Raw genomic sequence first — 62,946 nt, 5'->3', positions numbered from 1 at the left:
AACTCATAAGATTTTATGGCTGGTAAAATGATGTGCCTGATTATTAATGCAATGTAATGCATGCAATGTAGTGTGTAAATGTAACTAAGTACATTTACTCAAGCACTATATTTAAGTGCAATTTTGAGGTACTTCTTATGGACCTGAGTATTTAAACTTTGTGCTATGTTGTACTATTACTTCTTCTGCTACATTTGTTTGACAGCTGTAGTACATAGCACATGATGCACTTATGAAATATGGTTTCATTTGCGCAAAAGAGATTAAACTTTCAAATCTTTCACAATAAAAGCAAAGATTAGAGAATTTTTATTGCTCTTTCCTAACAGATTAATAATCTCATGAGTCCTCAGATTATGTTGCTTTGGAGGAGTTCTGACTCATCTGATCTGATAATGTGCTTTATAATAAATGAATCACTCAGTGGGTGACTTTTCTGTACTGATCTGATAATATGTCAGTACATTTACTTAAGTTACTTGCATTTACTTGTAATTGACTGTTTTTACACGGTGGTATTTATGAAAGTAAATAATCCTTCTTCCACCACAGTTCTTCTCCACTACATTTATTACTTTTTATTCCACTACATTTGCCTAAGAGCTCTAAAACCTCTGCTGAAACACTTCTTTCAGTTGTATTTTCAGAAACAGTTTGGATGCACTTTCCAAACTGGTTTGATGTCTTTTGCTGGTGTTTGCATGTCACAATATGGGCCTTTTGTTTATGAATGCCTGCAGGTGCTCTTGTATGGAAATCTTAAATCATGCTTCAGATTCAGTTAAACTGTCGATGGTGTGTGTTTGTGTGTGTTTGTATGTGTGCATGTGTGTGTGTGTGTGTGCATGTGTGTGTGTGTGTAAGGCACAAGCATATGTTTGTGGCCCCGTGGATGATCACTACTATCCTCCCTTCACTAATTTGTTTTACAGAGCACCTGGGCTTTGCTGAGCCCTGTTTGTGTGTCAGTTTGTGTGCTGTGTGTGTGTGTGTGTGTGTGTGTGTGTGTGTGTGTGTGTGTGTGTGTGTGTTTAAATGAAGCTGCTAGATAAATACAGGTGGAGTCCTTTTTTTCTAACACACAGACAGAGAGATGAAGCAGAATGACAAAGGAGAAAGAGAATGAACACAGTCATTAGTGAAAGTAGTTATGTTAAGGAAGCTATGTTATATTTATATTAACATGAACAGTGGTGGATGAATGAATGGGCCTACTGCGTATAGGTCCCTTAGGTCCCTGAGTCTGTGACACAAAATGACCACAAAGAGACATAAAATGACCTTAAAGTGATGTGAAATGACCACAAGGAGACACAAAATAACTACAAAGAGATGTAACATGACCATAAGGAGACATAAAATGGCTACAGAGAGATGTAAAATGACCACAAGGAGACACAAAATGACTACAAAGAGATGTAAAATGACCATAAGGAGACATAAAATGACTACAAAGAGATGTAACATGACCACAAGGAGACACAAAATGACTACAAAGAGATGTAAAATGACCATAAGAAGACACAAAATGACTACAAAGAGATGTAACATGACCACAAGGAGACACAAAATGACTACAAAGAGATGTAACATGACCACAAGGAGACACAAAATTACTACAGAGAGATGTAAAATGACCATAAGGAGACACAAAATGACTACAAAGAGATGTAACATATCCACAAGGAGACACAAAATGACTACGAAGAGATGTAACATATCCACAAGGAGACACAAAATGACTACAAAGAGATGTAAAATTACCACAAGGAGACACCAAATGACTACAAAGAGATGTAACATGACCACAAGAAGACACCAAATGACTACAAAGAGATGTAAAATGACCACAAGGAGACACAAAATGACTACAAAGAGATGTAACATGACCACAAGGAGACACAAAATGACTACAGAGACACTAAACAACCACTACGAGACACAAAACAAGTTCAAAGAGATACAAAACAACTAAAAGGCAACACAAAATAATTTTAAAGAGATGTAAAACGACCACGAAAAGATGCATTTGTCTACAGAGATGATGACAAAGAGACATGAGAAGATACAAACGACCTAAAAAAAAACAACCGCAGAAGATGAGAAACAATTAAAAAACAAATGCAAAACAAAACAACTACAAAGAGATCCAAAAATGATGACGAAGAAACACAAATTATTACCGGCATGAAAAACTGTAAAAAAAATACTACAAAGAGACACAAAACGACCACAGAAAGATGAAAAACTACTAAGAACCAGATGCTAAACAAAACAATCATAAAGAGACAACTACAGAATGACAGAAAACTACAGAGAAAAGACATGAACAACTACAAAGACATGCAAAACTACCATACATGAGAATGAATGGGGGGTGGGGGCTTTTACATGTCTGTGCCCAGGGGCCTGTTGTCTCTAAGTCAGTCCATGTACATGAATCATTAACTCTATTCATAAAACAAAGCAAGCTGTATGTTTGCCTTGAATTAATCAAAATAATGGTTATGTATGAGCCTTTCTATCTCCCTCCATGACTTCTTCCTGCTGGAATGTCTGCCATGTGGATGTATGACAGATTAAATAGTGTGAAGGCTACCATACAAGCTGCCACAAGCAGGCATGGGCAAGACAGGAAAGTCAGGGGCCAAGAGCCACAGAATACCTTTCTCTGTGTGCGTGAGTGTGTGTGTGTGTCCCTCTGTGTGAGAGGTGAAAGATGTATCCTACATACCAGGAGTTTTTTCGCAGGGAGAAGCAGCTTGTCTGGACTTGGCCAGGATTAGGTGTCTGACTCTACCTTTTTGAGTACAGAAAGTCACAGCTGAGGCAAGAGGCTAGTGGGGGGGGGGGCTGTCCTCCAGATGGACACCAGGGAGGAAAACAGGAGGCTGGGATGGAGGAAGAGGAGGATGAGCAATGGTGTTGAGTGAAGGGGAATAGAGGTAGCTGGTCAGACTAACTGGCCGTTTATAGAGGCAAATCCATCAGTTTATATAGAAAGATGATAAAACACGAATGCTGTGTCTCAGTTAGTATACTTCCATTCTAACACTTACTAATTTAAGTAAATGAGTGTGTTCACACTGTCAATTATGGCAAAATACAGTGTACAGGAAGGGGGAGGGACCACCGTGTAAGTTGTACATATGCTTTACATTTTATATTCTTGCAGTCAAACATTGGTGCTAATGCTCTGCATTGGTTTCAGTTCGGCAAAGAAGAAGATTGCAGAGGTTTTTTTTTTCGAAATATTTTGGACCACCATTAGCATCAGCTACTTCTCAGTAGAAGAAGGCTAGGAACTCCACTGGAGCGATAAACACCATTCTTCTTCATTCTCACCAATTTCCTACTCTACTTTGATCATCGCGTTGTCTATGGAAGCATTTGCAAACTTGCTCCAATCATTTACTGAAGACTTTTCCTTCAATTTGTCATCTGTCTTGTGCATCTTAGTTAACAGATACGATCAGTTTGTACCTCTCTGGGTTTGTGAATATCCCAAAGGTTGAGAGGTCACATTTTTTCTTTTTTCTGTTGACCTGCTCATAAGAGGGACCAGAAATGATCACATTATCTCATTTTAAGGTTACAAGATAACCTACAAAACATGAGGTCATTCAACTAACATGAGTGTATTTGTACATTCAACACATTTTTTTTGTTTACAGAATTCATTGAGCAAATTTAGACCTCAATTCCTACATTAATAAAGCATGCATATGTATGTAAAATGGTTAAAAACACAGTTCAGTCATTGCTACAAGTGTTATCTAAATTACAAATTCCATAACATTTTTCCTGAATCCAGTGCTGTTGACTCCATTCACTGCCAGTCACAGTTGGTCCATATATCCGAGAGCTGCTGCTGTTAGTGAGGTTAGTGAGTGCTGTCACCACCTTCACAATCAGCCTCTGTCTGACCGGCTTATGTCTGCCCGACAACAGGCCTCACCTCTCCTTCAGTTGCACTCTGCGTGGATAAGTGTGTGTGTGTGTGTGTGTGTGTGTGTGTGTGTGTGTGTGTGTGTGTGTGTGTGTGTGTGTGTGTGTGTGTGGCGAGGTAAGAAATGAACTTTTTCCCCCTGAAGGCTTGATTTGCCCTCTTGATGTAATTTCTCAGGGTCAGTTTTAATCAAACAAAAAAGGACAAATTCATGTGCACTGCATATCAGCAAAATACGTACTCAGTGTGTACCATTAAGTTTGGATTTAACTTTTGTGTGTGTGTTTTGTTAAATTTTTCCATTCCCATAATCCACTATAAAAACACTGCTGTTAAATGCTTCAACAAACTGTGTGTGTGTCTTTGGGTGTGTGTGTGTGCTGTGTATATCAATCAAGTCATGTGACACAAGGCCTCTAAAAGGCAGCAGTGAAAGTTACCAGCATGTGAAGGTGTTGTTACTATGTCATGGCTTGTGTACAGCCCGACTGGTCCGGCAACATTGTGGCACGTCATGATGGTGCAGCAGCTTCAGCGGACTGTGGCAAAACCTGTTGGTTTGGAAAAAACAAGGGAAAGCATGTGGGAGGGGGGCAGGGAGAGGAAGTGGCCATTGGGGAAGATGAAATCCAACTTCCTCTTCCCTCAACAGCCTCGAGAGAAACACGGAGGTCACACTCTCCACTGACAGCCACTGGTTCTCCCTTTCTGGGTTGAAGATTTGTTTCATTTGCAAAGCAAGGTGGCCTCTCCTCTACCCTCTACTCTAAAAATGCATCTTAAAGCATCTTTCTTGACCCTGGTTTAACCTCTTGAAAACAAGCTGACCCTAGAAATGTGGTCATGTAACTGCAGAAACTGCAGTTTGACGGCTAAAAGATCATTTACAACAAAAGGATCTCTCTGAAACAACTCGGCTAAGCCGAAAGTGAACCTGAAAGCCCTTGTGGCAGGCGGAAAAATCTCAGGCTGTCTGCGGCAAACCCCTGCTTATTCATACTCACAATGGACAGCCAGATAATATTCTCCTCCACTATTGAATAGCTGACACCTGGAAGATTTGCTTTCCCACAGGCCCTAAGGCTGGACAACCTCACCCCAAACCTAAGATAGCAAGTCCCTGCACAACAACCTCCAGGGTGGGGGAACTTGAGCAATGTGTGGCTTTTGTCATTTTTTCCTCCTTTTTTTCTCTTTTACTTTTAACCCCCTTCTGAAAGCATAATCACACCCTTCTCTCTTGAGAGATATTTCCCCCTCTCACAAAAGACTGAAAGGATTGTCTCTCTTTTCTTATGATGAGGGGGTAAAAAAAGCAGGAAGGTGGAGGGGTGACACAATGGCCTGCTGGAGAGTTTTCTCACAATGATAAAATTTCTCTTAAGAAAGTCATGACACCAAACTTTTGGAAACATCTGCAACAGAAATGAGAGCTATAATAAATGTTTGTTAATAAAAGGTACATTTTAAAATAATAAATTAATGCAACTCACAACTAGACACATAAATATGACTGAAATGATTTCACTACATTTCTGACTGCTATTTTGGTGTTATTGGGACAGGATGTTGTTCTGTGTTTCCATCATGTGATAACTGGAGTTGCGCTTCATTTACATATTAGCTGAATTTAGTCAAATGCTGAGTGGAGGTGAACAGCTCCATTGTCTAAACTCGACAGCAAAACCACCGCTGCAGATAGAGAAGATAGATATCTAATGTATACCCATGATCCACACTGTGGCCTGTACAGGTCATGCTGCAGCAGTGTTAGTATATCTCTGATTAGAAATAAATGTTAATAAATACACCATCATATATGTACATACAGCAAGTCTTTAAATTGAGATAAATTGAGATTTAACACACACACACACACACACACACACACACACACACACACACCCCACACAACACTACCACCACGAAATTCCTGCCCCCTAGTGTTACTTTGAGGGAACAGCTCCTTATGATAAAGGTTGTGTTACTGCATACAGCTATACAGTGATAAACTCTTGATATGAAAACATGATAAGAACATGAAATGAAAAAGAGCAAAAAAGCTCGGAAAAAAACAAATAATCTGAGATAACCACGGAAGCGAATTGCATTCACTTGCATTCAATTTATTTTTAGGTTTGTTTTTTGGGGTAATTATTTATGTTTTTCAGATTTTTTTAAATGTTTTTTCTGAGAAAAAAGGAAAGCATTTTTAAATGTGAGCCTGAGCCGAAACACCGTTGCCGACCGTGTGGGTCACCTAGCTGCCAATCTCCAAAAACAGCTTGTGGGAAAGGGAAAAGAAGTCATTGCATACTCCCTTGCTGTGGATGAGAGCACAGACACTTCTGATACTACCTAGCTGTTAATTTTTCATCCATGGAGTGGACTCAAGCCTGTGCGTAACAGGTTTTTGGGATTACACTCAATGCATGGCACAACTACGGGGAAAGTTCTTTTTGAAGAGGTGTCCAGATGTGTAGATAAAATGGGGCTGCCGTGGGATAAACTTGTGGGACTGATAACAGATGGAGCGCCTATGTGTGGTCAAAAGAGTGGATTGGATTTCATAATTAATATTGTTTTATAGGCAATAATCTATAGGCCTTGTTAGTTCCAGGTTCAATATGTGCAATAAGGTCGTTTCAATAAATTTTCAATAAACGTTGAACCCATCCGACCTTTGACTTGTTGCAATTTTTTTTTTATTTCGGCCCACTGTATATTTGAGTTTGACACCCCTGAGTGACTCCTGCCCTGCACATACATGCCCCATCTTCAACTTTCTACCGTTCAGGTGTCGTGCCAAAAAGTGATTGTGCGCGCACAGCGGTCTGCTTTCTCTGGGTTAAACAGTCATAATTGTCAGGTCTGGACTGGAAGGAGAACTTAGTGCAGAGAGGCAAAGGTTTAAGCTAAATTTATTTAACAAAAAAACACTCCAATGGAGGGAAACAAAAAACAATCCGACGTGGAGGAAAAAAGGCAAGACGAAGAAACAAGAAAGCCCTGAAAATACTGTGGACGTAGTCAATAGGGCTGGGGTGCACGAAGGACGAAAACACTCTGGCACAGGAGAAAGGGAGACACAGAACTTATATAGACACAGATGGGTAATGGGGATCAGACAATCAGGGATCAGCAACAGGTGATACACAAGGGAAGGGCAAGTGACCTGAAACGAGAGGGCAGGTAAATTTCAAAATAAAACAGGAAGTCACAAGACAAAAATAAAAGCACCAACATCACTCCGTTGTGACAGAACCCCCCCCCCCAGGCAGGTGAAGGCACACAGCAGCAGGACCAATGACCTTGGTGATGGGAAACGACCCACAAACCGCAGGGCCAGTTTGCTGGAGGGCACCTTCAGATGGAGATCCTTAGCTGAGAGCCACACCCTCTCACCTGGCTGATAGGTAGGGGCTGGCCGTCTCTTGTGATCTGCTGCTTGACCCGATCCCCTTGGCAAATCAGCACCTGCCAAGCAGCTGCCCAGATGCGGCGACAGCAGCGAATCATGGCATAGGCAGATGGCACGGACACTTCAGGCAAAAACACATTTAGAAGGAGAGAATCATGTGGCAGAGGTGGGCAGCAAGTTGTGGGCGTATTCAACCCAGACCAAGTGTTTGCTCCAAGCAGAGGGATTCTGGGACACCAGGCATCGGAGGCTGGTTTCCAGTTGCTGGTTAAGGCGTTCAGTCTGGCGGTTGGCCTCCGGGTGATATCCAGAAGTCAGGCTGGCCTTGGTTCCAATGAGTCTGCAGAATTCCTTCCAGAATCGAGACACAAACTGGGGCCACGGGGCTGAGACAATGTCCTTAGGGAAACCATGGACTTTGAAAACGTGGTTACGTGGTGCATCTTACCATCCTCCTCTGATCGTTGGGACAGAACGACCCCAATCCCCTCACTGGAGGCATCTACCTTGACGTCAAATTGCCACCGTGGGTCAGGTAGGGTAAGGATGGGAGCAGAGGTGAAGCAACGCTTGAGGACCTGGAAGGCCATCTCCGCCTCTGGTGACCTTGGATCCGCACCTAAGGGGAGGTAAGGACATGGAGCGGGGCAGCTATGGTGCTGAAGCCTCTAATAAATCGCCTGTAAAAGTTGGCGAACCCGAGGAACTGTTGAACCCTCTTGTGGCTATTTGGTGTTGGCCATTCAGGTACAGCGCTCACTTTAGCTGGGTCCATCTAAACTCTTCCAGGGGCTACGATGAAGCCCAGGAAGGAGACAGTGTTAGCATGAAACATACTCTTTTCTGCTTTCACATAGAGCTGATTCTCTAGGAGCCTAGTCAAGACTTTGGTCACATGTTCCATATGTGTGTCTAGGTCAGAAGAGTAGATGAGGATGTCGTCAAGTCATATTTAGGCAGAAATCACCTATAAGTAACTGTATTTGGCCTTCAATCAATTTTTGACAGGTGAAAAAGCCCATTTTGTGTTGTAATGATCCTTTAAAAGAATTCTAAGCTGTCCTGTGAGCTCTAGTGTTTATATTATGAACACAAAGTCATCAGACATACCAAGCACAGAGACATGTCTATCACGTAATTGCCGTTACGTGATAAACGTTAAACTTTCAAAGCTACGTTAGGCATACGTTATAACGCAGTTGTGTGTATCTGCATATTATAATGTTTCATCCAGAGAAAAGCAGACGGTTTTACTGCTGGCCGAAAGTCAGATTCTGGCAGACAATCACTTTTTGGCACGACACCTGGTCAATGAAGGTAAGCTGTGTAATTACAGTTACAGTTACACACAAAGTATGATACTCTTGTTATGTTTTAGACTTTATCCTTCTATTGTAAGCCTATTGCTCAATGTAGAAGGTCAGGAATAGACGAACATGTCTATGAGATGAGATGCTCTTTTAAAATAGGACATGATGAAACAGAATAAAAATGTTTTGCGCACGTTCTCTTTAGCAATTGGAAGCACACTCTTCCAGTCCCGCTGTATCTCTTGAAAGCTGCTGAAGCAGTGAAACTGTGAAATGATCATAAAACATATTTAATTTTTTTTTATTTACTTCTTCTCATGATTGCAGAGTTTGATACTTCTTTTCGTTTCTGTATGTTTTGATTTCCTAGTGTTTTCTTTGTATGGATGTGCACTGACCAAACTCTACCACGTGGGGGCGACATTGCCAACGTCAAATATCTGCAGCATAGTGACTACAGCCAGCCCCAAACGGTGCATTCAAGGGTTCCTCCTATAATCGTAAAAATGGGTTGATCTCTACCCCTACGTGTTTTTACAGTTAATTCCATAGGTCCCCTACCTTCCTCTACACAGTTATCAAAATGAGTATCTTTGACATTGAAAATAAAGTGAAAGATTTACATTACTTCTTCCACGAATGATCACAGCGATGGTAGGATAGGATATTTCAGTTGTTCTATTATTCACTAATGTCACAGCTCTGTATGTCGCTCCGAATATGTAACTTTTGCCTTATACGATGATTAACTCAGAAAAACTGAGTCCGTGTAGACGTTTTTTAATCCACGAAACTGTATATTTACTACGACGGCCGAATCTTTCGATTGTCAGTGAACGCAGCATTAGCCTTCAGCTGTCTGGGAGCTGAGCAGCTGTCACATCTGAGCGTGTGTGTGCACCCAGCAAACGACGCGTACGCTCGATTTTAACAGGTAAGAACCGCTGTCATTTGAAGATTTCATGAGTTACAACATGTCGCTGATATTTTCTCTGGTTGACGTGACCCACAGGCTGAAGGATGTCATGTTATATACGGTCAGCCGGCTGGCTAACGAGGTAGCTAGAGTTAGCTGTAGCTAGTGTGTAGGCTAACCCACGTTACAGCAGCTCAGCCCCGGCTAAAAGCTAAAAGCTAAAAGCTGGATTACCACGAGGAAAACAGACTTGATGGGACCTCGGTGCCAGATGTGCCAGATGTGCTGCTGTGGTAACTGAACTGTTCAGTCTCTCGGAGCATAACGGAAGGACTCAAACGGAGGACTGGACATGATAAGACGCCTCAGATATACAGCTAACTGTGGGGCTAACCATAGCGTCTGTGTTTTCTCCACATATAAAGAATATTAAAAACGGAAATAACTCATAAAACCCGCAATACAATTTATTCTTCAAGCTCTAAGAACCAGTTCAACTAGTTCTCAAATCTGCCAGCTCACAGTGTTGACACATGCCAACATACTTCACAGATTTTTCACAGGCTAACCAACGCTGGTTTACACTGTATACACAGGGCGGGCTATTTATAGAAGTTGCTAGTAAAGCAAGGCTGGATTACCAACAGGGCAAAGTGGGCGACTGTCTCCAGACCTTCACCCAATCTCAATCAGACTGGGGTAATTTGGGAGTATGCACCATCAAAGTTTATAACCTGTTAAGGGCCTCAAAGTGAGGGCTGCATTATTACCTAATACTAAGTCAAAATCTAGGGGCCCATTGCTGTGGGGCCATCAGTGGGCCACACTAGTAGTATCCAGATAGGATTACAGACTTGCCCATACACCCGAACCTTAACCTGTATCCACTTAAATCTCCTAAAAAATCCATTTTATCAAGAAAGGGTCTCAGTGAAAGTGCCCTCCACGGAGCACGTGTGGAACTGGAGGAACTAGTTTAGCGGAGCACACACAGTTAAAATTCACATTTAAATGGTTGTGAGGGCGAGTGACAACTTGTTTCCCTCCAAAAAAAAGGCCAATTGCAGGTGAATGTGTCAGACCTGATCCTGTTCCCAGAAACAGCCCATGTGTCAACTTGCAGGTGGTTGCAGTGTTTAGCCAGCAGAATTATCCAGTAAACTCTTATTCTGCTAAGTCAAGGTTATGCATATCAGTACAGCTTACAACTTTATCTTGTTTACTCGGCCTGACCCTGGCTGAGCGGCAGTTGTCGGCCTGTCGTTGCCTTTATATCCACTCACTAAACCTTTAGCTGCTAACAGGAAAGGCCTTGCATCGGCCCTGCAAGACTGATGGAACATAATGAGAGAATTTCCTGTCTCATGGACTGAGTTAATCAGTCTCGTACTTTACCTTTGGTGTGACCGTTAACGTCAGTATGCATCGATATTTTCAGGACATAATGCATAAAAAGATATATTCCCTAATATTCCCAGTATCACTATCTGCCCCAAACCCCAGAAAGCCAGTATCGGTCGAGCTCTAACCACAAACACTGATGTGTATCAGTAAACATGAGCTCCTTTATCCTTGCTTCCCCCCTCTTTAGGTTTTGCCAGAATGGCTCGTGGACATCAGAAGATTCAGTCTCAGCAGAAAAATGCCAAGAAGCAGGCTGAGATAAAGAAGGCCAAGGGTCACGATCAAAAGACGGCAGCCAAGGCAGCGCTCGTGTTCACCTGCCTTGTGTGCAAGGTGAGTATGAACTCAACACAGAACCAAAAACATGACTTGAGATGGAAAAATAGATTAGATTTGTATACACTTTGATCACTGAGAAGTCAACCAAATACAAAGCTTGTGTCATTTCCCTCAGTTATAATATATGTTGGCTGTATCGTCCCTTCCTGCAGTCCCAGATGCCTGACCCAAAAACCTTCAAGCAACACTTTGAGAGCAAGCACCCAAAATCCCCTCTGCCCCCTGAGTTAGAGGGAGTGGAGGCATAAACAGTCACCCTGGATCCCGAACCATGTTCTTCAAGGCCCTGCACCAACTCTGCACTTGTCTCAGTCTGACAGCAATGGATGATTTTGATGTAACCAACATGAAGCAGTTATCTTCATTTAGGCTTTAATGGGCCAGGTTGCCTTTAACGTATAATGTTTCCTCCCATCCAGTCCTGTTTTCACTTGTGTTTAATTGCACGCAGGGCTAAACCCAAATGCCGGTTTCGATTTCAGGGCCACCGAAGATATGTACGATCCAGGAACAATCCAAGGGGAACAGAACACTTTCCTCACTGCCTGAGGTGTTGTGCACATAAGAACATTTCCTGCTGCTTGTTCTTGTACCTCTTTATCTGAAGCTTTGATGGGTTGATTGTCTAATTAAACCTTTATATCCAACATGCCGCATAAGGTAAACACATACAGTGTCCTTAAACAAAGCACGGATTTGGGTTGGGTGGGAAGATTTAAGATTTTAAGTTTGCTGCAATCAAGGCAATGACAAACGTGACCTCATCTATTTTATTAGTGCTTCGAGTATTGACTCAAAAGGAGGCTGTGACGTTTTTTTCTAACACCAGTTGTTAATTATGGAATTACTCCACAGCACTGTCTGCCATGTTCTACTGCAATCTGTCATCGAGATAATTATAATTTCATGTTAGGTCACAAAAATGTGAAATTCTGCTAGCCATTTCCAAGCTGCTAAATGAATTATCAATTAATAGAATCTTACAGGGGCTTGTCAGCAACATTTGTACGCTTGGAAAATGAATGTATGCTCCAATGATGTATTATAGCATTTTATTAAATTTTACTTTGTTGTACATGGGCTGTTTTTTTTTTTTGTTTGTTTGTTTCTTCTCACACACTACCACACCTTCTTCCATAAGGTTTTGTAGGACACGTGATGTAATATTAGGAAGAATCCATCCCATCCTGCCTGGTGGGAATTTTCTCACACCTGTCAGTTACAGATGTGTGTATGTATGTGTTGTTTTTTCTGGCATGGTGGACTAAAATTCACTGTTTAGATTTCAAGGTTTTGTTTGCCTTTACTGACAGTTCAGTATTCACAGCATTTCTCTGCAGCTCAGCTCACACAGTGTATGTGTTTTTTTTAACATGTAAATGTGAATTCTTCCCAGTGCATTAGTCGCTGCTTTTATATGTGCAATAATTAATGAATAATAATGGATATTTGTGTGCACTTTGTTGCACTTTGCCCCTCGGGAGCCTTATATGTGCCTAAAAGGAAGACAGCAAGACTCAGAGTGACTGACAGCTGATGTAGACATCATCCCAGCAGGCCACGTGAATAATAAATAACCCCTTACATGGACCGTGTATTATATCGATCAAATGAATCATACCCAGCTCATAAAAACTTGTATACATAAGTGTTTTCAGTAGTGCATAATCACCTGAAAATAAGAGTCACTGTGTTTGTGTTACCTTAGGATTAACCTTTTATATCTACAGGGTCTTCGTTGGTCTTCTTCTACTGATACGTATTGAACCACAATGTTTCTACAGTGGCTTTAGATTTTACCGGCCACTGTAATTTCACTTTCTTGCTTGGAACAGCCACTCCTTCACACTCATCATTCAATATTAGGTTATAGTTAACAGGAAATGAACAGGAAAATGAATACATTCATAAGACAGATACAGAAAGCATCTGACTATTTCAAGGTGCATGCGTATCTTTCATACATGCCTGTAATGAATTGAAAGAGTAAAGGATGACACGTGGAAAAAAGGACATTTGACGTAAACGGCACCTGTGCCAGGTCAGAATTGTACATTCAAATGTTAATGAAACAAATATATCAGTGGTGTCACGTAGAACCTGATAACAACAGTCATAAAAGCTTTGTATCAGCTGAACTGCTAACAGGAAATGACTCAAACTGCAGCACTATGACTGTCTAATTACCAAAAACAATGAATCCTCTGAAGCCATTAGTCACTCTGAAAATTATGTCTTTGACTCTTCTTCATGACAAAAAAGCACTCATTTCCTGTGGTCCCTTTTCTGTAGCTGTGACATGCATCAGATCAGCTCAGACTCTGACTGAAAAGACGTGTTGTCTCGCCACACACACAAGAAATAACTGCAGAATTGCATTTTCTGGTCTTACAGGCTCGCTTTGTATTCTAAAGAAGGTCACAAAATGAATCTTTGTCATAAATCAGAGAAAAATCTTTTTCACATCTATTCTGTGTATTCAGAAGAACAAAAAAACAATAAAGACAGTGCCATGCTGCCTGGGTTTTTTTTTTTTTGAATGGTTTTTGCGGCTCGACTGAATGAGTCATAGCCCACATTGTTCCCCTGTCTCCTCATATATAGTCCACCTCCTTCCTTCCCATCTGTAAACTTGTGAATGAAAAAACACAACACATGGTCATTCACACAGGCACACACATCTGCTAGATCTCCTTTGTGTGTCATGTCCTCCCTGTTTGAATCCAAACAGAGAGGACTGACAGGAAAAAAGGGAGCACTTGCACAAAATGAATTAGTTGTCTTAATTAGGTGAAGGAATTAATTAGATTCCCAGCGGCTATAGATCATCTATTTCCAGACATATAGGCTATCTCAGTCTAAAGAGATGAAAACAACTGCAAACCAGAGACTGCTCTCATTGTACTGGTAATATAGAGCATTTTGACTTTATGTGCCAGAGCCTTCAAAAATCTTTGGTTCATTTCGACCAGATTATGAACAACTCTTCATGTGCGTTTTTTCTTTTCAGGAAAACAACTTGCGGTTCTTAACCACACTGGTCAGTAGCTTCCATGGCAACAGTACTGCTTTATTATTATTATCATTATTTCTAGCTGGGCCCAAAACTAGCTTTAACTATTTCAGAGTCACTACAGAAGTCCTTTATAACTTACTGGCCTGGTTTAGAACAACTCAAAACCCCACCCAAAAGTGAATGGACCAAGACACACCCTGTTGAAATCCTGTGTATTGAGCAATTCTTCTCCAGCATGTTATAGCTGGAATAGTTAATCATGTTTCAGATAGACACTAGGTGGAGCTTCCAGGGTATAAATTATTATTACGTTTTCAGCAAAGGGAGTATCACTTTCATTCAGATATATATAGATATATACAACAAACATACCAACAATTTCTTTTTCATTTAACTGAATGGTTTATTTTGTATTATTTTATTTAGTTAATTAGTAGACTCTACTTAGATTTATGGACAAGCATGTCATTTTGTCATATTTCTCTAATGACTATTTTACTAAAAAAACATGACAGAGATGGGTTTTCCTTTTCCAGGATATGTATAGCAATGGGCTCCATTTTAAATTTATCATGATATCTTGAACAAATGTGTATATCTGAGGTGGTAATCTGGATCACTTGCAGGGGCCTGTTCTTCAGCCAACACATTGTTGGAGGAGGGGCTGTTCTCTCCATGAGAACCAGTGGAACAACACTGCACTGTCTGTAATTATGTCCCTGTGATCACCCCCAAAGACTTGTATGCACTCCTACACTCAGACAAAACTTCACATAGAAACCATTTTTTGAAATCCTTTTATGTATGTAATGGGACACAAGTGATGTGGGATACCAGAGGGTCCATTGAGTTGCCAATTGAGGGACTAGTGGAACTAGATAAACTGGGATGGTGGCTATTGCTGATGACTCTATGGCATTCTGATGTGTCCCTATAAAGACCGTGGGGTCAGCAAATGTAGGCTACATTAGTCTAAGCACAGTGTCTCATAAAGTGCAGATTTACTGTGAAGCCTGGTAGCTGAGGATCATCTCTTTACCTGGGCAAGGCTAAGATTTTAAGGTAAGTTGAGGGTCAAAAATAATAGATTGGAGGTAGGTAGCAGTGTTGATTGTTGTCACTGCGTCACTATGGTGAATTTACTATGTCAATAGACATAGTCTGCCTGTGCACGTGCGTGTATGTGAAAATAGGAATGGCCTTTTTTTTTATATTTCTTTACTTTAATTTGTAACAACAGGGAACCAGAATGTGAAAATATCACATATCTTAGCATCAACGCGCTCTTCCTCGTGATAGTTTCCACAGCAACCGACATTTTCTAGCATTTAGGACGGATGGATGAAATAGAGGGGAAGATCACTTCGAGCCAGTCCCGCCCACCTTCCGGGTTAGATTACGTTCCCCTAACCCTGACATTTTTATAATGGCGGACCTTTCACAATTCTTTCTGAAAATGTGAACCAGTATGCAGTTTTATGTCCATATTTAAAGAGACATTGACATCTGCTGTTATAGTTAAACTCCTTCTCGTCATACCGAAGATAGAACTCATCAACTACATCTCCCATGAGCCTTTGCTGACGTTCTTGGACAAACGCTCTTATATGTTTTTTTTTGCACTCAGCCCCGTAGTAAAACGTTGTAGATTCACAGTTAAGGGATTTCAGGAGCATGGTTAAGGGGCCATGTTTTATATGCGCTGTTTGCCTAATTTAGAATGAAAAATATGGCTTTAAAAATTATGCCTGTAAAAATATAGTTGCCCTAGCAACCCGAGTCTGACGTCATCCGTCCCTGTGAGACCCTGCTGCTGTGTCTTTGATTGGAGGGAAACCCCGTGGATGAGCGGGAGAGATCATCAGCTGTGCGGCCGGGAATCAGGAACAACATCGTCTAACGATACTCACAGGTTAGTTAACGTTAATTTACTTATGATTATCGGATGTATGTTCGACGAACAAACGTCAAATGTGCTCCGTGTGCTTGGGGGGTCGTTTTAATCCCGCAAGAATCGTCGCTACTAGGACTGTAAGAGGAAACCAGCGAGACGCCGCTGCTCAGTCATTGTTCGGCGCTTACTGAATGGGAAGCGCTACTGCACTGTAACCCATCTATTTCTTTCACTCACCGTGTTTAGAAGGCAGCTTTCGGGTGTATGTGATTAGCTTTTGTACATGAAACCAGCTAAAATGAATACTTAATGCCCGCAAAACCTTCAGCTCTGGTTTGTTTTCCGGGAAGCGAAAAAGGGCGTTCACTGAGGACCGGACTAGCTAGGGTCCTTTCATTCCAGTTCAACTGATTCAGTGACACCATTTTTTTTGGTTTCATCTATTCACATGCAGCGAGATCACACGCTTTCTCCTATCAAACAACGAAAATAATAAAGCTAAATCTCACAAGAATGCCTTTCTTTTTGACGATTTGTACCCTTGTCGTACACGGTCGGAGCTCGGTGGGCAGGTGTGTGTGTGCGCGCGTGCGTGTGTGACGTGAAACTGGGTGGCCGACATTCCTCAGAAGGGTGCAGGTGTCTGCGTCCTGGCAAATCTGACTCACTGTGTGATTTTTGAAGAGCTAGCCCCATAGGTTTGGTACATTTGCGTTAGTACGAGGCAGCTGGTAAGCAATCCTTTTTTCAGATTCTGTCATGTGTTGTCTGTTCAGCCCGTCCCGCAGTGAGCACATTTGCGCAAATTGCGAAATCTCATAACTAGGAAGTAGCCTACCACTGCTATATATACAAAAAGCTAGTCATTAGCTTGTGAATTTGGTGTAATCACGAGGCTGATCAGAACCAAGCCCAGAATTGACCGTATTTGATTGGTTAATTTACAGTTTGACGTCATCTGTATTATTTTAAAGGCCGTTTTTTTTATTTGTGTTAGACTTTATGTCCTTCATTTAACCGCTTATAGGGCAAATGATTCTGGAATTGGTAATTATGTAACCTCACACTGAAATGATTAGGTGATCGATTGAGTAATTTGCAGAAAATTAACCTCCAACTATAATACTAGACAAGCATTTAATGCAGTACTGTAAGGATTTGCGGCTGTCCTTTGTCACGTGGGATATTTAACTGCATATTTAGATGTTTTGGACTGAATTTTGAAGAAATATGATGAACCTTTTTTTCTATGTGGCACGTGACATGTTATAGACAATATGACCAGAAAACAATCTGTGGATTAACTGCTAATTAATTATCTTGAATTGGTCACATGTATCACATTTCACATTTACATTTAATGGAAATTGTTCTTTATCTAAAATGGTAGGATGGATAATGAAAAGTAATCTGCTGCTACCTTAATGAAACAGCCTTTTAAAATATTGTGGCACTGCTACATTCATCATGGTATTTTGCATTACCTGTCCTTAATGGGGTTTAGTATGGACAAGGACTATTTCTGAAGTACAATATCAATGCACACATAACCGCTTCCTCTCGTATTTCAAATAACTTTAATAATTTTAGTCACCAGTAAATCAAGTCTGTGCCAGTCTGTGTGTGCAGATCAGCCAAGCTGGTAGAAATCCAAAAGACACTTGAAAAAAATCTGGCGTGCACACGCCCAAGACTCACTTACTGTTGGAGCAAGCATTGCGAGAGACTGAAACACTGAGAAGATCATACAGAAAATAATGTGATAATGACCAATGTACAACATGTTTTAGGGGACATGGACTTTTTGTCCATGTAATATTCTTAAACTGTGCAGTCCATATTTAATTTATGCTGCCTTGACTGGTTGCGGTTTTTGTATGTTTAAGTAACATTTCCGTACATACCAGAAACCAGGTTCTCTGAGAAATCAGGTTAGACAGGAAGTATCGCAGGAAGGACACCACGCTGATGGAAGTCCTCCTCCTGTTCAAGTTAAATGACGAGATCCCTCCCCCAATCCTCACCATGGTGCCCCCCCTCTCCCCCCACCACTGTTTCTGCCCTCCCCCAATGCTCTCTCCTGTGTCTTCCTAATCCGCCTCATGTCCCCCTTTTTTTTCCTCCCCTTTCCGGCTCCTTCTACTCTGTCCCTCCATCCACAGTCCACACAGGAGCCATGCCAGACAAGGAGGAACAGGTACAGAAAGCCAAACTGGCTGAGCAGGCTGAGCGCTATGATGACATGGCCGCAGCTATGAAGGCTGTTACAGAGGAGGGCTCGGAGCTCACCAACGAGGAGCGCAACCTGCTGTCTGTTGCCTACAAGAATGTGGTGGGGGCTAGGAGGTCCTCTTGGAGGGTGGTGTCCAGCATAGAGCAGAAGTCTGACGACAGCACAAAGACCGCGATGGCTAAGGAGTACAAGGAAAAGATCGAGACGGAACTGAACGAAATCTGCAAAGAAGTACTGGTAAGAAGCAGAGATGTGCAGCGAGGCAAAGGGGGTGGGTAGGTGGGAGGAAGTGATGAGTGTCAGTGCTTGACCTGAGATGGTTGATGGATGGGAAGCCAATCAGAGCAACAAAATAAAAATCCAAATGGTGTAGAGGAGATCACTGTTCATGTGACAACATTGAAAAGCAATTAAAAACTAAACTAATTAAAACTAATCTCTGTGTTAGGAAGTATTCAAATGTAGAACATATTAAATACTGCTATGTTTAAATCAACACTGAAACTAGTTGCAGGCACAGCTACAGTACATATAGCTTATATAGAGTAGGGCCAAGAAGTGATTTCAGTTTAAAACCACATCCAAATGTGTTTTTCCCCTCTCTCTATGCCATGTGGCACAAAAGAAAAATACTCAGCCACCACTGCAGCAACCTCTGTTCAGTCCCTGACTGCAGTGTTTCTGTCTGGGCCGGGGCGTGGACGCAAGGGAGCTGGATATGTTGTGGCCAGACAGCCTAGCAGCCAATTTAACCCAGTGGCCAATCGCCATCCCCTGTGGAGCGAAGCATTTTTTTAACCTAGATTTAAAAACAGTTAACTGGACGAATTCTGAATTTTTCAAACAACAAAGGTTTTATATTTACAACACTTTTCCAGGGCATGGCATCCAATTTAAGTCTAAAAACTCATGCACATGTATAATTGGTCACGTTTTGTTGTTACTGGAATAGATGACGGTGCTCAGTCGAGCCCCGTTATCTATTCCGGTATCTCATTCTAATAATTAGAATGTGTCAGTTGGCCAATATTGGTCTATCACACATATGATAGAATGTAGAGAAAAGGCTTGTGATAATATATACACTACAAAGTTTCTCCAGTAGTCTGAACTACAGTTCACAATATTTTGGCAGTTGGTGCAGATAAATGCACATACATTTACAATTTATATTAAGAAAAACCGCCTTCTATCTTTACTCAATCCACACAGAAACTGTATTTTCATTCAGCCTAAAATTTCCTTATATCAGTATATGAGTTTTCCCCCTCTAAAATTGCCATCAGTCTCAAAAATGTCCCATGTTGATCGTGCTCTACAATACATAGTGTGACACTGTTCTTCAGTGGGAAGCCAGTGGGGGATCATGTCTTTGTCACCGAAACAGTGACACCTACTGGTCGGCTGTGGTGATGGTATAAATGCAGTAAGGGGGATTGTAAACCTTCAGTTAACCATGGGTGCTAAGAGAGATGAGAGCTGTGGTGCACAGCTTTCTTACATGTCAGATTTGTGAGAAAAATGTAGAAAAGGTCACAGTGTCAACTGATTCTAGACACTACTTACTCTGTGCTGCTTGCCACAGTACAGTGGTCTCTCGTTTATCGCGGGGGATACGTTCTAAAAATAACCCGCAATAAACGAAATCCGCAAAGTAAGTTTTACAATTATTATACATGTTTTAAGGCCGTAAAACCCCTAACCACACACTTTTATACACCTTTTTACACGCATTTTGTACAGTACTTCCTTAATCAGAACACAGTGCCGTTCTCCCTTAGCCAATTTAGGACGCAGAACACAATGCGCGCTCATACTGTACAGTACACTGTAAAAAAAAAAAAGCATGCAAAATTACACTGATCCGCGAAAATCCGCGAGTCCGCGAAAAGTGAACCGTGATATAGCGAGGGACGACTGTATTGTAAATCACAGTGCACTCTGCTGGATAAACTTTGCAGTGACACCAGTATATCACCACAAATATGTATGCCTGCATTACATACCCAGAGGAAAAACAGTTGTTTTCATAGGGATGCTTATTGAAAACCATATAGGCCATTGCTGATGTGTAATTTGTGTGCTGCAGCTCTTCCAATATGTCTGAGACTAGCTAAAGCTAAAATTATCCTAAGCAAATGCAGCCTTTAAGCAAATGGGCAGATGTTTGAATATCATACAGAGAGACTTTAGTATTTAGGTAATGTGGATACATCCTGTTGTCACACATCAAAGACACAAACCTTTAAACTTACAGGACAACTCCTGATTGTTTCTTAATTTGTTTTGTAAAGATCGAGAAGGAAAGAAGGAATTAACTGATATATGATGAAAGTGGCTAACAGGTCTCAGAATAAGATGTTTTAAAAAATGACAATGGTGTCAAAGTAACACAGGAAATGAGCAGCCTGTGATGTGAGCCTGGGGTTTTCCTTTAAAGCGAACGTGCTGACAATTATGTCACAAGGTTCAGGTTTCATAGCTAAATGTACCTCTCCAAATGCTGTTGTTAATGTTATCTCACAAACTAACTTGATTGTTAGTTTAGTAGTGTGCTGAGCTGCACACATTTCAACTCTAATGTTGCACCCTTTCACTTGTAGGACTTGCTCGATACGCATCTGATCCCCACGGCCAAGCCTTCTGACAGCCGAGTCTTCTACCTGAAGATGAAGGGAGACTACTTCCGCTACCTGGCTGAGGTGGCCAATGAGGAGAAGAAGAAAGGTCAGTAAAGCAGAACTGTAAGCTAAAACCCATTTCAAAAATGTAAATGGTGCCACCTCCTGCTAAAAACACACCACTGTGTGATGTAGCCCTTTGTTTCTATGGCAACAGTCACACATCTGTATGAGGATGGGATGGATGTGTGCTGATTTATGAAATCTGTGCTGAAGTCCTCCTTAAGGTGAAAAGACCAGGCTTGCTTCAGGTTCTGTTTGTGGCCAGAATACTGACGACCCTCCCAGTCCTTGACCTACAACTGTCAGCCGAAATGCAGGGAAAGACTGCTGCTGGGTTGTCATGGCAACAGAAGCAGCACCAGGGTGTTGGCTGCTACTGGTGGCTGGGAGGAATTTTTAGTTCTTTGGTGCCTGTGGCAACCCAAACGGCATGGGTGGTGGTGTGTTGTCACGAGTGCGTTAACCTCACCCTAGCATCCGTACTTCACCATTCACTACATTTATTTCTTATGTGACAGTAAACTGAATATGATTTATTATGGATGGGTTTATTAACCAAATTATTAAAATATTAATAATAATAATAATAATGGATTCATTGACAATCCAAACAATTAATAATTGCACCCCCACTAGGCAGTTTGGGTATTATGTATATGGGAGATGTCTGTTTTTTAGATTCTCACGACTGACATGGATGGTTGTGATGGATGTTTCCCATGTGAAATATCATCTTAATTGGTCTGTCTTTATCTTTGCATAGAAATCATCGAGAAGTCAAAAGAGGCCTACCAGGAAGCGTTTGAAATCAGCAAAAAAGACATGCCACCTACACATCCCATTCGCCTGGGCCTCGCTCTGAACTACTCTGTCTTCTTCTACGAGATTGCCAACATACCTGAGGAGGCCTGCAGACTGGCCAAGGAGGTACGAGCTGACCTGTTCTCACATTAGTGTCTCATTTTGGTTTCTGTTCATGTCCAATTGTCTTTGTCTTCTAAAAGACAAACTGTCCTGAAGAGTATAATATGAGGTTGACTCGGTAACAAATTTTAGGTTAAAAAAATTGGATTAACTTGAAAGCGGTGGTGCACGTTCTGGTTTTTATAACTCAGACTCCAGCTACTTCAGGGATACAAGATGGCCTTTTTAATATTAGAATTTGAAGCTTCCTTGGAAATATAGGAGTCATTTAACTTTAATAGATAAGTAGTTTGAGAGCAGCACTGTTTAAGTCTTGGAGTCCTTCATTGTTGTTTAACAAAATGCCTTATCTGTTACATTTGAAAAATGAATGTTCTGCTCATTTTAGTGACTACTTGTTCTGAGTTTTATTCAGATACTTGTCTTTTTATTTTTGCCCTTTAACTCCATCTCATGTTGGTGAATTTACATTTGCTTGCACTCTGCTTATGGATGCATTGATCACTGTGTCTCTTGCAGGCCTTTGATGAAGCCATTTCCATGCTGGATTCCCTCAACACTGACTCCTACAAAGACAGCACCTTGATCATGCAGCTGCTCCGTGACAATCTGACAGTGAGTGTCTTGTCTTCATCTCTCTGCACGTCAGCTGTATCTTATACTCCCACTTTCTGCTGTCCCTTACCTATGTACTGGTTGTGTTTTTGTCACTTGTCAGACTCAACTTTGAATATTTGAGATGTGCACTAATCCCAGTATCCCTTTGCTTTATTGCAGCTGTGGATGGCAGATGCCCAGGGTGAATGCGAAGGTGAATGTGAGGGAGAAGAGACGGAGCAGGTAGCTGTGAAGAACTGAACGTCAGAAAGAAAACAAACAAAAAAAAAAACAACACACATTTTTTACCTCTCACCAGCCTAAGTTGTGTGTGTGGTTGTGTTTGCACATACATGCACAGATATGTATGTTTACACGCCACTCACAATGTGTAAAGTACAGTATGTGTGTGCAGATACATTGAAGTGTGTGTGTTAATTGTATGAGCACCTCCACAGAGAAAAGAATGGAATAGATCTTTTTTTTTTTTTTTTTTTTTTTTTTTTTTTTTTTTTTTTGACCATTACTCATTGTGTGAACCAGTGGATGTTTATTTTGTTTTTTTGTCCATGGATTAGTCCAGATAAAATCCCTCCTTTAGATCCAATCAGCCCCATGCTATTTAACCTTATTCACTGTAGCAAAACTGCTGCTGTTGCAGGAAAACACAAACAAAAAACCTCTAACTGTAATTTTGATAATTTGTATGTTTTTACTTGAACTCAACATTTACAATCTTTGTGACACTTGGGTCCACAAATCTCCTTTGAAGCACGTGAACTGTAAAAATGGTCACAGCGATGAGCAGTCTGAATTCACAAAATTTTAGGCCTCATCTGACAATAGTGGTGATTATACAGATGACAGAATTTACCTTGCTAAAGATCTATTGCCACATTGCTTGTATCCATCCCGCCCTATCAGTGTCCAGTGTAACAGGTAGTGTTTTTATGGATGATACATGTCATGGCTCAGTGGGTTCTATGTGCATTCGGGCGTAGGAACGGTTTTCTGTATGAATGGCCACTTTGCGAAAACTGTAGTTAAACTTTGGTTGATAGTTTTGTTGAGAGGATTACATTCCATTTTACTGACATCTCTTCACTCTCAGTGAAATGTGTAGGCTATAATTTCCTGCAATTTTCCATAACACATGACAAGGTATAGACGGCCTAAGATAAAGTGAACAACTTGACAAAATGGCTCGATACTGTAACTTTTGATATTTTATCTTTCAGCAGTGCAGAGGATACTTTTGCCATGTGCTTTTATGTGGCTTTCTACTCTTTTCTATTCAGGTGTTTTGTATTTTCTTTTTGTGTATTTTATTCCCTTTGACTCTTTATTTGACTCCTGGAATGTATGTGTTTCTCAGTAGTATGGTGTGAGGGTTAGCTGTGCTTTGAAACTGGCAATTTTTGCTTAGGCTTTAGCTTCAACCTGGGTGGTTTACAGTAACATTTACCTTCCTTAAAAGAACATTGTGAAACAAACTAAAACAATACTAAATATAAACTGATTATTAAAGTAACTTGGTAGAAAGCTACGTTATGACCATTTAGTAGTTACAAAGTAGTGCCAGTTTCTTCTAATTACAGTATCTTGGTTTTAAAACGATGGGATGCAGGATTCAGAATTTGCAAGTTACACTCTGAGTACGTTATTTAGTTATGTGCTTTCATGTAAGTGGAATTAAAACATTAAAATCAAGTGTGCTGTGCTCAATGTGTGTGTGCTTGCTCTCTTTGCATGTGGAATGACATTTTTATAATATGTTAATGCATACAAGAAGGTATATTAGGCCACTATTATGGCCACCGTGCCATCTATCTCGCCCTCAGCGATCAGGATGATGTAAGAACTGAGGGTGGTTACATTTAAGTGGCTGCTAGTGAATGTCTTCGAACACACAGCAAAAGAAGAGTTTCCACTGAAGAGTGGCCTTGTATGTGGGACACCTTTTGATTTCTAACGTTAGAAATTAACATACAGTTCACGTAGAGTGATGTTTTTATAGTGTTGAATCCAAAGGGCCCTTTGCACCCTCATGACTTGCTAATCATCCCTGAGGCAGAAACTTAATCTTTGACCAGAAGTTGAGTGATTTACGATAGAATTACAGCCTAATGGCAACATTTAAAATATGCATGACAAGACAAATACACAAATTTTTGGCCTGAACACAAAATTAGCCTCATAGCAACTGAAGAGGCACTTGCATGAGAAAGACCCTAGAGATGATAAAACACTATGTTACTGGATAAAAAGCTTTATTATCTTTCTTTAAAAAATCATGGTTTAAGATGCAAAACAAACTGTCAGAAGTACGCTGTAGGCTGCAGATTTGAGCTTTAGATGGAAGCGTGCCTTTCGCTGACAACACTGCCCTCTCCTGATGGTGATGGCTGTGAAGGGGCATGTTGTGGTGCATGTAGATGTACCTTGAGACTAAAAAATGATCATTTCCTCTTTTTTCCCCCTTTCCTTCCTTTTTTTAAAAAATCTATCTTTATACAGACAGATGGTTTGTCCAACCTGACAAAGACAACATTTGACCAACCTTAACACATCATGAGATAACAAGGTGTCAAGTCTTTTGATTTGAGTTTTGGATAAATGTCAAACCTGTTCCTCTACCAGCCAAATAGACAGACATTAGAACTAACCTATAACACAGTATCCATATGTTAAAATTAACCTGAGATAGATCTACATTTAAATACATACAGAGAAATTAAACATTTGTAGCGAAATTAAACATTTGCAGAGAAATTAAACATTTGCATAGAAGATACATATATAACTGTGTTAATAAGATAAAAGAATATAATAAGCACAGTGCTGTTATGCCATGTTATGCTCATATTCATAGGCAATATAATATGATGGGGTCAGTCTTCAATCTGTTGGCCCATTTCATTGGCAGTTTGTGAGTAATCTAGCTTTGATCAAAGGCCTTTAAAGACAAAACACATCTTGTGGGCTGAGTAATGTGTCTCTGTCTTACATTCTCACTCTGATAGCAGCTGATAAACTCTTAAGTTACACTACAGCATATACCATATGAAGACTTTTCTATAAAGGCTGAATGTAAAGTGTAATGCATGGGATGCAGTCATGCAAATCACATTTATGCGTGGCTTTGCAGCAAAATGTCATATCAGCATGACCAGCTCCTGACATTCCTATTTACTGTAGGTAACTTGGCAGTGGGGGTGGTTATGCTCATGGTTATTGCCTGTAGATATTATCCACAGCGATCCAGGAGGAAGTTCAAGTCGTCCCCGTGCAGCACCACTAAACAATAGAGCACTGTGGTCAACACAAGAAGTCAATTTCAGCCTTTAACGAGACGGTTTTACATGATTTCATCATCATGCGCACAGTTGTGGTGAACGCCCCTTTGTTGACTTTTTTTTCTCTCTCCAACTATACTGCAAGCTGATTGGTCCATTTCGGTGACGCGCCCGCTAGTATATAACCGACAACTTGTCAATGGTTTCCTCCCCCTCAACCCCGGCTGTTAGTGCTGTGTGAGTGCGCGTGTGCTCCTGAGCTCGCTCGGCACACATTCTATAAAAAAATAAAAATACAAAAAAAAATTTAAAACATAAAAAAAACAAAAAATCATTCTTTTCTTTTTTTTTTTTTCTTTTTGTAACAAGTCGGTGAAGCTGGAATAGACATTCGAGGACCGGACGGTAACGTATAAAGAGGCTGACTAACGTTAAAACGAACGACGTGTTACTAGTTCAGAAGCGAGGCCAAGTAACGTTACATTTTTCCTTTTTTATCATTGTGTGTCAGATTTGAATGACAGTTTTAACCCCGTTAGAAGTCGACAGTGTTTCCATTTTAACATATTCACCTTGTACATTTTACTCTTAAAAACACCGCAACTGACAAGCCAACGGTTGCTAACGTGTACCAGAAGAATTCTGCCCCAAACTGACGTGACGCGAGACAAACCCAAGAATTCGTAACGTTTTACTGTCGCTGAAAACTTTTTCCCGTTTTAAGAAAAGCAAGCTTCGTCCGAGTACTTTTAGCTAGCCTCCACAGCCGAAACGAAAAAATGAACCCCAGCGCTCCCAGTTACCCCATGGCCTCCCTGTACGTCGGGGATCTGCATCAAGATGTAACCGAGGCCATGCTGTACGAGAAATTCAGCCCAGCCGGAGCTATCCTGTCGATCCGGGTCTGTAGGGACATGATCACCCGGCGTTCCCTTGGATACGCCTATGTCAACTTCCAACAGCCAGCGGACGGTGAGTGCTTTATCGTAAAATATCGACTAAAATGTGTGAAACTCAGCCTGTGTGTTTTCATGACAGCGGATGACAAGTGAAAGCTTGCCTCTCTTCCCCGCTACACGTGACTGCGGCCGACATGTTGTCGGTAGGGTCTCTCCTCGCTTGAACCTCCCAGCAGTGGCGTAGCAGAAAAGCAGCATGTCCGCCCCTGCCGTGCCGTGCCCTGCCCACCCCTGTAATGTAGCAGTGGACTGTTAGCCAGCAGCCCGCTGAACGCTCAGTGCGTTTTTATCTGTGTGTCAGGAGGACAACACCCCAACTGTTAAAGTCCTGACATCACAGCTTTATCAACTCTATCCACAGTGCTTGTCAGCCAGTTTTGTTTTAATCTAAACATCCATGTTTAGTGGTAAGTACATACATAGTATGTCAGTTCCTGAAAATGTTACATATGTCAGCACTACAAGCCAAATATGTCCCCTCCAAAGTATTCTCTGTATTCCCTTGATTATACACAGACCAAATATCTCAGCAAGAACAAACCCAAGACAACCACATATACTGATTCTTTGCCTTTTGGCTTAAGAGCTTCTTAATATGCCAAATATCAAGGGTGAGATAAAGTCCTCTTATCATGGTGTATGTAATGATGACCATAGAGAAACCTGACTCAGCAGGAATGCCCTTTTTTTATGTTTATCCTGCGGATTAAATTCCTGATCAAGTATAAAGTACTCCATCACATTGACTGATGCCATAAAACAGTGGTGGCTGGGACTCTGTATGAATTAGTCTGGTGACCAACAGTTAATTGATGAGTCATTTTTAGGTGGAGTTGCTTAAAAAAAAAAAAAAAAAAACTGGTGATCAACTTAGACATGTTTTGATACTTCTATCAAACTATTTCATGAATGAATGCTGTATTAATCAAATCTGTAATGAAAATAATCAATAAATAAGCCTTAGATATTCCAGCTGATGTGGCAGTACAATAATATTCAGTTTTTAAAATTTGTTCTGGTCTGAGTTGGCAAGTCGCCATAGATTGCTAATGCAGTAGTAGTACATGAAGGCAGGAACGCATGCTGTCAAGCTGCTCTGATGCAACAGGCTAAAAGGAAGTGGACACACTGAGACTTATAACCAATGGCCGCTTGGACTGTCACGTCATCTGGTCAAACATATCGAAAGACTGCAGCTTTGTCAAATTCAGTGCTCCCTCCTCAGTAGGTTGCACTGGCCAAAATGGCTGCAACAGTGACTCTGTAGTTCATGGGCCTCACACTTCTTCATCGTGGATTCTGGGGATAAATATGTACTACAGACAAACACTTTAAACAATAAAGCGACGTTTTCAGTTTGTTGGAATTGGATTATTCATGCCAGATATGCAGTGTTTACATGAAAAACACAAGTTAACAGGACTTGTCTTGACAGCATGGAATGTGGACAGCTTCTTTCTTAAAAATGGGTTTCTCCTGGGAGAAACTTGAATTTCCTGTTTTTTCACACGGTTTGGTTTCCCAACAGCCCCTAAGCACCAGAAACCCCAACAAAACTAGCAACCCCACCTTTAATATATGCGCTCCCTTCCAGCTTTTTTTAGCATTTGCATACCAAATAACCTAACCCCTCTTCCTGTGTTCCCTCCCTCAGCTGAGCGTGCACTGGACACCATGAACTTTGATGTAATCAAGGGACGACCTGTGCGTATCATGTGGTCGCAGCGTGATCCGTCACTGAGAAAAAGCGGCGTGGGAAACATCTTCATCAAGAATCTTGATAAGTCCATCGACAACAAGGCCCTGTACGACACCTTCTCTGCTTTTGGAAACATCCTGTCCTGCAAGGTAAAAGACTAATGTCCCCCCATTAACATAGATCAGTCACCCAGCAGATATATGATATGTGAATCATCATGAAATTAAATAAATAATAGCTGGGCTGGTTTCATTTCCCCTGTGCCCTGAAACCAAACAGTGGATTTGTATGGCCATTAATATTTAGAAATATGAACTACATTGTTTCCCAGAACAGCTGGGAAGGAATCAACAGAAATGTGAGATTTAACAGTTGAATAGTTAGAAATTCCAACGAGTTTCCAATGAAATGTCAAAATATGAATCCAGTTTAAGAGCAGTGGCTCGTGTTTCAGGTGTTAATCATCCAACCAACTGTTTAACTTTAGTGTACTGTTACTGCATGTGTGTGAGTGTGTGTGTTTGGCTCAAAAGCAGCATGTGTCTTCTCTCTCTAAGGTGGTTTGTGACGAGAATGGCTCTAAAGGCTACGGCTTTGTGCATTTTGAGACTCAGGAAGCAGCCGAACGAGCCATTGAGAAAATGAATGGCATGCTGCTCAATGACCGAAAAGTGTAAGTGAATGTTTTAAGTAGGTTTAAACGGTTGTGGTGCATACTAATGTGTGAAATGAGACTAAACAGACTCGCTAAATTTCTATTGCACCTGGTCTGATTTGAAGAATGACCTACAGTGTGCAATAATATTTGCAGTACTAAGCTTGATGGCGCTGAACAGTACAGTTTACTAAACATACACAAGTGACGTGCCAGTTTTGATGAGCAAAGCACCTTATTAATGCCCTTAATGTCTGTTAAATTCTACAAAATGTCCATTTCAACACAGATTTGTGGGCCGCTTCAAATCTCGCAAAGAGCGGGAGGCTGAGCTGGGTGCCCGAGCCAAAGAGTTCACTAATGTCTATGTGAAAAATTTTGGTGAAGACATGGATGATGAGAAGTTGAGGGAACTCTTTAATAAATACGGTAAGTAAGAGTGTCAGTGTTTCAAATGTCTGCTGCTGAACAGACATAAGCAGTCATTTACAGTCTGTAAAACTTAAGGTAAACCTCTCCGTTGCCCAGGAAACTCCATGAGTATCCGCGTCATGACGGACGACAACGGAAAGTCTCGAGGATTTGGGTTCGTCAGCTTTGAGAGGCACGAGGATGCCCAGAAGGTAAAGTGTTGTACCAACAATGAAAGTGTCCACCATTAATTTCCTGCCAGAGTTAACTTTGTTGTCTTTGCTGCTGCAGGCTGTGGATGAGATGAATGGAAAAGAGCTGAACGGCAAGCTGATCTATGTTGGCCGAGCCCAGAAGAAAGTGGAGCGTCAGACGGAGCTCAAGCGTAAATTTGAGCAAATGAAACAAGACCGCATGACTCGATACCAGGTCTGTTTCCTGCTGTAGTGCCGATTCAAACAATAATTTACCACAGTTTGACCTTCAGTCACATCATGACGTGGTCAGACATATCGAAAGACTGCAGCTTTGTCAAATTCAGTGCTCCCTCCTCAGTAGGTTGCACTGGCCAAAATGGCTGCAACAGTGATTCTGTAGTTCATGGGCCTCACACTTCTTCATCATGGATTCTGGGGATAAATATGTACTACAGACAAACAATCAATAAAGCACAGTCATTGGTATTATTGGATTATTCCTGCCTGAAGAAAACACAAAAGTTGACACTGCTGTTCTTATTTTCAGGGTGTCAACTTGTACGTGAAGAACCTTGATGATGGAATTGACGATGAGCGTCTGCGAAAGGAGTTCTCACCTTTCGGCACCATCACCAGTGCCAAGGTAAAACCTCAGCTGTTTGTTTCTGTAATAGATATCTGGCTGTTAAACCAGTATCATTTACCTGCACTGATACACATCTGCGTCCAAATTCATTAATTGGTTTCATTTGACTCTCTGCCTCTCAGGTCATGATGGAAGGAGGGCGCAGCAAAGGCTTTGGCTTTGTCTGCTTCTCGTCCCCAGAGGAGGCCACCAAAGCAGTGACAGAAATGAATGGACGCATTGTAGCCACCAAGCCGCTGTACGTGGCCTTGGCCCAGCGCAAAGAGGAGCGTCAAGCCCACCTGACCAACCAGTACATGCAGCGCATGGCCAGTGTGCGTCCAGTGCCAAACCCAGTCATCAATCCCTATCAGCCAGCCCCGCCTTCTGGTTACTTCATGACAGCCATACCTCAGGCTCAGAACCGTGCCGCTTACTACCCAGCTGCTGGGCAAATGGCCCAGCTCCGCCCAAGCCCACGCTGGGCCACCCAAGGTGTCCGGCCACAACGTGAGTGTCTTGCCTCCTTTTCAAGACGTCGCCTCATCATTTTTAGAACAGGAAGTTCTGTTGTTCAGTTGTACATAAATCTACTTTGTTTTTGTTTTTTTGTCTTCAGACTTTCAGAACATGCCGGGTGCCATGCGTCCCTCAGCACCGCGCCCTCAGACCTTTGGCGCCATGCGGCCTGCCTCCCAGGTGCCCCGAATGATGTCCGCGCAGCGTGTCGGTCAGTCACCTACCCTCAGTCAACAGTCTGTCTGCACAGCAAATACAGTTCAACTGCATGGCTGCTAGTTGTCTCTTTGTGTTGATGTTTCTGTCTCCCTGTTGACTCCTCTCACCGCAGCTCAGACCATGGGCCCCCGACCGCCCACTGCAGCTGCTGCAGGGGCCGCTCCTGTGCGTGGAGTCCCTCAGTACAAGTATGCCGCAGGAGTCCGCAACACCCAGCAGCACATGAGCGCTCCACCACAAGTCGCCATGCAGCAGGTAGGACTGACCTACAGACCCACTCTGCCCTCCATGTGAGAGGAAAAAGTGCAGTTTGGATGTTAATTTAAAGTTTTCTGTCTGACTTTTCGTTCCCTGTTTCTCCTCTCAGCCTGCTGTTCACGTTCAGGGACAGGAGCCTCTGACGGCCTCTATGCTGGCTGCTGCTCCACCACAGGAACAGAAGCAGATGCTGGGTAAGAGTCAGCAACAGCTCTTCATTCAATAACATTTCTATCTCCAGCTAAAAGAACCATATTGTCACTGTACATTGTGTGCTGTATAGTGTGTGTCTGTGTATATTGTATCCTCTCAGTATGTGGTCCTAGGTGAATGTTAATTACATCCTGTCTTAAATCCTCTGTATCTGTTCCTCCTCCAGGTGAGCGTCTGTTTCCACTGATCCAGAACATGCACCCGAGCCTGGCAGGAAAGATCACGGGCATGCTGTTGGAGATTGACAACTCGGAGCTGCTCCACATGCTCGAGTCCCCCGAGTCTCTCCGCTCAAAGGTCACTGCTTCATTAACGTTGACAAGGGTTCGCAAGGACTTAATAGAATAGTAAAGTCACCAGGATGGTTTTGCTGACATCTAACATTTTTTTTTTCTTTGTAGGTGGATGAGGCAGTGGCTGTGCTCCAGGCCCACCAGGCCAAGGAGGCCGCCCAGAAGACTGTGACAAATTCAGCTGGTGTCCCAAGTGTCTAAATCCAAGGTACAACTAGTTTTTCAGAGCTGCTTTAACAAGGAGAGGGCAGTCTTGCTGGGAGACGATGCCTTTCTTCTTATATCTTGAACTCGCCTGCCAATTTATACATTTACTCATTTACGATGGTGTCAATGATCCATATCACTAATTAGTGTTTTTGTTTCATGTTCACAGGAGTGGGCAACCTTGAGAGACTAGCTTCACCGACGGAGGAAAAAAAAAAAAAAATTAAACAACGAAAAAGTTGAAAATACATAAAACAAAGTAAAAAGAAGTCAAATAATATATTTAAAAAAACCAATGGAAACAAGTCTCCAGTCAGGCCTGCAATGAACAGAAACACCGGGCCTGGTTTGTGGAGTTAAAAACAGAAAATGCAACAAAAAAAAAGTAAAAATCTAAAATAGAAAATGTTCATTCTACGAGGGGTTTTAGAGGAGAATTCTGTGACGAAATAAGATTGAAAGCATTCCTTTCTGCCATTTTATCCCTTTTAAATGTTTGAATGTTTGGGCTGTAGAGGCCTGTTCTTGTGAAATTTCCCTTTGCTTGCTTGAATAAAACTTATAAAATAATCAGTATGTGTCTGTTGATGGTGGAATTACAGATCTAGAATAACCCTGTTCTCATCATCATCATAGTAACTTGAGCTTGATGAGAGTTCCCAAATGTTTCAGAACTGAAGGTAAGAATAAACTCACAATACACATAAAAAGAAAGTCACACTGTAAAGTCGTTTTAAGTTTTATTTGTGCTCAGCTGGACGTGAGAATGTCACAATCATTGAAGAACGTGCTGTTTTACTTCTGCTTGCACTTTGAGGATTAGAATCCGTGTAGCTCCTTTAGCTGGCATGGTGGCACATTTGCTGTGTTTTGAATAGACTAGAATAGTTACTTTATTGATCCCTCGAGGGGAAAAGAGTGGACTGTTTTATGTTGGTTTAGTTGGTAACGGCCTTAGCCTGATCAGCCAGCCTCCGGAGGAGAGGCTCTATCTGGGCCTGGAAGTCCTGGATCATGGGCTGGATCTGACTCCCTATGCCGGCAGCCATGGGCTTGATCTGGTCCTCCATGTTGGTAGCGACAGTCTTCAGCTGCTCTTGGAACTTAGCGGCCAGGGGCTCCAGATGGGTCTGGATGTTCCTGTGGGATAGAATGTAATGAGACACCGAAAATTCAAATTCATGAATAGATCATAATGTAGCATAAAAAGGACATTTCAGATTTAACAGTGCACATAGTCCTCTGTGTTCAGCAGTAAGTAGATTCATGACTCAAGATTAAACCTTGAGTTTATGTGTGGTGGTTCACTGTACTCACTGAGCATGGTTGGTCAGGTCCTGGCTCTGGATGATCTCTGTCAGCTCCTGGGTCATTTTGTTCTTGATTTCCTCAAAGTACTGACTGAGCCTCTCAAGACTGGGGAGCTCTTCTGCAAAGCTTCCTATGGGTTTCCAAAGACAAAAAGGTATGCTTATAACTTAGAAACACATACGCTGGACTTAAAAATAATTATGTGAAGGTCATACTGTACCTTGTGCCAGAGCAAGCACAACGACCGCTACGATGAGGGAGAATTTCATGGCTGCTGAGTGGAGAGGACCTGTAAAAACACAATTTTTAATTATTCTGTCTGGTTGAGGATGATATAACCTAAGGTTAATATCCCTAATAATTAACTAATAAAATGTTTAAACCCAAACTATCAAACTTCAGATCTAAGCTATGAAGATGTTTTATCAAGTTGTTTTTCAGGAGCTGAGTGTAGGAGGAACTCACGTTGCTCAATCAGATGACTCACTGATAAGTCATTCTAAGAATCCCATGAGGTAATAAAATAAATATTTTGTCACTATGTGTTTGTTCACCCTCGCACATTGATCTGTTAACTGTATCTGGCTTATTTTAGGCATCGTGTCAACAGCCCCAGTGAAAAACTAATAAGTTAACCTTGAGTTTTCCAGAGGTCAAGAATGAACATCTACACTCAAATAAAGGTGTTTTTTTTTAATTATTATTTTTATTCAAAAGCAGACCCCCCCCCCAAGACCTTTTACTATCAACACAATTGTTGCATTTTATAATGTATAAGGACATGACGGCCTAAAGCAAGTGTCCCAATAGACATCGTTTTATTTTTTATAATGTTCCAGTCAACATTTATTAAAGGCTCTTTAATTGTAATCATCCACTTAAGGGCCTGGAATTATATTTCTTTACACCAAATGATTGAAGGAGCACATTGTTTTCCTCTTAAAAATGTAAAACATTTCATAATTTAGCAATGAAACATACAAAAGAAATCAAATCATGTGGATCACATATGATCTCACAGTTCACAGATCAGTTGTAGGTTTAGACAGCAAAAACCTGACCTACATCACCACTAAATGTTGAAAAATATAATCTATATAATATAATAAAAGGATTTCTTTGGAATATAGCTTGAAGCGATGTAAAGTGAACAGATCATTACAGGGTACTGCAGGCGTCTTTAGACAAGTGAACAAAGTGTCATATGATGAACGTTCTGTTTTTAAATGTGACTTTTATATTCTATTTTCAGGGCTGAATTTAGGACTTTAAGAGTTATTTACAATATAAGAGAGTATGCTTTGTCTGTTGTCCCTCATGATGATGAAGAAACAAACTAATAAAACTGAATTATTTTTCACAAACTACAAATAAAGATGTTAAATTCTAGGGCTAATGTCATAACTTTATGTGGATTTATGTGGAACACTGAAAACTTAAAATACAAATATTATTAATTTACCAACACTCATCAAGCAAATTCTATACATAGCAGGTTATTCATTGTTTTCCTCAATAAATCTCAAAGCGATTAAGACTCACTTCAAAAATAGTTACATTTCAGTCTTAAGTTTAGACTCCGTTGGTAGTTCTACATTCAAGTAGAATGTGTGTGTCCAAAAGAAAACAGGAGTTTTACTCACCTGAACGGCAGGAGAATCTGGACCAGATGGTGCCGTCCTGTAGGACTCTCACACTTCTTATAGCCCAGCACGGTGATGCAGCTCTGTGGTGATGCAAACCTGATTGGACAAGATAAAGAAACAAAACTTTATTGGATGTTTGTGTTGACCCTTGCTGTTCATGCTGCCACCTAGGCAAACTAAACCAAAGTCCAACAGTCCTTCTGCTGATTGTCCAAGATGAGCGTGCCACTTATCATATTGATTAAATAAAAAACCTAATCACCAGTAACAGTATCACCACGACGGAGATGTCACATTTGGGAGAGAGAACATTGGAAATGCTTCATCAGCTCCAATAGATATGATAACAGATAAGATAACGCGTGTCTTATCCCTGTTTTATTTTGCATTACATTAGACTAATGTAGCTGTGAAATACTTTGCTCTATACATAAAGCATAAGATATATTATTTTTATTATTATTATTATAGAATCAAATGTTATGTAGGTGGTATATTTGTATTGTGTTGTAACACTGATGAGGTCTGATTGATTGACTGATGACATTTTGTTTGTAGAATGACTCATTGTTGTTTTTGTACAAAGGTCCAACCAGATGTCGCAAACCAGGCTACAAATGCTGTGGTAAGTTTATCATAATGCATTAACAATAATAAACAAAGAATATTACATTTTTAGTAAAGCAGTCTTTCTTGTTAGCCATGTAAGCGTTGTAGCTCTAGGTCTGCCGTCAGTCCACCACAGACTAAAAAGTCACAACTGAGCATTTTGATGATGTTCATGGTTCCCAGAGGATAAATCCAAAGTTTTATCTTTTGTCACAAACAGGTTGACATTTTGTGCTTTTTAGTGAAGTCTCTTATCAGTTATTGGAGCGATCACGATGAAACTTTGTACACACATTCAGCACCCCTCAGGATGATTTGATTTTGTGTCAGTTAGCAAATATTTATATGCTAAGGTCAGATTAGAGCATCAGCGTATTAGAAGTGTCATTGTCAGTTTGTTAGCATGATGTTAGCATTTAGCTCAATGAGAAGAGCCTTGCAGAGCTGCTAACAAGGCTGCAGATTTACTATCTTGAACTTTAACTGTGCAGATTTATGTCTGTCTAAACAGGTAAGCATTGAATTAAGATTCCCAAGTTCATTTTCCTATTTAGAGTAAATACAAAATATTTTCTTCAGATTCAGATTTATTAAATTTCATTTGATTTATAGATACAGAGGTTGAAAGTTATTTTCTAAGAGAAAACACATTCTTAAAATATATATGGTCTTTAGAAATATCTCAGTCAGCTGCCTTGTTGAAACGCATTCATGTGGATGCAAACCTTCTACCTTTGGTTTACATCCAGCAGGCTGTTATTGCTACCAGTCTATCTTTATGGTGGTTGTAAAGTAATTAATTACTCAACCTTGCTCCACCCCAGTCAGTAATAAACAATCCAAGACAGGGGGAAATAGGAATACAGGGAAAATATGTGAGAAGTGGACAAAAACAACATGAACCGTTTAATAAAACTTAAACGACAACCCTGTGAGTGTCTCTTTGTGGAGCGGGAATACCCTGCACTGCAGTTTTAAAAGTCAGATTTTGACTATAAAGCTTAGATCAAAACCAGATGTGGGAATGTTTTCAACCAGCGATTCTTCTCTCTGTCCAGAGGCTGTTCACCATTGGCCTGGACTCCCCTGGTGGAAACAGCTTTGAGTGTTTAGGCCTCTAAGAATATATATTTTTAAAAGAGCCGTGACACTGAGCCATCTTTACTGTGGAATAAAAGGCATGTGTGGATGACACAGACCTGCATGCTATATAAACATGTTGCAGAGGGAGGATGTGGTCAGGACAGTTATTTATAGAACAAAATACCTTGGTTGTTTGTTACAGTGTGTCATATTTCATCTGCTGTCACAAGTATGTCTCCTAGAAATTACAATTACAAAGGTGGAAGAAGTACTCACTTCTTTCACTAAAGTCTAAGTACCAATATCTTAAACGTTATAAATTGTCCTGCAGATTCCTACTTAAGTAAGCAAAATGTACTTAATATACAAAATGTAAAGCACTCTTTCTGAAGAAAAACTCTTATTAGATTTTTACTCATGCATCAATATGTAAGCACTGTTTAGCTTTATATGCAGTGAGATATTTTAGTTTAGTACTTCCAACATATGAGTCAACCTCCTTCAACCACAAGATAAATCCCAGGAGTTGTGAGATGGGGTAAGAAAAAACCCCAAAAAACAAGGTTCTCCACAAATTTAGATCCACCGTTGGAAATGTGCTCCAGTTTTTTGCTTTTTTGTGAAATATTGGGTAATTTGACTTATTTTGGCTTCGGTCAGATAATTGAAACCATCTGTAAGTTTAGAGGGGAAATGTCTTTTTTCAGTGGAACTGCTAACAATTCATCTGAAACATGATAAGAGGTTTCAACAATGCATTGTGTTGTATAAACTTGTGATTTATGAAGAATCTTAATCTGAGGAAGTAACTATTGCTGCCTGGTAAATACAATGGAGAAAAGATACAATATTCACATTTGAGATGTTGTATAAAGTAGCAGAGAATGGAAAATACTCAAGAAAAGAACCTCAAAATTGTTCTTAAAAAGCCTGAATCAAACTTGTATTTTTCCACCATTGAGTCTTGCCAATGTTTGACAGGCTGGCTCACTGCGATGAACAAATTGTGTTTAGGATGGCTGTCACAGGCTATAATAATCGTAATCTGATCAACAATGGGAGGCAGAAATGATGATGAAAACCTGGGAATAAATCCAGTCCATTCAGTATTTTGGTCAGAGGATTGCTTATAGCAAATGACTTTGGTTTGTTTTGAAGCCTCCTTGCGTTGCTACCCTGAATTAAAGTCTCTGCTGGGCAGCAAACACACAGGAGCGGCAGCAGCAAACGAATGAACCACATCAGTGTCCAATTGTCACTGAGCTGCATAGTTGAGGTTATTAACTGATGTAATGAAATGAGAGCACGCCCTCCAGTGAGCCAAACACTCATTACATGAGTATATGTGATATATGACTTTGTTGATTTTCTTTTCAGTTGTGTGTGTGTGTCTGTGTGTGGAAGTAAACGTCTCGAGTGTTAGATATTATATGTTTTCTTGGCTTTTGTGGGATTTTCACAGTCTGTCAGTCTATTTGAATTTGTTCTAAATGTGTGTGTGCATGTTTTTTTTACAGATTCAGCTTGAAAAAAAAAAAGATGTGTTCAAATGCTCCCTAGTTCCTCCTCTGGCCTCACACCAGACCACAGAAAGAATGAAAAATCACACAAGCTCCAGAAAGTCATAAAAAAACATTTAGGAAGCACAAGAGGAGGTCCCATTTCCTCTTTAGCTCTTTGTTCTGCACAAAGTTGGTGGTCCACCAGCTCAAAGTTTAACCCACTTACAGTAAACTTGTAGTATTTGTTTCACTGTTTCAGAGACGGATCATCATTTCTTTCAGCCTCTTATCGACTAAACTGAGTTACTCCTCTTCCAAGTTTTAATCACATGCTTCAGGCTGCAGAGCTGGAGCTGTAAACCACACTGTAGTTGTACTCTGTTGGTGCCAGAGGAGAACAGAGGGGGCTCAGATTTCTCCTGCTCTGACTTTCCACTGCTGCCTTCAGGTGCCACAGAAAACGTTGGAAAATACCACAACAGTATGCACACGTTCACACAAACTACAGTGTAGATTAAATGAGGAACTATCTTTTGGCTAAGACATTAAAATGTGACATTTAGAAGGTTATGATTTTAAGAGATTGTATTAAAGCATTATAATGGAAGCATCTCAATTGCCCTTTTTGTTCTATAATTACGTTGATTTGTTTGACTGTTTTAAAGGAAAGCAAACTATCTCACAAACATTGTCCGTTTCTATTTTTGTAATTGATTCAAATATTAAAGGTCCAGTTTTACAAATAAGACTAACATATTATCAGTACAAGCATCTGTCAGTCTAGACATATCATCTATCAAAAATCTCTATAACACATAAACATCTGTAACATTCATCGTATATTCATTTTTTTGTGACACTACATCTTCCAACACTAACCAGTGACTTGAAACTTTAAAAATGCCTCTAATTCAACAAACAGCAACACCAACTATGGCCTCAAATATGACATTACTGTTGTGGTGAAATTGCTGAAGTCAATGGTGAGGTCAGGAGGGAAGAAAGTGTTCAGGAGCCTCTGATGGTCACCACAGTGTTGAGACAGACTGGCACCTACTGTTCTTAACCAAAGCCAAACGATTAATACTGCCGAGGACCTCAAGGCCCACATGTGACCTTGTGTAACCTAAGGATAGAAAATTCCATAACAATTACATTACAATAAAGTTGACTTTTCTCATATAATGCCAATAAAAACAGAACTTTACCAGCTTTACAAGTTGCAATTGTAAATTAGCCTGCAGTACACATAAAGATGTATTGAATATAGTAAATCAGTGTCAAGGTCAAAGTCAAGGTTACTTTAATCTCTTGTAAATTAAAGTCATTTTTTTATATACACAAAAAAAACCTTTACCTTAAAGGGCTTTAGAGCATATGACACACTCTATAGACACATATACACACACACACACTAACTTTAATGTGAAAGAACAATGATGAAACCTCGTGAAGAGAAGCAGAGGGAGGGGTCAGTCTTCCAGGTTGGACAGAAGTATCACATAAACAAAGTAGACATAAATTATCGAAGAAGTAACTTTATTAATGCTTCATGGGTAATTCATTCCAAAATACACACATTAATGAATGCATGTCAGAGCAAAAGTGCTGCCTCATCGGTCCCTTGAGCAAGGAACGTCAGGTATACCCGGGAAGTGACCTCTACAACTACAGTCCACAGTCGTATGGACTGTTAGTCCGAGGTGGACCTCCAGCTCCTAAACCTTGTCCTGCACAGACTGCTGACAATGTATACAGTGTGGGAAGTGAGAACAGAATGAGAAAACACACATGACATAATAAACACACACACACCATTGACAAACACACAGCCACTGTTACATTAAATACAAAACAACAACAAAACAATAGTGTAGTGTAAAACAAAGTACATCACTGATTAAAAAAAAAGCATCCACTATGCAGAGTGACATCCCTAACTAAACGTGCAGAGATACTAGAAGAAGGTGGAATACGAAGTGTCCGTGAAGGCATCACTTGACTGACAATCCCGCAGCCTAATCCACAGAGTGAGGATGCATAGCAGCACTGATATGTGTCGAATGAACATCGGCTAACTACTTCTTTCGGCTGTGATTGACAAAAGCCAGCAGACACTTTGTTCACTGAGCCCTCGGAGCCTCTCTGAACCACAGACCGTCAGCTTTAACCGGGGAAATCTCACCCAGACCGGGACTTCGCAGACATTACGTTGGGACAATGGAATCTAATGTTATCCCGGACAGTATCCGCCCTCAGAGGCTTCAGCCAGGGATTGGATTTGGTTCAGGACCGACAGGGACCCTCCGCTCCTCTCTCCGTCCCGGGGTTACGGTCCCCATCGCGCCGCTGTTACCCTCCCCGGCCTCTCTGGCCGCTTCGTCCGGGCCTCCTCCTCCTCCGCCCCCGCTGCAGCTCCACAGCCTGTACGGCGGTGTCGGAGCGGGGCTGGGGCCGGGGGCTACCGGACACTGTAACCCGGGGAACCCGGCGGTGCTGAAGGAGGCGGTGGAGGCTGTGGTCCGCAGCTTCGCCAAACACACACAAGGTTACGGCAGAGGTAACGTCCAGGGGTGATAATGCTGAGTGTGCCGTGGATGTGTCACAGTGTTCGGCTTGTTTGGGAGTTGTGAGGGGCAGAGAGCCACTTTGAGCTGCGCCATTTGTTTGGAAGCAGCGGAAAAAAACACGCTGCACTCCTCAAACATCCACGTTTGAGTCAAACATTCTGACTTTATTTCATGTTAACCTCCACTATAACCATTTCCACCTCATGTAACATCACCATAATGTTTCTTTCAACAATTAAAACTTTACTTTGATATCTGCATGACTGTAGTAACCTCGGCTTCAGTCCCTTCATGATAGGATTAAGTAGCACAGCTCAGTGGGGGATTACATTTAACCAACAATAAAACATAATACCTCTGAAATATGCATCACATTCATCGTGGTTTACACTGGACACGCTGCAGTACTGGCCCCATAATGTAAACTGTGTACAGTATGAATAACAGAGCAGAGGCAGGCTGCACACACTGAACAGATGTACAGGATCAAATCAGACACAGTTTATTGAGCAAAATAGAGTTTATACATCTTTTTAGAGATGACCACAATATGTTATGATATCACTGTCCTAAGACTATATGTCTTATTAAGTTGTATCAGATGGATCTCAATGATTTTCTAGGAGAAAGCGTGAATTACTGATATGAAAATATAATTTATTTGTGCCCATTGGTTGTTTCCTCAATCATCTCCCAGTGGCCCACTTTTAATAATTCGGTCTTGTTATGTATCACTACAGCTCTGAAGAGTTTCAGACTGAAAAACTGCTGTTATGTTGGCAGTTGGAGCTCTTACAAGTGTTCCTGTTTAGTGCTAATAAGATTTATTTCCAAAAAGATTGGCCCTCTGTGCCCTCACTAATACCTCTTCCCTCCTTTATCCCATTTAGCCTACTTAACACCGTCAACACTGGCACTGTTTTATCAGGACTATGTGTTTGTTTTGTTTTTTTGCCTTTAAGCTACTCCAATTTTGTGATTTCCTCTCATATTTTAGATTGTTTAACAGATCAGTGTGTCATATTTTGGCCTCTGGCAATCATTATTTCCACATACTTATACTGTGATATGTATTTTCTACATTTTCCCTGTGGTATAATTATAATATTGTCATAACAGAGACAATAAAAGGCTTTTATTGACATGTTTGTCAGACATGAGCTGATTGATGCCATGCCACTGCTGCACTGTGGGTCTGAGTCTGGGCCAACACCATTGTCAAACTTGATCCTGGACTATCTCCCAATATTTCCTGTCTCTCTCTCTCTGTCTGCTTTATCTTTCAGGACATGTTCCAAAAGCTGATAAAAATAGACATGAAATGGGTCGACCTGTCACTGTCCTGAACCCTTTAGATTCACAGACATAACTTGAATAACTCATTATAATCATGATCATACATCTAGTACCAGCTAAAGTGAGCTGTGATGAAGAATATGGATTTGTTGTGAGAATAATATCACACAGAGCAACACTGATGTTTTCAATAGCACATCCGTTATTACTTTCTAACTGGCTGACAAAGACAGAACAGTTCATCGTGAGCATTTTGCTCTTACTGAGTGCAATAACAAAATGATTTAGATTGCTGTTCAGGGATTTATGTGTCTCATGAATATATGTTGGCGTGTTTACAAAGGAGTCAATAGTCACAAAGCTGCAGCTCTAAAATGTTGTGATCAGTACGAGATGGAGGCTGTCTGTGTTCAAACAGCAAGAGCGCAGCAGGAAAGAGCTGAGTGTTAACACAAGTTTAAGAGCTGGGTAATGTTGGCTGCACTCACAACTCTCTGCAGACCTGGGCCCAAATAATTGTTTCTAACTCTGCCACAGATTTTTCTGTGTTGTTGTTTCCTCTTGATGGGCAGGAATGTAACTTTCTCACATGGACACAGAACATGTAGAGTTGAGAGTGTGTTTCTTTAAGCAGTTTCTTTGAGCTGATTCAGAATTTCCTTTTAGCAGCAACCTAAATATTTTCAGGAAAAGCCTTTGGCATCCTTGAGAGGGCCTTCCCCCACCCTTTCCATCTTTGTGTTTAGAGAGGATGTTGCAGAACACAGTCAGCAACTAACGGCACACAACATGCAAACTAATTGTCAAAAAGCGATCAAGAATCCAGAATACTTGTATGTAACGAGGGTACATGTTAATATATTATGTGACAATGCTTGTTTTTTTATTTTTTATTTCTCTGCACTCTAGTGAACGTGGTGGAAGCCTTACAAGAGTTTTGGCAGATGAAGTTGACCAGAGGGGCCGATCTGCGGAATGGAGCTCTAGTTGTTTATGAAATGGTTCCCTCCAACAGCCCTCCATATGTCTGCTATGTCAGCCTTCCCGGTGGAAGCTGCTTCGGAAGTTTCCAGGTACAGTAGCATGACTCAGGAATCATCAGAGAATTTTTCAAAGATATAAATGAACGCGCCGTGCTTTGAAGAAACACTTCCAAACTGCACGATTAATGTAGGAAAAAAAAGAAGTTATTCGAGTGCTTTGTTACAAGCTTACAAAATTCCAACATAGTTGCGACCACAACATACCAAATATGGATGCAAAGTCACGGCCACGAGACAGCAAATTAAGGTGCGTGCACACTGTTGCTAACTTTACTCTGTATAAACACAGGCTTACTCCAGCGTTTCTCACTGTGTATCTGTATATCTGACAGCTAAGTCATGTCCTCTTCACTGTTTGACAGTTCTGTCCCACCAAGGCCGAGGCGAGGCGCAGCGCTGCCAAGATCGCCCTGATGAACTCTGTTTTCAACGAACATCCCTCCCGTCGCATCACAGACGACTTCATTGAGAAGAGCGTCAGCGAGGCTCTGGCCTCCTTTAACGTAAGTCACGGATGATAAATTATAGATAGCTTGTGTGCTTAAAGTCATAGCATATCTGCAGAATATCACCACACTGAAAGCCAATAATTGACGCTTTGAAAAGAAAATGAAGGAGGATTGCTTTGCTTTGAATTGCCTCCTAAAGTAGCACACTTTTCCCAAGATGAATACTATGTAAAATTTATTGTAAACCGCTGCACTAAATCTCCAGAGAAACTTTTTCTCAAGGAGACAAACATCAGATATCATTATTTCAGGCAGCTCTCCCCCTGCACTGCAAACATTCTCATTATTTTCTCCTCATTAGAGAATACAGTGTTTGTTAAGCTGCTGTGTGGGCACTAACTAGCTGTTGTTGTTTGCAGGGAAACAGAGAAGAGGCTGACAATCCCAACACAGGAATCGGAGCTTTCCGCTTCATGCTCGAGTCCAACAAAGGAAAATCCATGCTGGAGTTTCAGGTACGTAAACTTCAGGAATGTCTGTGTTGTGTTAAGCAGCGTTTTATGCTTCTCAGGAGCATCAGGATAGTGCGAAAATGGCATTGGCAAGGTTTGAGCCCAGGTGCTGTTTTAAAGTGTGTGCATCCATCCAAAGATTAAGACCGAGTAAATGTTTTTAAAGAGACGATGCTTGAAGCCAGAACATCTTAACCTCATGTCTAATTGGAACTGGGAAATCTGAAGGAAGCAGGCATGATTTGCATTACGGAATCGATGCATATTGAGTGTTCTCGAGTGAGTTTGATGCCTTATTGCTGCTGGCTGCTGCCGTGTTTGTGTTTCAGGAGCTGATGACTGTGTTCCAGCTGCTGCACTGGAACGGGAGTCTCAAAGCCATGAGAGAACGACAGTGTTCCCGACAGGTACTGTCATTGGGCTCACACATGGGTTCAATTATCCAAGTAAAGCAGTAGTTTTATAGTTTTACTCACTTTTCATTATGTTTCCTAAACAAATAAACTCTGTGTCATATTTTACCCTACATGGCATGACTTGTCCAGACAGATTTTATGTTGTTTTTTTTTTCTTCTCACCACGAGTGTGAGCAGTAGTAAGCTGGAAAACAGTTCTAACACAGGGTACCTAGATTTTAAAATGGTCTCTGGTTCCATTACAGCTTGTCTTTTTGGTTGCTGACATTAGAGTTGCAAATAATTATGTTCATCATTGATTAATCATTTTCTCCAATAGTCAAGTAGTTCTTTGGTCACTTAAATGTTGAACACTGTTTCCCAAAGCTCATTGTGACATCCTCAAATGTCTGATTTTCAGTTTACTGTCAAAAGAAACTATTTTTTTAAGAAAATATTTTTAAAAAAGGACTCAAAACTCTCAAATAGTTGGTGATTAATTTAAAAACTCAAATTATGGAAACATCAGCTTGACTTTCCTGATACCAAATCTGATACCGAACACACACTACATGTGATATTCATGTGTTATATTAATTTGAATAGACAGGATAACCAACCAATCTGTTAGCCAGTCTAGTTATTAACAACATTTTACAATATTTTGAGAAAGGAGATTAGAAAGGAAGCATTGGAGCACCTTCCTTTAACAACTAGAGTATTCGAACATCTCTTATCATGGCGGCTATGTAAATACTTCAGGGTCATTTCACTCAGTGAGGAACCTTCCTAAGCAACATAGACTATTCGACTGGACCCCAGGCCTCTCTTTTTAGCACATTTAAAACGAGTCTCCACTGCATGGAATTCAGTTGGACCTCTTTTATGTAAGATAAAATGAGAGATGGATTGCTGTTGGCAGCCCATATAGAGTAAATGAATGTAACTGATTGCTTTTGATGACACTGAGAAAGAAACTGGATTTAATGTGTCTGGCAGATACCCAGTCTTCTTAATAAGAGCCGTATCTCTGCCAATATTGGTGCATCCCTACTTTAAATTGGAAACATTATACTTCATATCCTGTCATCGAGGACGTTGCCAGCTGTGGTCAAAGATTTACTGAAGTCTTACTAGATCTTAAGTTGGCAGGGCCACTTAGCTTTCCCTCTTTAATATTACTCAACATATTTCATTTGCAGGAAGTGCTGGCTCACTATTCCCACCGGGCTCTGGACGATGACATGCGCACTCAGATGGCCGCTGACTGGGTGAACCGCGAACAGAGCGTGGCGGCCACCATCGCGCAGGAGGTGGCGTCGACAGAGCGGGAACTGGAGGATGCCAGGCTGGCGGGCAGAGAACTGCGTTTTTACAAAGAGAAGAAAGACATCCTGATGTTAGCTGTGGGCCAACTCAACGCAGCCAACACCGCCACCCTGCCCTCACACTAAACCCAATGCCCGTCGCGGAAACACACCTTCACACTCCGTAGTACTCCTGGTAACAGTATTCATAGATATAAAGGTGAAATCGTCTGAACTCTTAGTTTTGTATCTTGTGTTTCGTCATGAGGACCAGGTAATCAGGTCATGATTACAGTATGCACATCCATCCATCAAACAAACACTTGCCTCTTTGTGCCTAGTGATTACAGGATAAGCGGGGGTTCAGACAGGATCAGGCGCGGCGGAAAAACCGACGGTCTTTCAATTAATTTCAGTGGGGGTCGTGTGTTCCCGCACCGGCAGCCCGGCGCAACGCAAGGGTTGCTGCAAAAAAAACGCACCGGCGTCCGGGAGAGAAGTTCAGCCAGATTCAACTTTTGGGAAACCGGAGCCCCACGTCACGTTCCGCAAGCTTCTTCACATTGGGATCCATCTGTTTTGGTTCGAGGATAGGAAATGAAGGAAAAGCTCCAGGTCAAAGTTCTTATGGGCGTCTTCTTCTCTTCTTCTACTACTGCCACCTTTTGGTTTGGTAATGCCACCAAAATGACGTCATGCGCCGAGCCACTCCCCCCCCACCACCGGTTCCGGTTTCCCTGATCCTGTCTGAATGCGCCTACAGTGCTTTTTTTTTTTTTTAAACAACCTGTAAATGTGCTTGGCATACCAGCTAACCGAGGTTTACATGATCTTTCATTATTTCATACTGTATTTACTCGAAGTAGACCTACAGAAGCAAAGCCTGCCTTTCATCAGTGAATGTACGGGACATAAGTTAATATGACTCATCAAAACCAAACACATTTGATCAATGGATCATTCTGAAGTTTGCATCTTTCATGTTTTGGGTTTGTAATATTTTGGATAAGTGAATGGGTCTTCTCGATGGCTGTGTCCATTAATGAAATATCACCACAAAACCTCTTCCATAATGGGTGCACAGCCTTGTCCTGCCTGTTGTAATGAGACTAATGTGGAAATTGCGTCTTTAAATAACACCAGAATTCAAGTAAGCGTGAAACTTATTGGCTCGCGTAACAATTTGAGGGTACTTGGCTAAAATGTCAGCGGGTGACTGATTGCTCTGACAGCAGCTCAGGTTTTATGAAAAATCCGATAGTGGACCATCACTATGTTTTCTTTTCTTTGTTTGTGTGTGAAGGCTTTTGACTATTTTTACTGTTCATTGTATGCTTGGTGACCATGACACTAGCTGAATGTATATTTTCAACTAAAGGATCTACGAAGCGAACATTTAGACTATTGAATTGCTCTTGTGACATGCATTGTGTTTGTCGCGTGCAACAAACAGCCAAACAGCCATACAGTCGTGGTCGGAGGTAAAATGAGAAGGCCAAAAAAAAAACCCAAAATACGAGTCGAGGGATTTAACAAGCTGATTCTTTATGTGTGAGTCAGTTCAGTCAGTTCAAAGCAGTACCAGCACATGTGTGGGTTGTGTTTTTTTGTGACATACTGGAAGCAGAATTTGTTTGTTAGCAGTGCTAGTGTCTGTCCATGAGCTAAAAACAAAGTATGTAACCCGCACTTATCACCTTTTCACTTATTTTTTACGTTGAAGGACCTGATTTCGTTTATACTGTAAATGTGATATCTTCATTGTTCTCTATCTATCTCAAATGTATTGAATACATTATAAGGATGAAGGCATTTCAATGAGTAGCCTTTTAAAGACCCCATGTAATGGAAGTGAGAGTTTAATTGATAATGTGTGGCTCTGGTTGTAAGGAAATGTGGGCAGTGAGTTATGCAAGTTAAACAGCAGGAGGGCCCGTCGCGGTGCTGAATGCTGGATTACTAACAGCAGAGACTGATTACACTCAAATTTTAAGAGGCGGCAAATAGAAGATGAAGCAGATGAGAGATGGTGTATGATTAAAGCCAGAGCCATTTTTATTGTTTTATAGCTGGGATCTTTGTGCCTTTTTCTGAAATTGGTAACATGCAATAACTAATATTTAGACATGTGAAAACTCAAGTTTCATTTCATTTACTGAGGTCTTTAAAGGACGTTCTACTCTGCTTTACAGTGTTTTTTGTCATTTCATGTAAAGGTAACATTACAGATTATATGTTAATTACATGCTATATACTGTTACAGTACCTTAAAGAAATAGTTTGATGATTTGGGAAATCCTCTTATGTGCTTTCTGGAGTCAGCAATCAGACGAGAAGCTCAATACCAACCTCTCTTATCCGTGCATTTAATGTAAGGCACAGCCAACTTAGCATAAAGACAGAAAGCAGCTAGCCTAGCTCTGTCCAAAGGCAATAAAATCTATTCACACAGTGAACTTTCACATGGGGTTGTGTGCCAGCTATTTCTTGGTCGGGGGCGCAGTAACTTCCTGGAGTTTCTGTTGGTTGCCTAGCAACTTCTCAGAGCCAAGAAGTAGTTCAGCTGCTTGCGGTAGCCTGAAGGTTGTACCAATATTTTTGTCCAACTGTCCAGCAGAAAATCAATAGACGTATTTCACAAAATGTCAAACTATTCCCTAAATATGTTACATGACATTAGATTATGAAGGATTTGTTAAATCTTTTTGGTATACATTTATAATCATGATATATTGTTTGTTTGGTACTCAGCTTGCAAAATATGCGTGCAGCACAAGTAGGAAAATGTTTGTGTGTAATTTTGTCTTCTTTGCAAGGATACTGCAGCAAGTTAAAATAGACCTTTGAACCGATAGAATGAACACTTTGACCTCTCAGTTCTGCAGCTTCACATTTTCTTTTACACATTTCTTCACTTCTGTTCCCAGAATCTCTTCTGCAGACATGTTTTCTGAATTGATCCCTGATTGTATCGTCCCCTCAAGCAATTTAAAGTCCAGATTAGGAACATATTGTACTGCCTGTGCACTCGTGCTAAAGCTGAAATGTAATTAATGAGAACAGAAGAGACAAGTATTCAATGAGTTGGTTACAGGAATGAGGCTGGACATCTTAAATTGTGTATTTTCTTTTAATTTAGACGCTTATCATGTGTGTGATTTTTGACCAGAAGCCATTAATCTGAGCTCTCTCTTCTTACAAATGCCTTGGACCTTTCTTTGTGATCATTATCAGTAAAGGCTTTTTTAAACAATATATTTTTTTTGCTATCCATTTTATAAAAAAAAAAAGGGCTTTTCATCTTTTTGCTTTGATGCATGATGTGTTGATTATGTTTTGTTTTTATATGTTTCATATTCTATACAGTATTGTTTTATAAAAGTGTTTCTCAAGGCCCTTATTGTATGTATTTTCTATGAGCATTTTGTATTCCATGTTTATACTTTTAGTAGATTTATATGATGTAATAAATGGGCTCATACAAATGTTTATCTACTGGTCATGTTACTTATTTCACTTATTTCATACAAGGATGAACAACTGAACTTTCATAACTAAGTAACTTACAGATAATCATTGTTATACTTTAATGGTATGGTAAGTGTATGTTACACTCAGTGTTATCATCTTACTTTTAAAAAGTAATTAGTTACAGTTACAAAATACTTCTGCCAAAAAGTAATTGCGTTAGTAACTCAGTTACCACACTGTAAAAGTAATTAGTTACTTAGCAAAGTAACTGACATTATTTTTTATGTTCTACAATAAGGGATGCACCGAAATGAAAGTTGTCTGCCGAAACCGAATAAAAATTAAATGGTTGGCCGAATACCGAAACCGATTAAATGGTTGGCCGAATACCGAAACCGAATATGAAATGCGGTTGTTCAATTTTTCACTATTTTTTTTACTATTGCATAAATAGCCTAGTATAAATTTGTAGACATGTTTTTCAAAGAAAGTAAATCTTTATTTAATATCCTTCAAATATTCCAGTAGAATTTCCATTTAGTATAATTATTATTTTATTTATATTGTTAGAAAGCCCATGTTGTTTTAATCACTGTTAATCTGTTCTTGAAAGAAATACTATAGTTTTATTATATTTCCAGTGAATTTCCATTTTTCCCATGTTCATGAACGCATCATAGTCATTCCGATGGTCATTGAACGCACCTCGCAGAGAAGTATATAGCTCCGCTGAAGCGCAGTGCACCTCGCGCTTCATTCAACCAGATTGTAGTAACGCGCCACGTTACATTATCAGTAACGATAACGGCGTTGCAAGTATGAGAAAAGTAATTAATTAGATTACTCCGTTATGTTTCATATTCTATACAGTATTGTTTTATAAAAGTGTTTCTTAAGGCCCTTATTGTTAGTAACGCCGTTATACTTAAACGCCGTTACTCCCAACACTGGTTACACTAATGAAAACGTAGCTTTTCACAAAAGTTTGAGAATTGAATTTACACACTGCAGTGCGAACACCAAATCACATTTGGACTAGATCTGTGTTTTAATGGAGGGGACTTGGGATAGCTAGTAAATGAAAAACAAAAGTATTTTCACAGGTACCCAACAGTAGTAATAATAAATAGAACTTTAAAAAAATATATAAAATATAACATATAACTGCATAACATTTTATTTTATTTTATTTACTACTTCCGCTTTATGCGCATAGACAGGAAGAGGCGGGGCCTCAGTTGAGGACGCTCGCCCTGCGTTGTTCATTCAACATGGCAGCGGGACCAATTTCAGAAAGGAACCAGGGTAAATATGTGGTTTTAATGCCTGTTTCAGCCTCTTGTTTCAGTCCTTTATGACTTTTCCTATGGGTTAACCTTCACGCTGCTCACCTGGCTGCTCTGGCCGCCGCTGGCCACCTAGTTAGCGGATAGTTCATGGTAAACAACCGGTCAGTCACATGGAAGTGCTCAGTTGTTAGCTTGGTTTGCCGCTAATGTAACTCATCCCTTTAATTAAATTGCAGTTACTTTGATCTGGTTTACATGCTTGCTGCACCAGCTCCTGTGTGTAGCGTCACTTTTGACTGGCCTGCAGGGTGGAGGTGGCTGTTTGGATGATAGAAGTAGAGCTACGTCCTGTTGGCTAGCGGCTATTGTTAGCCTAGCAGGCTAACACAGTCTGCTGCAGAACTCTGATCATGTTAAATAATCACATGGTCATATTTAATATCATTGTAATAACATGTCGGCTGCTTTTACAGCGTCCCATAAGCTAAGGGTGAAGCATGTAGTCTGTAGAGAATATCATATCATCATGATGGTTATAATGACGAGGCATTAGTACTGTTCACTTTAATACGAGCTATTCAAATAGCTTCAGGTTTAGATCTAACAGCCTTTAATAGGGAACACCACACGGAAATCTTAGGGGTATTAATATACTATTAATATTAATGGTATAATTCTCCAGCTGTATCTTATAATGGTCTTTAACTCTCTTTACCAAAAAATGAATGAAATCAGGTGTTGTTAAAGTCATCAGTTTGTAGCAAAGGGATCATATTGCAGAGCTTTGTATGTGCACTTTTTAATGTATAACTAACTGTAATATTAGCCACTGGAATGAAACTTTGAATATTATTTTGAGAGAATTGTTGGAAAGTTCAGATTGTTTAACATCTGAAATAATCAGGTTGGATAGAAATGATGAATGGAAACACATTTTGAGGAAATCATTACAATTACCAAATGAAATATATTTTATTCTGTGTGTGTGTGTGTGTGTGTGTGTGTATGCACAGCAGAGGACTAAAAAACAAACTACACCTTATTTTCAGTTTATGAACTGTATCCTATCAATTAATTTACTCAAATGTAAAAGATAACTTTGAAAACTGAAAACTCTGGATCACAGATTACCAGACATCATATTCTATTCAAAATGGTAACAGGCAACATGTCACACTCGTCAACCTGTGATAAACTTAATATATTGTATATTTACATGATGACACTAAGCATCCGATTGTCTTGTAACTTTACTTAACCCGAATAATAATTTTGACATCTAACATATTTTTCATGTAAAACAGATTTTTAATTCTTATTTATTTTTCCAGACGCCACTGTGTATGTCGGCGGCTTGGACGAGAAAGTGTCAGAGCCGCTACTATGGGAGCTTTTTTTGCAGGCAGGTCCTGTGGTCAACACACACATGCCCAAAGACAGAGTCACTGGCCAACATCAGGGTAAGTAGCAGCTGATATTCTCTAAGAAAAAAACACTCCTGTATGTTTATGTATGTTTATATCTGTAAGAATCTCTGTTGGTGAATAACAGTCATGTATTTTTTGCATTTCTTCTCAGGTTATGGCTTTGTGGAGTTCCTTAGTGAGGAGGATGCTGACTATGCCATCAAAATCATGAATATGATAAAGCTCTATGGCAAACCAATTCGAGTTAATAAGGCGTCTGCGCACAACAAAAACCTGGATGTGGGTGCCAACATCTTCATCGGTAATCTGGACCCAGAGATCGATGAGAAACTGCTCTACGACACATTCAGTGCCTTTGGCGTGATCCTCCAGACGCCAAAGATCATGCGAGACCCAGACACCGGCAACTCCAAGGGTTACGCTTTCATCAACTTCGCAAGCTTCGACGCCTCGGATGCCGCCATTGAGGCTATGAACGGCCAGTACCTGTGTAACAGGCCCATCACAGTGTCCTACGCCTTCAAGAAAGATTCCAAAGGAGAGCGGCATGGCTCGGCCGCAGAGCGACTCCTGGCTGCACAGAACCCTCTGTCCCAGGCAGACAGACCACATCAGCTGTTTGCAGACGCTCCACCACCACCGTCTGCTCCAACACCGGTCCTAACTGCACTGGGATCTGGAATGCCCATGCCAGGTATGAAGGCACTAATGTGGTTACACAGGGTAGATGGTATAATATATCTGCAGTCTAAGCCTTCCACTTATAAATGACTGCAGGACATCCATCCTGCCATGGTGCACAGACCCTGGCTGGTGGAATAGTTCTTTTAATCTTCTTTTGAGTAATAGTCTCCTAAAACTGTAATTGTTGGTGTACAGCAGCTGCCTCTGACTAAAGATAGATGGAGTTGTTAAATGTTGGTGAGTGCAATGAGCAGATAAAAGGTTACTTTTTCCGGAGATAAGATGAAATAGAATCCTGTAGGAAGTGTAAGTGTGCTGCTGCATCTCTGATCAGTAAGTGATGATGACATCGATTTGATTTCATCTCAGCTGATGTCTGTAACTAAAAGTGAACATGCCAGCTGACAGATCTTCCCTTTTTATGAGCTACTAATGAAATTTAAAAACAATAAGATAGACAGACAGCCTGACTCTGTGTACTAGTATGAAATGCAGTGATAACTTGTGAATAAAACTTGTGTTTCTGCACAGGCATGCCTCCTCCTGGTTTCCCCCCGGTTCCTCCTCCTGGATCGATGCCTCCATCAATGCCCCCTTCAATGACCATGCCTCCAAATGTGGGTGCTCCAGGCCCACAGGCAGGCGGTGGTCCTCCACCCGGACCACCACCATTCCCTCCTGGCAGCATGCATCCAGGTAACAGTTTGTGGCTGTTTGGATGCAGTGTTTTCTGTTGGATTGGATATGCATTAAATAATATATAATGCTTCAGTTCCTTTGCTGGAACGTACCTATACACTTAACCATTTGTGTTCCACAGGTATGCCTCAGATGCCCATGCCCCCTCCTGCTCCTCCTGGCATGGTTCCTCCACCTCCTGCTCCCCCAGGATCAAATCAAGCACGGGCACCGCCACCTCCTGGCATGCCCCCACCCCCGCCTATGGGCATGCCACCCAGAGCGCCATATGGACCTCCAATGGGTGAGCAATGTGGCATCTCCTCAAATCTTTGTTGTCAAATAAAAGTCTGTTCAGCTTTTAGATACCAGCAGAAAATAACTCAAAGCAGGATTGTTTGTAAAGGAAATAACGATTAATGATTTATAGGAATGACACCAACCCATGTTGCCATGGCTACCTTGATGAATTAGTTACTATGAGCAGGTCTGTCATTGGTAAACCGAATTTTGTTGCTGGGTTTTTTAGTTGAAACGGGGGCGGGGAGGGGAGGGAGAGTTCCCTGGCAGTCTAGTCCTATGGCAGCATAACTAAGGGATGACCTGAGCCAGCCCTAACTATAAACTCTATCAAAAAGGAAAGTCTTAAGTCTACTCTTAAAAATGTTGACCGTGTCTGCCTCCCGGCAACATCTGTGGTCTCTAACAAAAAACAATCCTTAATTTGGAGAAGAAACAAGTCCATTGGCGTTTGATGTAGACGCTTTAGTGGCCAAACACAGAAGTGCCAATCGTTTGTGGTTAGAGTGGTGCAGATGGAAGATTTATGACATGCATCTGCAAGCTGCGATTCATGAGACTTTTATTGCACTATTTGACATGCACCAAAACTGATGATGCACAGATGGACTGGGTCCAAGACTTTTATTAAATCCATCTTTGCACAGTGTGACATGAAAGAAACTTGTAGGATTGCTGTCAGCACACAGTGTGCAGGCTCCCTGACACATTTGACCATCACACTGACTTGGAGGTGGGTCACACCAGAACCGACCGACCGGATCTGATCATAATTTGACATGAATGTAGAATGTGCCACCAAACAAACCCAGTGAGGAGAAGATATTTCTGGAAATGAGTCTATCTGGGTTCCTAGACGAGAGGAAAGCTGGAATATGGACTTCAAATTTCATGCATGCATTCTTTTGTCCCAGATGTTTTTGTTTTTTTATAGTTCAGAGTCTCTAAAGTGTTCGTTATTCACCATAATTCTGAACCATGTATATAAATCTTGTTTAGAATTCTGAAATACCATTGACTGTGGTTACCTTTTACCGTAGTGAGAGCTTTTAATCTAAGGTAAAGCTTTTATCACGTTCTGACGCTCTCCCTCTCTCTCTCAGGCCCCCCTGTGCCACCAGGTATGAGAGGGCCTCCTCCCATGCCCCCACCTGGCTATGGCGCTCCTCGTCCTCCTCCCTTTGGCTTCCAGAGAGGACCTCCAATGCCTCCAAGGCCCCCCGGTGTCCCACCCCGCGTTCCTTTGAGAGCACCAATGCCACCGTAATTCATCTGGAACAAGCTCTCATTTAGATTTGTTTTTTTTTTTTTAACATCTTAACATCAAGTTTGTAATAGTGAGAATAATTTAACCACACATGCGTTTGTTTCTGTTTTTTTGAACACTGTACAGATGAAGACCTTTGACAAATAAAATTTTTAGTACAAGTTTTTGTACATTTTTCCCACCACACACATTAGTTTCTAATCAAAAAGCCCTTCCCCCTCTTCCCCTCTGTTTGGATTTGCTTCACTTTTATTCATGCTGCAGTTTTAGCAGAGATGGGGCCTTCTTTAGGTCATTGCCAAGGCCTTTTCCGCTTGTGTGTCTCATGTGTGGGTGGAAGTTTTAGCCTGCTGGTGCTCATAGAGAACAGGGATCACCATAAGTACGAGGAATAAAACTAAAGATGAAAATATTTATCGAGTTCGATGGCTGAATGGTCTAGGGGTGCAGCAATTAGCAGCTTTCACTATTCTCTGCCATTAAAAATGTCACTGTTGTTTTTGGAACCATAAAGTTTAGAATTGAGCTTTCAGTGCAGCTTCAACCATCAAGCAATACAGCAGGAAAGGGACAATTCCAGCATTCATTCATAAGAGATGTTTTCAATTTCCTTGCTAAAAAGCCAAAAGTGAGCATCATTACCCTGCAGTAACAAGCATTGTAGCCTAATACACAGGATGGACTGCAGGTTCATGAAGCCCGGGGTTGACACTAAAGATGTCGAGAGGGGTATCAAAAATAAATGGTGCTGGGCGTGGATGGAGGAGGTTGGAAGTGATGGCAAGCCCTTTGGGAGCTGGTGCCAAAAGCTTCAGGAGGCAGGGGCGTGCTGCTGCACGGTGTGAGTGTAATCTGTAGTCAAAGTATGTAAAGAGCAACGTGGTAATATGGCAGATGGTGACAATATAGTTAATATTGGCCTTTCAAATAAAAAAGTTCAGGCTCAGGATGTCTTTCCACTGTCAGCCCTGGAGTTGTATAAACAGTGAATTTTCCTGATTGTTTCACAGTGGTTAAGTCAGCACAGATAGAAACACCCCCAGCAGTCCCTTTCACCCCCACACATGGCAACAACCCTGCAGCGATTCGCCACAGCTCCTCGTCCTGTCTGAATGCAGCCTAGTCATCATAAAGCCAAAACAATGAATTAAAAGGTGCAAAGAAGCTCAATAACCTGAGGAGAATAATTTTCTGTGGGTTTGTCATTACAAATGACCCCTTTAACATTATACATAGACATCTGATTCAATTTATTAGAGCAGCTTTAATATTAAGTAGTACTCTGTTAACCAGTTATCAAGAACCTAATCATGTTTTTACAATAAAATCTATCCGCTCTAGTACTGTCACAGTACTTATCACATGTCTTTGTCACACTGTAGCTTGATTGTTTCCTTTATTTGTAAGTCGCTTTGGATAAAAGCTGCTAAATGACTAAAATCAGCGACTATTTTGACACTGTGCATACTACTTTTGTCTTCCTCTAACACTGGCTCTATCTGGACCCCAACATTTCATTTATTTCAAATGTAGATGATCTGTCCATAATGCCATTTGTAGATTTCCTTTCTTAACTGCAGTATTGTAATGCACCTGATACTTTTACTTTTTTTTTTTCACAACATGGCAGCACTACTTTTGACTTCAAGACTTAAAAAATAATCACTTTCATTTGGGGTGCTGCAAAAAAAGTTTCCTGATTCCCTCCCTTACATCATCCAACAAAAACTGTATATCTACACACACTTTAACGCTTCATCCTTAAAGTTTTCAAGCAAATCTCAAAGCAACTCTCCTCTCACATTTACACTAAAGTACCTCATATACATTCCACTGCTCCAGAGCCTGACATGTCACATCCACACACATGTGACAAACATTTCCTGTCCACGGAGATGTGAATGGTGATGGTGGTGATGACATCACTCTGTATGTGAAGGGAAGCTCGCGTTTCTTCACACAGCAGCTCTCCATGTAGTAAGAAAGGATCAAGAATATGGCAAGTGGTCGGCATGGCAACAGGAGTCAGGTGCGCTTGCACGTGTGTGTTGTCTGTGCACACCCTTTGATATTAATGTGTACAGACAATCATCTGTTTGTAAAAAAACAAAGAAAAAACAGATGGATGAAAATATTTACATTTGTGCACGCATGCGTGCGAGGATACATGCATATAGTGCGTGTTTAATGTGATTTTTTTTGTATGCACAAAGCCATCAACACAATTAGCTTTAAGATCAGGAAAAAAGATTAAAGTGCAGAGGTGCAGATTGTGCGCCAAACCCCTCCAGATATGAAGGCGTTAATGTGGTCGTGCGCTCGTGAGGGTTTTCGCGTGGGGGAGGGGACCCCTGCACATCACTGAGTGAGTGAGTGTGTATGGATGGCGTGGGCTTCTCTCCTCCAAACCGCGCAGCATCATCACCACCACTCGGTTTCACAGTAACGTACGCATCATCATCCTCATCCTCCTCCTCATCCTGCTCGTCAAGCTTCTCCGGGCTGAAGGGAGAGAGGGAGCACACATCGCAGGAATAAAGGTGAGCTGGAATATATAACGTGAATAATGTCCGATGTTAGAATCTTTTATTTGAATGCATTAAGACATCATGAGGAGGACACGATGGGCGTGTTCTGCAACCATTTGCTTCACGCAGCAATTAAGATCGATATTGTGAATCAGGCCTTTCTGTGATCCAGTCCAAGTCGTGACAAGATGCCGAACGCTGTGATTTCTAAGAATGAGCGCAGATGTCAGGATGAGGATGAGCAGACAATCGGCTGCTATTTGTGACAGATTTATATTTTAATCCGGCTGTATTTGTGAGCTGTGTAATTGGCCTGTTAGCGACAAGGCCTTTTTTTCCCTTTTTTTTTTTTAAACACAAATGAACATCATGATTTCTGGACTAGAGGCTTAAATATTCTCACATTTAAACAGACTCTTGGATTGATGGTTTTTTGCAGCCCCTTCAGGCATGCTGCTGCTAAAAAACAACAATCTTGACACTAAAACACCAACGTAAATATCATTAATCATCTTGTTGGATATGCCTGAAGAGAAATAATCTTATTTGTCTTGTGATTTGGGGATTTCTGTATCCTTAATGTTGTCTTCTGCTGTCCTGATTATTCATCACGACACTTCACGACTGATATAAATCTCCCAGTGCCTTAATAAGCAGGCGTGCATGTGATGTGATGTGATGGCTATCTGGCCTGCTTGGCCTTGCACACCAGTAGAAAAAAAAATGGTAAACTGATGTCGATTTAAGGGGGAGGAAAATCAAGACAAACAAACAATACATAAATAAATAAAAGGGTTAGCTGAAACCAGGGAGCAATAATCCATCCTCCTCATCCTCAGAGCTGCCTGCTCTTTTTCCACTCACAGGCTTGTTATGTGCTGCTGGCTGCATGGAGCTGTAGAGATGCTGCTGTCAAGTTGACAACAGGGAGAAAATCAGAAAAGTGGGCTTAAAGGCTTCACGCCTTAGTTTATTTATTGAAAAAGAAAATGGAAATTAAAGGAGTGCATGTGTAGCTGACCTGTTGCATAAAATCTATCTATCTATCTATCTATCTATCTATCTATCTATCTATCTATCTATCTATCTATCTATCTATCTATCTGTCTGTCTGTCTGTCTGTCTATTTGTCTGTCTATCTGAAGCACTTTATCTATTTTATTGAGGTCTATTTTTATAATGCACCTACAGAGACTTATTATTCCACTAGCTTTTCATTCTCTGAAATTAATATGGACATTGTGACATAGAAAAACACATGAATAATGAGATGAATAAGTGCTGAATTCTGTTTAGCGTCACTTCTAGGGTCCTGGTATGCCTGAATTATGACTAAAACTCCAAAAATGTCATAAAGTAAAGATGTAAGTTGCAGCAGGAGCAGGTATAAAAACTATGTATTTACTCCTAGCAGACATTCAGAAAAAATAATAATGGCTTTGTAAGACACCTGTGCGGGTAAAATGTGTGCATGTGTGTGTGTGTGTGTGTGTGTGTGCAGGGACTAAAAAACAGCTCTTTTTGTTCTGCATATGCTCATATAATTTTACTCAGTCCTGTGCACGTATGTTCACAAGAGGCAGTGATTTCAGGCTCGTAATGCTCGAGTTGGAGATATTATTAGGTTAGTGTCCTACAGTTTAGCCTGGCTGACCAGGCCTGTGGGGCTCCTTTTCGGTGCCAGTAAATCTGCTCGTCATGCTGATGGTGAGGGATCTGTGTAGCCTTATGACTGGAGGTGATGTAATTAAATTTAACATCCAATATATGTGTTGTATAGAGATGTTCACATACTGTAGCTATATGACTATTACACCATTAGAGTTTATTATGATAAACCTCTTTACGGCAACTAACAGAGATTTTGCCAACTTAAGTTAGAGAATTAAAAGACTCAAGCCTGTAGCTATCTCTGAGGACATGGTTCTCTCGTTCTCAGCATTTGTTTATGTTAATTTGGAGATTTTAACAACCTAAAGTAGTAGTTTTGTCGTGCTGTAATTTCACATTGCAGCTTTTAAAAGCCATTTCTAATATTTTTTTGCCTAAATTAGATTTAGATTTAGATTTGATTGGTTTTAGTCCAAGAATATTAAAATAAAGAAATATATATTTAAGGGATTTGATATGTGGGAGTGTGGTGAAAGCTTTTAAGTAGCATCATGTTGGGAGATACAATTTTCTTTTTGTAGCTTGTCAAAAGATTCTGACCCTTGCACTCAGTGTTTCCTGAGTCTTGCCCTGTGCTGTGTATATGCTGTATACCTGTAGACATTTAAAGCTCTGTCAGCTCGTTGTTACCTGTCAGACCTTGTTTTCGAAACAGGGGTCAAAGGGAACGCCGCGATGATGTCTCTCATTCTCTGTCTGTTGTTTCACTGCGCCACAAAATCAAACTGACATGTTGTTTTTATTGCATGGTCACCCGAGGCACACTGCGTCTTAATAGAAAAAGCATATGAATGTGGGGTATCATCTGTGAACTGCATGAGTCGGTGCCTTATAAATGTTCCTTCATCAGGAGGAGATGTGATACTGCAGCAGACAGGTGACATCTATTTTCCGCCTTCTTTTTCTCAATTTCAAGCCTCATTTGTTTAAGCACACAGCTCCTCTAACTCAGCAGTTGTTCACTTTTCCAATTAAGGAACATTTACAGACTTATTTGATTAATCCTAGAAGTATACTTTGTTGGTTTTCTCCCATATCATTAACGTATTAATGTCAAACCTGACATTTAATCACCTCAGCTATTAAAAAGACACATTTTAGTGCAGTGTGTTGTGAGTCTTAATGACGTGTTAAAATATGTTGATATGAGTTAATATGTGGGATGTTGTGGAATGACATGAACAGTGATGTCATTTTATTTCAAACTATTGTCTGCTCGTGTATGAGCTACATCTGAGTAATGGTCACCTATCGTAGCTTTTCTCTATGAACTTGAACTGAGACATTAAGACATTTTCGCACTAAGAAATAGCCATTAAAAATCACTCTCACTAGCTCACTAATGGCTTGGTGCCTCGCCCTGTTTGGTTAACTGAATGAACATATAGATATATTTTTATATGTATCATATCCAGATGTTAAATATCATTGTAGTCATTTATTGTGTCTTTGTGATCATTGTTTGTCTCTTTGTGGTCATTTTGTGTATGTTTTTGGTCATTTCTGTCTCACTGTGTTCATTTTACATTTATACATATTCATTTGGTGACTGTTTTGGTTGTTTTGTGTTTCTTTGTGGCCATTTTGCATCTGTTTGTGTCATTTTATGTCCCCATGTCATTTGATTGCCTCTGTAACACAAAATCTTACTTCCTTTCATCAGTCCATTCAGGATGGTAAGTAGTTTAGTAATTCATCCATTGTAACGGGTCACCAGAAAGGTGCACTGATGTTTTTAAGCTCCTGTCAAATGCCACTTAAAGCACCTTTCCATTAAACCTACTTCTACATGCTTGAATGATTACGAAAAGGGTTAACACGAGGTTAGCTAATTTATATTCCACTTGTCTCCACAGACATAAGGAGAGCCTGTTGTTGTTGAACCAGGGGTGAACACTTCTTAGAGGTGCATCCTGAACAAACTGAAGCCTCAGCACGTTCAGGTGGCCTCTCCACTACATCTTTGACCACTTTTGCATCTTCAAAACCTCTTTAAAATGGAGGACCAAGGTTACCAAAACCGGACTGCATTCATAAAAGGTGCCAAAGACATTGCTAAAGAAGTCAAGCGCCAAGCATCTAAGAAGGTCGGCCGCTCAGTGGATAGGATGACCGATGAGTACAGCAAGCGCTCCTACAGCCGCTTTGAAGAGGACGATGATGATGACTACCCCATGCAGGGAAGCCAGGATGGAGGCTACTACCGTGGAGACAGCCAGGCAGCCAACGATGATGAAGGCGGTCACAGTGACTCCACAGAAGGTCACGATGAGGATGATGAAATCTATGAGGGAGAGTACCAAGGAATCCCCAGAGCTGACTCAGGCAAAGGCAGCTTGGCTGGTGGCCCGGGCTCGGTGAAAGCTGGTGCTCAGCAGTTCAGAGATATCGGAGTGTCTGAGGCAGAGAGGAGGAAGGACCAGGAAGAACTGGCTCAACAGTACGAGACGATTTTACAAGAATGCGGTCACGGGAAGTTCCAGTGGACCCTGTACTTTGTGCTGGGACTGGCTCTGATGGCAGATGGTGTGGAGATCTTCGTGGTCGGGTTTGTCCTGCCCAGCGCTGAGAAGGACATGTGCCTGTCTGAACCTAACAAAAGCATGCTAGGTAAGACTCTTTGACAGGTGACTGTGTCTCCTGCTTCTTCTGTAGACCTCTGGTTTGCCTGTGTCATGGTGCATTTTATGTTACTAAAAGCACAAGACTGTCTGTTGTCTATTTTTTTTATTGTCAACAAATCTCCACAACCAACAATGAATTCATCCAAGAAGTATTTGCTGTGTATCCAAAACGTTATATAACCTACTCCTCTGAGCCATAAAGCCTCATCGTTGTCCAAAAACTATTATTAAGGACACATTAATGAGCCACACTGTTACACTGGAGAATTACCATGAACACAGGCCCTCCTGCTGCCAAAAACACAAAGTAGTGCACAAATTGTGTATTAATACACAACTTAATATAGTCCCCAACAAATGGACTGTTTACTCCTGGTTGAGTAATGTTTGCAAAAGCTAAGTTAAGAAAATTACTAAACAAACAAAAAAATAAAACAATATATTTGTGACATCTTTTTAAAGGTTTATGTGTTTAATAGAGGAATGGCTTGGGGCTGAGAGGTGGACTAACCTGTTATTGGTTTTGGTGTTTTTGGGGAGTTTGGTGATAATAAGAAAAATAAAGAAATAAAATACTGTCGAGACGCCCCAAGGCCCTTAGATTTCACAGACAGAGTGCAGCAGAAACAAAGAAGACAGGAAAGACTTATATCTGTAAATAAAAAATTCTGCAGTACAATCTGCTCTCTTGCTCTGTTGTAGCAAACACTGATAGTTTGTGTTTACATGTGTAATAGTATCATTTCCGTTGCTCTCTCCACAGGTCTGATTGTATATTTTGGGATGATGGTTGGGGCTTTCCTCTGGGGCGCTCTGGCTGACCGGATAGGCCGTCGGCAGTCTCTTCTCATCTCTCTCTCCATCAATAGCATCTTTTCCTTCTTCTCCTCCTTCGTCCAGGGCTATAGCACCTTTCTGTTTTGCCGGCTCCTCTCAGGTGTTGGGTAAATTGAAAATTACTTGGTGTACATATTTTTTCATCACTTTTTCGACCAATCCAGCAGCAAGGCAAGGGAAACCAAGTCAGTTTTGACATTAACATTATG

General features: G+C 40.9%; 7 protein-coding genes and 2 non-coding genes across 11 annotated transcripts in view; 8 read left to right on the top strand and 1 right to left on the bottom strand.

Annotated features, from left to right (window-relative positions):
* Positions 1 to 9,494: 9,494 nt before the first annotated feature.
* Positions 9,495 to 12,414, top strand: LOC104931620 (zinc finger protein 706-like). The gene is made up of 3 exons (XM_010746666.3): positions 9,495 to 9,614; positions 11,188 to 11,333; positions 11,492 to 12,414. The coding sequence occupies exons 2-3, from the start codon at positions 11,199 to 11,201 to the stop codon at positions 11,585 to 11,587; spliced, it is 231 nt and encodes a 76-aa protein (XP_010744968.1). The 5' UTR covers positions 9,495 to 9,614; positions 11,188 to 11,198; the 3' UTR covers positions 11,588 to 12,414.
* Positions 12,415 to 15,325: 2,911 nt separating this feature from the next.
* On the top strand, positions 15,326 to 24,412 carry LOC104931621 (14-3-3 protein beta/alpha-A). 3 transcript variants are annotated; one of them, XM_027286842.1, is made up of 7 exons: positions 15,326 to 15,417; positions 16,118 to 16,267; positions 18,412 to 18,719; positions 21,086 to 21,209; positions 21,930 to 22,093; positions 22,610 to 22,705; positions 22,868 to 24,412. In XM_027286842.1, exons 3-7 carry the CDS (start codon positions 18,426 to 18,428, stop codon positions 22,946 to 22,948), a joined length of 759 nt encoding a protein of 252 aa, XP_027142643.1. In that variant the 5' UTR covers positions 15,326 to 15,417; positions 16,118 to 16,267; positions 18,412 to 18,425; the 3' UTR covers positions 22,949 to 24,412. The 3 variants fall into 3 exon arrangements, with proteins under 3 accessions (XP_027142643.1, XP_010744969.1, XP_019110382.1); XM_010746667.3 differs by lacking the exon at positions 15,326 to 15,417 and having other exon boundaries at positions 16,111 to 16,267; XM_019254837.2 differs by lacking the exons at positions 15,326 to 15,417; positions 16,118 to 16,267 and adding an exon at positions 16,846 to 16,980.
* A 1,768-nt stretch (positions 24,413 to 26,180) lies between these two features.
* Positions 26,181 to 32,808, top strand: LOC104931622 (polyadenylate-binding protein 1). The gene is made up of 14 exons (XM_010746668.3): positions 26,181 to 26,955; positions 28,597 to 28,790; positions 29,199 to 29,314; positions 29,586 to 29,725; positions 29,825 to 29,919; positions 29,999 to 30,136; positions 30,452 to 30,547; positions 30,673 to 31,039; positions 31,149 to 31,259; positions 31,380 to 31,522; positions 31,635 to 31,719; positions 31,905 to 32,035; positions 32,140 to 32,239; positions 32,408 to 32,808. The coding sequence occupies exons 1-13, from the start codon at positions 26,763 to 26,765 to the stop codon at positions 32,230 to 32,232; spliced, it is 1,902 nt and encodes a 633-aa protein (XP_010744970.2). The 5' UTR covers positions 26,181 to 26,762; the 3' UTR covers positions 32,233 to 32,239; positions 32,408 to 32,808.
* On the top strand, positions 28,134 to 28,270 carry LOC113747516 (small nucleolar RNA SNORA5). Its single transcript, XR_003463673.1, has one exon. It is a non-coding gene; the product is annotated as a small nucleolar RNA SNORA5 (small nucleolar RNA).
* LOC113747517 (small nucleolar RNA SNORA5) lies at positions 30,229 to 30,365 on the top strand. The gene has a single exon (XR_003463674.1). It is a non-coding gene; the product is annotated as a small nucleolar RNA SNORA5 (small nucleolar RNA).
* A 157-nt stretch (positions 32,809 to 32,965) lies between the features above and the next one.
* Positions 32,966 to 35,287, bottom strand: LOC104931624 (type-4 ice-structuring protein LS-12). The gene is made up of 4 exons (XM_010746669.3): positions 35,193 to 35,287; positions 33,770 to 33,838; positions 33,556 to 33,679; positions 32,966 to 33,378 (listed from the first exon to the last, which is right to left on the bottom strand). The coding sequence occupies exons 2-4, from the start codon at positions 33,816 to 33,818 to the stop codon at positions 33,177 to 33,179; spliced, it is 375 nt and encodes a 124-aa protein (XP_010744971.2). The 5' UTR covers positions 33,819 to 33,838; positions 35,193 to 35,287; the 3' UTR covers positions 32,966 to 33,176.
* Positions 35,288 to 40,026: 4,739 nt separating this feature from the next.
* On the top strand, positions 40,027 to 49,450 carry lix1l (limb and CNS expressed 1 like). The gene is made up of 6 exons (XM_010746670.3): positions 40,027 to 40,949; positions 43,165 to 43,328; positions 43,661 to 43,801; positions 44,167 to 44,262; positions 44,589 to 44,666; positions 45,857 to 49,450. The coding sequence occupies exons 1-6, from the start codon at positions 40,610 to 40,612 to the stop codon at positions 46,106 to 46,108; spliced, it is 1,071 nt and encodes a 356-aa protein (XP_010744972.1). The 5' UTR covers positions 40,027 to 40,609; the 3' UTR covers positions 46,109 to 49,450.
* A 1,180-nt stretch (positions 49,451 to 50,630) lies between these two features.
* On the top strand, positions 50,631 to 55,238 carry sf3b4 (splicing factor 3b, subunit 4). Its single transcript, XM_010746671.3, has 6 exons — positions 50,631 to 50,737; positions 52,053 to 52,181; positions 52,300 to 52,842; positions 53,364 to 53,528; positions 53,653 to 53,814; positions 54,914 to 55,238. The coding sequence occupies exons 1-6, from the start codon at positions 50,704 to 50,706 to the stop codon at positions 55,075 to 55,077; spliced, it is 1,197 nt and encodes a 398-aa protein (XP_010744973.2). The 5' UTR covers positions 50,631 to 50,703; the 3' UTR covers positions 55,078 to 55,238.
* Positions 55,239 to 57,417: 2,179 nt separating this feature from the next.
* LOC104931627 (synaptic vesicle glycoprotein 2A) overlaps positions 57,418 to 62,946 on the top strand; it is a 15,580-nt gene continuing 10,051 nt past the window's right edge. Inside the window, exons 1-3 of the mRNA XM_010746674.3 lie at positions 57,418 to 57,617; positions 61,133 to 61,886; positions 62,664 to 62,844. Of these exons, the coding sequence (XP_010744976.1) occupies positions 61,274 to 61,886; positions 62,664 to 62,844 (794 nt within the window). The 5' untranslated portion in view covers positions 57,418 to 57,617; positions 61,133 to 61,273. The remainder of the gene's footprint in view (positions 57,618 to 61,132; positions 61,887 to 62,663; positions 62,845 to 62,946) is intronic.

This window comes from Larimichthys crocea, chromosome XIII (genome assembly GCF_000972845.2).
Source record: "Larimichthys crocea isolate SSNF chromosome XIII, L_crocea_2.0, whole genome shotgun sequence".
In the NCBI taxonomy this organism is placed as follows: Eukaryota; Metazoa; Chordata; class Actinopteri; family Sciaenidae; genus Larimichthys; species Larimichthys crocea.
This window is presented reverse-complemented; position numbering and strand designations above follow the sequence as displayed.

Coding starts and splice junctions, on each gene's coding strand:
- sf3b4 (XM_010746671.3), top strand. CDS start 50,704: ATGGCAGCGGGACCAATTTCAGAAAGGAACCAGG. Junction 52,182..52,299: donor AGTCACTGGCCAACATCAGG/GTAAGTAGCAGC, acceptor ATTTCTTCTCAG/GTTATGGCTTTGTGGAGTTC. Junction 53,815..54,913: donor GCCATATGGACCTCCAATGG/GTGAGCAATGTG, acceptor TCTCTCTCTCAG/GCCCCCCTGTGCCACCAGGT.
- LOC104931621 (XM_027286842.1), top strand. CDS start 18,426: ATGCCAGACAAGGAGGAACAGGTACAGAAAGCCAAACTGGCTGAGCAG. Junction 18,720..21,085: donor AAATCTGCAAAGAAGTACTG/GTAAGAAGCAGA, acceptor TTTCACTTGTAG/GACTTGCTCGATACGCATCT. Junction 22,706..22,867: donor TGCTCCGTGACAATCTGACA/GTGAGTGTCTTG, acceptor GCTTTATTGCAG/CTGTGGATGGCAGATGCCCA.
- LOC104931622 (XM_010746668.3), top strand. CDS start 26,763: ATGAACCCCAGCGCTCCCAGTTACCCCATGGCCTCCCTGTACGTCGGG. Junction 30,548..30,672: donor GCACCATCACCAGTGCCAAG/GTAAAACCTCAG, acceptor TCTGCCTCTCAG/GTCATGATGGAAGGAGGGCG. Junction 31,040..31,148: donor CCAAGGTGTCCGGCCACAAC/GTGAGTGTCTTG, acceptor TTTTGTCTTCAG/ACTTTCAGAACATGCCGGGT.
- LOC104931624 (XM_010746669.3), bottom strand. CDS start 33,818: ATGAAATTCTCCCTCATCGTAGCGGTCGTTGTGCTTGCTCTGGCACAA. Junction 33,680..33,769: donor TGTGCTTGCTCTGGCACAAG/GTACAGTATGAC, acceptor GGAAACCCATAG/GAAGCTTTGCAGAAGAGCTC. Junction 33,379..33,555: donor GACCTGACCAACCATGCTCA/GTGAGTACAGTG, acceptor TCTATCCCACAG/GAACATCCAGACCCATCTGG.
- LOC104931620 (XM_010746666.3), top strand. CDS start 11,199: ATGGCTCGTGGACATCAGAAGATTCAGTCTCAGCAGAAAAATGCCAAG. Junction 11,334..11,491: donor TCACCTGCCTTGTGTGCAAG/GTGAGTATGAAC, acceptor CCCTTCCTGCAG/TCCCAGATGCCTGACCCAAA.
- lix1l (XM_010746670.3), top strand. CDS start 40,610: ATGGAATCTAATGTTATCCCGGACAGTATCCGCCCTCAGAGGCTTCAG. Junction 43,802..44,166: donor AGGCTCTGGCCTCCTTTAAC/GTAAGTCACGGA, acceptor TGTTGTTTGCAG/GGAAACAGAGAAGAGGCTGA. Junction 44,263..44,588: donor AATCCATGCTGGAGTTTCAG/GTACGTAAACTT, acceptor TTTGTGTTTCAG/GAGCTGATGACTGTGTTCCA.